General features: G+C 35.9%; 1 protein-coding gene across 1 annotated transcript; it reads left to right on the top strand.

Annotated features, from left to right (window-relative positions):
* Window positions 1-54,243: 54,243 nt before the first annotated feature.
* LOC118838431 (cytochrome c-like) lies at window positions 54,244-54,645 on the top strand. The gene has a single exon (XM_036745728.1). It carries the CDS (start codon window positions 54,271-54,273, stop codon window positions 54,586-54,588), a length of 318 nt encoding a protein of 105 aa, XP_036601623.1. The 5' UTR covers window positions 54,244-54,270; the 3' UTR covers window positions 54,589-54,645.
* Window positions 54,646-72,089: the final 17,444 nt, after the last annotated feature.

The following is a 72,089-nucleotide window of genomic DNA, read 5'->3' as shown; positions in this document are numbered from 1 at the left end:
ATAGATACCTCAGTCTCCAAAGAGTCAATGTAGTAGGCTGACTCAAAGGACAATGGAGAGATGTGTGCTGGTGTAATTAAGCTGTAATATATTACCAATGATGATTTGCCTACAACAGGTGTTGTGAGTTATCATCCACAATATGCATAATGGGAAAAAAAGTAGGTCAGATAGATAACCAAGTGCTCAAATAGTACCCATACAGCATTAAGAGACCTAGAGAATGACCTCCAAGTTGGTCTCCCTATGGACAATTTGTAAAAGAGAGGAGTTTCAGAGAATGAAAAGGTGAGGCTAGGTTGCAGTTTTCACTCACACAAGTCAGATCATAATCCTATAGAAGTATTGAAGTAAATATAAGAATGAGATAAGCAAAAAGAATACAGGATGTCTGAGGAAGGTAAATGACCATTACCCCCTTGGCAACTGGGGAGTCACCTTTAAAAAGTGGCATCTGAACTGGGCTTTGAAGAATGGGGGAAAATTTGAGCTAGCAGGAGTGTGTGTGTGTGCACATGTATAAGGGCATTCCAGCATCAGGAGGTGTGAACAAAGGACTAGAGAGGCAGAATACAGAAAGCTGTATAGTTTAGATGAATCAAAGAACACTAAGAAATTTTCCCCCTCCCCCTCACTGGAGATCTTCAAGCAAAGGCCATTTGACCACCTGCCAAGTACGTTGTAGGGTACAAACATTTTTAGGAATTGGTTAGATGATATGATCACTGGTTTCCCTTCCAATTTTAAAGTTATAAATTCTGTAAATATTGAGATAAACCAGGATGGTAGATGGCACAAGATTATGGAGGGCCTTGAATGCTAGGCTAAGTCATTTGAATTTTATGTAGTGAGCAGTAGAGAAACACTAAGGCTTTTGAACAGAAGACTAATATGATCAGATCTATGCATAATGAAGATTAATCTGACAGGATTATTAAATATGCATTGAAGAGTTAAGAGTGGAGGAAAGAAGACTGTTAGATTATTGCAACATTCTAAGTGGGCAGCAGTAAGGGCTTCTTGTGATTTGGAAAGCCAACTTTTGGATCCTTAAATCTAGTATTTGGAAGAACTTCTCTTTTTAGGCTCTTCGTTATGAAATCTGAAGGTTGAGTACTAAAGTACATGAGTATGAGCTAAAATATTGTCTAAGAAAAAAAAAAGATGGGAAGGACAATTCTTACTTCTACCATCAGATAAATAAAGCATATATGTATAGCCCAGACCACTATTATGAAGGAGTATGCATGTGTCATTTTATTTTACTTTTTTCTCACCTCCAGTATATTCAGATTTCATATAGGAAAGCAGACCTCCTCCAGAGGTCCCTAGGTCCAAGGTTAGCATCCATTCGAAACTTTAGCTTGTAATCTGTCTCCCACTTTTAAACGTTATTATTTACTAAGGCAACCCAAAAAGACACAGTGATCAAAGCAATCATCACCATCATCATCACCATCATCAAATAACATAGCAAATTAACATACCAGGAAGGGTCCTTCCCTACCCACACTAACAGTGCAGGTGGATAGATTGGTGGATAGATATATGTAGCTTAGGCATATGAATGGAGGACACATACATAGAGAAAAGTGGCCAGAGCATATGCATGGCCAGAGCGAGGTTTTGATGCCTCCAAGCTGCTGATATTCTTGAGTAATGTTATCTTTTTCATCTCTCTGCTATCTCACATCCCTCCTCCATGAGATAGGTCTGATGGGCAATGTGTCTTCATTCTCTATTGGGTTTCTCATCATCTTTCTGATTGTGATATCTTCATTTTCTTCTGGACTTCTCATTGCCTCAGCTTGGCATCTCTACTCATCTCAAGCTATAATATTCATTGTGATACCCTCCACTACTATCTTCACAATTGTAACTACTGTAAGGGGAGGTGTAAGTTCTTTTAGATCTCAGAGCACCAGGGCTATGACTTTGTCCATCCAAGAAATAAAAATCAGTGTAAACCCTCAGGCTTAGAATGATTCTGTTCTTTTGCCTTCGCTTCTCTGGCTTTCATTCTGAGCCTTTTGCACAAATACGTATCTGACTTAGGTTTGGAAAATTTGTTTCAGTTCCTATTAAATAACTGACATTCTGAATGCAAATTCTAACCTTTTTGGAGATGACTCAACCAACAGCAGAAGAGCTGGATAGGACTGGGCTACAAGGCCACCTTCAGGCCTTTACTTCTGATTGCCAGGCAAATCAGTCTGGAGCAATAAGGAAAGAACTAGGAATTGATAACCTATTAAGGTTATTGGCTATCACTTTATATCCTCTCTTCTTTTTTTTATTTTATTTTTTTTAATTTATTTAACATATTTAGTTTTCAGCATTGATTTTCACAAGAGTTTGGATTACAAATTTTCTCCCCATTTCTACCCTCCCCCCCACTCCAAGATGGCATATATTCTGGTTGCCCTGTTCCCCAGTCAGCGCTCCCCTCTGTCACCCCACTCTCCTCCCATCCCCTTTCCCCTTCCTTTCTTGTAGGGCAAGATAAATTTTTATGCCCCATTGCATGTGTATCTTATTTTCTTGTTGCATGCAAAAACATTTTTGTTTGTTTTTAAACATCTGTTTTTAAAACTTTGAGTTCCAAATTCTCTCCCCTCTTCCCTTCACACCCACCCTCCCTAAGAAGTCAAGCAATTCAACATAGGCCACATGTGTATCATTATGTTTAACCCTTCCACAATACTCATGTTGTGAAAGACTAACTATATTTTGCTCCTTCCCAACCCATCCCCCTTTTTTGAATTTTCTCCCTTGACACTATCCCCTTTCCAAAGTGTTTGTTTTTGATTACCTCCACCCCCATCTGCTCTCCCCTCCATCATCCCCCCCCCTTTCTTTTGATTCTTCCCTCTTCTTTCCTGTGGGGTAAGATACCCAATTGAGTATGTATGGTATTCCCTCCTCAGGCCAAATTTGATGAGAGCAAGATTCACTCATACCCCCCTCACTCAGCTTTTCCCACTAACCTTCCCCTCCTCCCACAGAACTGCTTCCTCTTGCCAGCTTTATGTGAGATAATCCACCCCATTCTATCTTTCCCTATCTCCCTCTCTCAATATATTCCTCTCTCATCCCTTAATTTGATTTTATTTCTTTTAGATATCTTCCCTTCATCTTCAACTCACCCAGTGTCTGCTCTCTCTCTCTCACTCTCTCTCTCTATATAGATATATACACATACATATATACATACATGCACATTCACTTATATATATATATATATATATATATATATACATAAACATATATATATATATATGCATATTCCCTTCAGCTACCCTAATACTGAGGTCTCATGAATCATACACATCATCTTTCTATGTAGGAATGTAAACAAAACAGTTCAACTTTAGTAAGTCCCTTATGATTTCTCTTTCTTGTTTACCTTTTCATGCTTCTCTTGATTCTTGCGTTTGAAAGTCAAATTTTCTATTCAGTTCTGGTCTTTTCACTGTGAAACCTTGAAAGTCCTCTATTTTATTGAAAATCCATATTTTGCCTTGGAGCATGATGCGCAGTTTTGCTGGGTAGGTGATTCTAGGTTTTAATCCTAGCTCCATTGACCTCCGGAATATCGTATTCCAAGCCCTTCGATCTCTTAATGTAGAGGCTGCCAGATCTTGGGTTATTCTGATTGGGTTTCCACAATACTCAAATTATTTCTTTCTGGCTGCTTGCAGTATTTTCTCCTTGATCTGGGAGCTCTGGAATATGGTGACAATATTCCTAGGAGATTTCTTTTTGGGATCTATTTGAGGAGGCGATCGATGGATTCTTTCAATTTCTATTTTGCCCTGTGGCTCTAGAATATCAGGGCAGTTCTACTTAATAATTTCTTGAAAGATGATATCTAGGCTCTTTATTTGATCATGGCTTTCAGGTAGTCCAATAATTTTTAAATTATATCTCCTGGATCTATTTTCCAGGTCAGTGGTTTTTCCAATAAGATATTTCACATTGTCTTCCATTTTTTCATTCCTTTGGTTCTGTTTTATAATATCTTGATTTCTCATAAAGTCACTAGCTTCCACTTGCTCCAATCTAATTTTTAAAGTAGTATTTTCTTCAGTGGTCTTTTGGACCTCCTTTTCCATTTGGCTAATTCTGCCTTTTAAGGCATTCTTCTCCTCATTGGCTTTTTGGAGCTCTTTTGCCATTTGAGTTAATCTATTTTTTAAGGTGTTGTTTTCTTCAGTGTATTTTTCAGTGTTTTTTTGGGTCTCCTTTAGCAAGTCATTGACTTGTTTTTCATGGTTTTCTCACATCCTTCTCATTTCTCTTCCCAATTTTTCCTCTACTTCTCTAACTTGCTTTTCCAAATCCTTTTTGAGCTCTTCCATGGCCTGGGACCAGTTCATGTTTTTCTTGGAGGTTTCTGTTGTAGGCTCTTTGACTTTATTAATTTCTTCTGTCTGTATGTTTTGGTCTTCTTTGTCAGCAAAGAAAGAATGCAGAGTCTGAGACTGAATCTCGGTGCGTTTTCGCTGCCTGGCCATATTCCCAGCCAACTAACTTGACCTTTGAGTTTTTCAGTGGGGTATGACTGCTTGTAGACTAACGAGTTCTATGTTCCACGTTTGGGGGGAGGTGCCAGCTCTGCCACACCAGCACTGCTCCTTCCCCAACCCCCAACCGGGCCTGGGCTTAGATCTTCGGCAGGCTGTGCACTCCTGCTCTGATCCGCCACTCCAGGTGGGCCTGGAGCCGGAAGTAACAACAGCTGTAGCTGCCCTACCTCCGCTGCCCCGGGGCTGGAAGCGGAACCACGAACTCCTACTCCCGCAGCTTTTCCCACTAACCTTCTCCGCAGTCTTTGGTGTTTGTGGGTTAAGGAGTCTGGTAACGGCCGTAGCTCGCTGATTCAGGGCGCTAGGGCCCCCTCCGCCCGGCTTCCGGTCTGGATGGTCCACGCCATTCAGGCTGGGTTCTGCTCCACTCCGTTCCCAGCTCCCAGCTCCCAGCTCCCAGCTCCCAGCTCCCAGCTCCCAGCTCCGTGTGGGATAGACCTCACCCAGAGACCATCCAGGCTATCCTGGGCTGGAGCCCTGCTTCTCTCTGTTGTTTTGTGGGTTCTGCCATTCTAGAATTGGTTCAGAGCCATTTTTTTATAGGTTTTTGGAGGGACTCCGTACCGAGCTCATACTAGTTCCTGCTTACCAGCTGCCATCTGGGCTCCGCCCCCTATATCCTCTCTTCTAAATACCAGCTTTCATTATATATACTTGCCAGTATAGTCCCAGTCTCCCTTTATAAAATTTCATCATTATGGTCTTGTTCTTTCTTAAACTGCCTCCTTCCTGAAACTTCCAGCTTCTCATCCTGCATTATGGAATGCTATACTATGGTTTTAAGATTAATATTCTGATTTGTGACCTTAAAATTATTCCTGATTAAATTGGAAATTTCTGGCCATTGTCCATTTTCATTCTATTCTATAATTTATACACAAAAGTCAGATGAAATAAGAAAGAGGTTGTTCTGTTGTCAAATGGAAATGCAGGCATCTTCTCAGTCTCCAAACTTACTATGGAGAAGTGTTTCATTCTTCTAGAATTTTACCTTGTTCTAAGATGACCCCATGAGTTCAGCTCTCCAGATGGCTGAAAATAATTAAGAGATTGCTTACTTATTTATAAGCAATATGGTACAATGAGGAAAATCCTGTATTTGTATTCAGAGAACCTTGGTCCAAATCATGGGTAACCTCTGAGATGTCACTTAATCTGTCTGGGCCTCAGTTTCCTCAACTGTAAAATGGACTAAGTGTGCTCCTTGATCCCTTCCTTATCTAAATTAATGATCCAATCATTTTAAAAAATATTTACCTTAACAAATGTCTACATGAGAAGACATAAAAGCCACACATTGGGCATGTGGGGTGGGGAAAGGTTGAGGAGAAGAGGAGGAGAAGAGCTATGACTAGATTCCATTTCTCCATACTGGCCTGGTATCTTTCCATTATATTAGCTGACTTACATTTTATTGTTTATTTTCCTTTCCTTTGTTTTAAATGATCACAGTTACAGATGGTGAAATCTGATATAATTTCAGAAGAATTGGAGCTGATTACAAGAGTAAGTGGAGCTGATTACAAGCTATGACTTAGGCATCTTAATGCCTTGCACTTATGTTAAAAACATGACTCAATCATGACTTAATCATGGATTTACAGAGAATACTCTTCCTCCAATTTAACACTATGGGTTTCCCCCCCACTGCTCTATTAATGATTTTCTCAACAGTTATAGAATAATATCCACAACGTCATATAAATATTTTACAAGGCACACTTTATTGTCACCTATTTATCATTTATAACAAAAGCACTATAAAACATTTATTAAGCACCAATATATAACACTATTACCATGTATTTTATATCATGATTAATCCGTATCAGGAGTTTTTTAAAGTATTATTGATTTTTGTTTTCTCCTTCTTAGTGTTGGGGAGACAGTCTAAGAATTGAACTGGATAAGCCATTGGGAAAGGTTTCTTAAATAAAAGCATCCAGTGATTTAAGAAATGTGAGTGGTAAGAACCCAGATAACACACAACACACAATCGGAAGAACATTTCAAAGACAAGAAGAGGAAGTGATTCAGATGTCATTCAAAATCTTTTTCTGTCCCTCCATGGAAGAATCTAATGTCTAAATGTTCAAAATACATATTGTATGTCTTTTAGTTATACACATAAATTAAAAGAAATCTGTTAATTTTTTGTTATTTTTTTTGTTTTGTTTTCTTTTAATCTGGCTTTTGTATTAGCAAGACAATAATCACAATATAGACGATAATTGTCAGTATGCCTATGTGATTCTGTATCGCAAAATATAAGACTCTCCACATAGAAGGCAGAAGAAGTAAATCACTTATTCAGACAGCAGAGAACCAGATCCCAGAACCAATAAGCCTAATCCATCACAGCAGCAAAGAATTCAAAACACAATATCACAACAGAGAACAACTCCATCCCATAACCTTCCACCACTCCCTCTTGGGGCCTTGCTACCAACAGTCACTCACAGCACAGCATACATCTGATCTGCTCTTTCCCTCAGCTCAACTGCTTTCTCAGCATTTCCTGTGACATAACTTCCTTTTCCTGTCAGGAAGCTCCTCCTACCACATGTAACTTAGGCTTCCTGTGATGTAAACAGGTCACATGGCCTATTAATGGGTGGGAAAGATCTTCATATCTAAATTGTTATTACACTTTATGTCAGCCAGCTTCTATAGAAATAGAAGTTTTCCTCTAACTTCCTTCACTGTGTGGAAAACTAGTCAGTAGGCAGAAAAATTCTGCTAGAGAGATTGTGGATGACAAATACCTTCCACAGGTCAGGTTCCTGCCCCAAATTGATAATGACATTAAAATAATAAAAGCATCCTCAATTTTCTTTGTTTGCATAAATTAGTTTGCAGGAAGGAATCAGAAGAGCTGCAATGTTTTGCCAAATGAAGTTAGTTTGATCAAGGACAGAGACAGAGACCTGTAATGGTGGCAGCAGCTCATTTAGGTATACAAGTATCTCGTTATATAAGCTCAGGTCAGGCCCAGTGAGGTAAGAATGTGTTCCCCAAAGTCACCTGAACAAAGAAAGCTTTTGGAGCAGGGATTGTTTCATCTTTGTATCCCTAGAAAGTAGCACTGATACATGGTAGGTACTTTCTCAAAGCTTGGTGATTAATTGATTGTTTAAGGTGTACTATATCTCTGAATGGCTACCAGATGGCTTGGATTCAGAGTGTTTAGAAAGCTTGTTGCTCCACTTTTAAACATTGGTACTTAATTAAAGAAATGCTTCAGCTGTGTTCTGGACTCAAGGGGCTAATTTCAGAGGCGGAAGAGGTGATCAGTCTCTTCTAGTCATTCTCCAACATTTAGCAGCAAATGTCCTCTAAATGGGTGGTTATGTGGTAAATGTTACCACCATGCCACTAAAAATAAAAGTATAGTCCAATAAAAATATAGGTGAGGTTTATGAAGTACTTAGTACAGCTAAACTGCTCCCAGGATGAAGGAGAAGGGTACTGGAATGTGACTGGATCTGATGAATCTTCCAGGCCTGCGATGTGTATTCATGTCTTTTTTTACCTCCTATGTGTTTGGATGACAAAGAGCAAGGAATCTTCAGAAGCAGCACATCTTTGGTAGAGCATGATTTGAATACTGAAGTGTTTTTGTTCACAGGTACAAAAAGTCTCACTTCTATATCATTTACCCGAAAGTTTCTTCTGATTTTGCCTGAAGGTCTTGGGAGAAAGAATAACAGAAAGTGGGATTTGAGCTAAGCCTTGAGGAAAACCAAGAGAACTAAGGGAGAGAAGTGAGGAGGCAGAGAATTCCATTCATGGGACAGAGCCAATGCAAGGACACAGAGACAGGAGACTGGGAGTTTTGCTCAGGGACTGCAAGTAAGCCTGTTTTCTTGAATTGTAGAATGCATAGAGAGAAGTAAAACATAAGAAGGATATTATTTACTTGTAAAAGGTTTACTAATCCTAGAAAAAAATTGCTACACTAATTGGATAGATTTAGATGTTGGTTTTAAGGAGGCAACATGGTTTACTAGAAGCAACATTGGGTTTGTATTCAGAAAACCTGCGGTTAAATTATGTTTGTACCTCTTATTAGCGAGGCCACCTTAGAAAGCTCAATAACCTCTCTGAGCCTCAGTTTCTTCATCAGTAAAATGGGGTAATGATATTGGCTTTACTTCAAATGGTTGTGAGAACCTAATGAGAAAATCTATGTAAAATACTTTGCAAACTTTAAAGCACTAAATAAATACCGTGTATGAAGGCAATGATGATGATGATGGTGTAGGGAGAAGAGAAACTTGAGGCCACTTTTATGCAACACTCTACTGATCTCAAAAATTAAAGTCAACAAACATTTATTAAACACCTAATATGTGCCAGATAGGATGCTATGTACTGGGGGCACAAAGAAAGGCAAAAAGTTTTGTGATGATAATAAGTGAAGGGATTACCTCCACTAAAGAGGTTACAGAGTTATCAAAGGACCAAATCCATGAAAGATGGCTCCAGTTTAGTGCAGTCACATGGACCTTGAAATCTGGGATAGTAAATGATCCTGTAAAATATGGGAATAACCTACTAAAATCACTTAAATGGGAGTTCGACTGAAGATGGTTGAGTGAATGAATGAATTTTGAATGGTCATACCTCTCTGGAATTCATGGAACCTAGCAGCCACTTATAAGTGGCATTTAGGCTGAAATACTTCCTCAGAAACACAGGTTCCTCATTTACATAAACATCAACTCCTATATTATCATTATAATTATATAATAATTATTATAACCATATGATTATAGTCATAATCATAGATTAGACAGTTAAGTGGCACAGTGGATGAAGTGCTGGACTGGGATTCAGGAAGATCTGAGTTCAATCACATAGATACTTATAAAATATGTGATCCTTGGAGAGTAACTTAACCTCTGTTTGCTTTGAATTATACTTGTAGTGAGGAAAATCTGAGTTTAAAAACTGCTTCAGACACATTTGCTGTGTGACCTGGGGCAAGCTACTTGTCTTTCTCAGCCTCAGTTTCCTTATCTGTCAAATGAGGATAATAATATCACCTACGTCCCAGGGTTGTTGCTAGGATAAAATAAGATAATACTTGCAAAGCACTTTGTAAACCTTAAAGTACTATATGCGTGCTAGCTATTATTATTGTAATTAATTTTTTCAACAAACTATTCCAGTGAGATTAACTTGTCTTAATTTGCCACAACCATGTCTCTATATTTAGCTGATTTAATCATGGCCAGGGAGGGGGTGAAGAAATAGAAACTGGCTAAATTGATTAGACCAAAATCTGTTGGAGATAGTGGATTTGAACAAGGCTGAAACTCCCTGATTCCAATTTAAAAAAATTCCATCAACATTAGAGACTTGAAGGGTATTTTTTTTTCAGAAACCATTTAGTGATAAAGTAGTAAGAAAGATGTTAAACTCTCAAAATTTTTATATTCATAAAATATGAAGTGAATAAGAGAAGTGAATGTTGCAGGAGAGTGGTCTCAGGAGAGTAAGGCCTATGCAGACAAAAAGAAAAAGAAAAAAAAAATAGATCCATTTGTCCCAACACACATTTCAGCTATTTTCCTGTATATATTGCCTTAAAGGAATAACCCACTCGTGCTAAATGCCATTTCCACTCTACATTAGTAAAATCTGGGATAACTCAGATTTTTGTTTTTTAAGCAAAACACAATTTTTAAAATTATGTCTTTTTTTAACAGATAGCTATCACTCAGTGACTATCTGTAAAAAAAAAAAAGGTACCACATTTGGGTGTTAGCAATGGAACCTTCAAAAGTAGGGACAATACAATAAATGTATTGCAAATTACCAAGTGCTTCATCGAAATGAAAAAGCATACACACATTTTGTGGTCAATACCACTATACTTAAACTCTAGCTTTTTTTTCTATTAAAATAAAATTCATGTTTTCCTTCATCAGCTTTATGACAAATATATTTTTTAAAACTTCCACTTGGTTCATATTTCCCCCCTCCCTCATTAACTTAAATTTACCTTCATATGCTTTCGCTGAGTATTTCTTGCCTTGCTTTCCAGTATTTATCTCTCTCTGTTCCATCCTTTCATTTTTTATTCTTTAGCTGCTGCATCACTGTCCTTCTCTCCCAATACTCTCCCTAAATGATCTCTCCTACTAGTGGTGCCATGAAAAAAGAAGTGTTATATTTTCTGGTGAAGTCATTAAGCATGTAATACAGAAGTTAAGATGATGATATATGGATAATTTCAATCATGAAAAAAGAAAATATCCAGGTACTTACTAGGAGATAAGTATTCAGAGAGTTTGATCCAATCTTGCCTACACTTTCATTGCACCAGCCTCAAAGTCAGGGTGAAACTTTAGGGCTACATACCGATTTAAGAATTTTCATAGGTCAGTCGACCTAAGCATCATCATCATTCTCACCTTGACATTTACAAGCTTATGCAAGCAGGCTCTTATCTTCTTTTCCAGTCTTATTTAGTAATTCTCCCCCATCCTATACTTGTAGAATCCCTAGCTTTTATGAAAGTATTACTTAGGTGCCTCCTCCTGTGAGGAAGTCTTTCCTAATGCTTCCAATTACTACTATAGGACACTCCATTCCTCTATTCCTCCCCTCTACCTCCCTTCCAGGAGCCAAGGCTTTATGTAGCGCTAAGGAGATTGGCTGGAAGAGCTCCCTGGAGGACAAGATCAACTGTGTAAACTTACACAACTGTGCAAGCTACAGTTGGTATTATGGGCCGGTGCTGCCCAGGTGTGTCAGGACCTGGTGGATCCCAGCTCTGTTTCTCTAGATCAGTTATTCTGTACATGCATGGATAGTGCCAGTTTCTATACCATCTCAGTTCTCTCCATTGCCAGTTTGGCTGCACAGAATAGTTGAAGAGTAATATGAATCAAGGGTAGAAAGTTAAAGTGGCATCACCAGATGGTGTAGAGTAGTAGTCTCTGAATTTGGGGGGGGCACTTACCCCTGTCAATTTAAAAGAAATTAACCATGTACCCCTATTATATATATTTACTAATTTATAAGTTATTATATATCTATAACTATCTCTCTCTCTCTCTCTCTCTCTCTCTCTCTCTCTCTCTCTCTTTCTCTCTCCCTCTCTTTCTCTGTCTCATCTTAACAATTATGTACATCAGTGGTGTCAAACTCAAATAGAAGTGGGGACCACATTTCATAGTAAAGATCTCTACAGGCTTCATATTGATTCAGTTATAAAATGTCATATTATATATGTTTTATTGTATTTTGGTAAATATTCCCCAATTGTATTTTAAGTTGATGCAGGCTACACTTGGGTGTGGTTTGGGCCAGTTGTTTGACACCTCCGATATACATTATAAAACTTAGATCAAGGGAATGATGATATATAGTATTCTGCAGTATGCAAAGGACTTTTTTAAGAAAAAGAAATTCTTTAAAGTTGTTTCCATCAAAACCTTTGTTTCAAATAGAAAGTGAAGAGAGGTTTCCAAATCAAAGGTTTCTGATTTTGACTTGGGGATCAAATTCTTAAACAATTTTATGTTTAATATTTTCTGGCTCTACTAGAATGCTGGGCATGGAGAATAAGGAGTGAGATTGAAGGGGGCTCTCTTTGGAGTCAAAAAATAACATGTGGATTGAAAGAGATTCCTTTACCAAGGTGCATACAAAATGTCGCTCAATAGCAAAGGCATACATTTCTTTTAAAATGCTCGTTCTCTCATTAAATCTTTACCTATGCTAAACTCTTATACTTTTCTAAGCCCTCCTCCATCCCCCCTCCTCAAAAAATATTTCTGATGTCAGCAAATGGAACAAAGATTCATTGTCAATAAAAAGTCAAAACATATGAACATATCTACAAATAGTTTAATTTAAAATAAATGAAACCATCATTTATATAATTCCATTAGATTTTTCTGTCAGGCCCTAATTTGAAATGTGTAAATTATTAAGCACATTACATTGTATTCTGTTCCTCATTTTTCACTAATAGGTGGCTGCCTAAATTTCTACAGTTGCTACAATTATTCTTGAGAATTTATAGAATTTTAATATTAGATTACATGGGGAAAATGGATAATTTCTAGCATTCTATTTTCTTACCTTAATTTATTCCTTATCCTAATGACAACTGGGAATGGGAATAAGTGAGATGTAAAAATCTCAAGGTAGAAGTACAAGATTTAGAAATTAATTCCTACATTAAACCTGCTTGTATTTCTCTTTATCTTGGATAGTGCCTCACTCATAGTTGGCCATTAATAAATAGTTGCCGAATTCATAGGAATATAGATTTTGAGAAGCATCCCATCAATTTATTTAGTCCAACTGCCTCATCTTGTAAATGAGGAAACTGAGGCACAAAGTGTGATGTGTCTTTTGATGTAAGAGGCGCAGTTAGGATTTAAATATAGGCCCTCCTCATTCAGGACCTTTTTTACTACATGCATTACACATTGAATTTATTAGATAGGTACCATGGGAATGACTATTTTCTAATAAGATGGATATTTTCAAAAGAATTGATCTTAAAATGTTGAGAAATCATCAGACCCGGAAGAGAGGAGAAAGAAGTACAGAAAGGGACAAAGATGAGGGAGCCAATGTTAATGCTAACAGGTTAAATCTGATACATACAATGTAGCGCCAATCACATAGTAGGTCCCTCTTGTTTCTCTTCTGAGTCAACATGAATTTATTGCTTGAGAAATACTTGTTGAGTTGACTTGACTTAAAAAATAATAAATCTGTATATAATAAAAAATTGTAGTTTTATATATAACCCACTTTTCCTATTCATTGTATTTGTCAATGTTAATATTTTTCAGGTTCATGATTATAATAATAATAAACAATAAGATAATGATCCGTAGCAATATTTATTAGGCATCTCACTTCCTCTGTTATATTTTTGACCAACATCATCTAAGTGCTTAAATCCTAGATTGATAACACATGGAAGATATACAGCTGCAGTAAGACTTTTGGGATACCCTGTATAAAGGGCAAGCAAAAAAACAAGACAATATTAAACACCGAAGGATTTATATCAGATGTGTGTCAGGTCTTAATATACCAAAATCACTTTTAGAACACTTACTGGTGAATATCATCGAAGCATTGATCATTTTGAAAAGACCTATTGGTAAAACAACCACTGGTGCTTGATTTTTAAATAGTTTTCAAATAAATGTCAAGCCAAGAAGCACTTATTAGATGCCTACTACATGCCAGGCACTATGCTAAGCAGAAATAATTGTTCAAACATCCCTTTACAAAAAATAAGGGCAGTTTCTCTTCATAGAGGCAGGAATAAAGCAACAGGAACCTACATGGATCCTTGCCTAACTTTGATAAAATTTTACATAAATAAATATTTTCATCTCAAGACTTTGTGGCTAGGCCTACATAACACCACATGTTATCCTGGGAATGGAAAAACTGAATCTAGTCTCTGAATATTTTCAAATATCCAGATGTTTGGCAATCTATTGACAAAACATAAGAAGATTCATTAAAAATATATATTTAAAAAAATTTTCTTCCAGATGTCTGGCATTGTGTAGATGACCATGGCTTCCTTTAGAGTCTCTCAGTGATAATTTGTTTGTTATAAACTTGTGAATTTTCATGAGGTTCAACATAAAACAAAAACAAAAACCCCATCAACAAAATAAGTGCCATTTTTCCAAAGTGACTCCTGTCATCAGAGGCAATTAGATGTGCTAAGTGTGAGTGGTCACTGAACTGTAAAGTGGTGCATGCCTCTGTTTTTGCCATTTCCTACATGCAGACTGAAAACCTCAACTCCCCAGAGGATAAGCATTAACATTGCCTGAAAATGAAAACCAGATTTTCCCATAGAAACTGCTTATGGTATTTTTCCTTATTGTTTTAGTTTGTGGGAGTTTTTAAGGACTGGACAGCTGTTTAGAAAAGAAGAGTTTATTGACTACCAGTTGTCATCTGAACCTACTGAGTTACAGAAAAAAGGAAGCAAATGTTTTATGTGGGTTTACAAATAGGATTAGTGATTCTCCCCTGTGTCCAATATCCATTTTAGGTTAGTACCAATCTTACTGTCATCATCATCATCAAGGAGCCACAACTGAGACAGTAAAATCTCAGATTTGTCACTTTGGGGGATTGCTCTCTCAGGACAGAAATTTGGGTCAACCTAGGCATGGGTGTAATAGACGGTTTTCTCCAGGGCTCTCATTACTAATACTGTAAGGCTCCAATAACCTGCCATGATGTCACCTTCAACTCCTACATGAGCTGATCAACAATTCCAAGTATATATTGGAAGATGAAGGAGGCTGAAGCTTTAGTTTATTAGATTACTTGATTGTTAGCTTGGAAAGGGAATATGGGCCTGATGAGATGGGAGAGAGCAGGTAAGCTTGAAGTAGAGAGAGGTGCAGGAAAGGAAGGAGCATAATTGTGATAGGAAGCCTGTCCATGGGGTTTGGGGGATGGCAGTGCCAGATGGGTATCACAGGAGGAACATACAGGAATGAAAAAGCATTTTTGGCAAGTGTGTCAAGAATACATTGACATCAAGAATGACTTATGACAATGAAACCAATTAGGATGCTAGCCCCAAAGTATAGGCAAAAGGTGATGAAGTTCTGAACGAGGATGGTGGCAATGAGAGTAGAAAGAAGAGGACTGATATGAGAAACTATTATTCCTCCTCTTTCTTTCTGTCTCTCTTCTCTCTCTTTCTTCCTCTTAAATTTACCAAATAGATAAAATACCCAGTGAACAAAAGCATTTCTTGTGTTAGCAAATGAAACGTACTGAAAGTAGCCTCCACTAAAAAGGGAGGTCTACCTCTGAAGGAGTTCATTCAAGAGGACAGTACTAATATGGAAAGAAACAATTTAAGTTGGGATTGTTGGGTACAGAATAAAGACATGTCTGTGCACTGAACTTCCTATCACATTCCTCTCTTTGTCTCTGTTTGAGAAAAGGGAAATAGAGAAGAGAGAAGGATGGAAAGAGGGAGAGAGAGAGAGAGAAAGAGAGAGAGAGAGAGAGAGAGAGAGAGAGAGAGAGAGAGAGAGAGGGAGAGGGAGAGAGACAGAGAGAGATTAGGCAAATGGCACCAAAGAGGGAAGAGAAAAGGACTCAAAAAGAGAAAAAGTAAAACTAGAGAATGGTGATAAAGGTGGAAAGGGAAAGGTCCAGGCACGAGGGTTATTAAGGGCCTTACTCAGTACTTATTCAAATCATCAATGGAGCCTTTTTGGATGTTCACAATTCTTAGTTTGGAGCCACTAAGGAATTAATGGGCTGTTTCAATGAACGTTTCTGAGCTGAGGGTCAGAACATAAGGTATTTTTCCCTCTTTGACCCCCCAAAAAGTTCTGGTCTGATTCCTAAACTCCAATAACTAGCAAGTTCTTTGTCCTGAATAGCTAATGATTCAAGGGAGAGAGAATTCAATGTTTATAGTCTGGAGTTGGGTTTAAGTAACTCCACACCGCTAGAGAAGCTGTGCATGCATCTAGGACGATCTATGGAAACATTCTCTGCATTATATCCATGGTAGAGACTCTGTTGATGTCTTCATGAACATACTCTTTTGGTATTCCTAGAAAAGGAGGAAATTATGAAACCTACACTGTACTTGCCATTCACCTTCTAGCAGAAATAACAGGAGTGGGAAAGGGACACACCCAAATACGCAAAATGAATGCCCACAGTTCATAAGCTCATAGATCTAGTGCTGGAATGAACCTCAGAGATGATCTCATCCAACTCCCTTCATTTTGTAAATGAGAAAACTGGATCCTAGATTGCTTAAGAGACCTGACCAATCTCACACATATGATAGAACCAAAATTCAAACTCAGGTCCTCTGACTCCAAATTCAATGCTCTTTCTCCTATTTGGGGAGAAGCAACTTAGTATACTGGCTAGAGAGCTGACTTTGAAGACAAGAAGACTGAGATCCAAGCCCTGCCTCTGAAACACACTAGTCATGGGGCTCTAGATAAATCATTTAACTTCTCAATAATCATAATGGACAGAAGAGACACAGACCTGTACAGGTAAAAGGCATATCCTTATCCATCATTATTTTAAAGAAGAGAGAACACAGAAAAACAGGACAAACTAGAACTGTGAGTCTGGGTCACCATGAGCCAAATGACCCTGGATTATTTTATGGAAGGGTGGTCTCATCCTATTACCAATAGTCAGTGGATGGAAAGGAGGTGATATCCAATAGAATGATCCCTTTTGGTGAAGATCACACCTTCTTTTGGGAGTTGACAAATTGATTTAGCCCCATGTATCCTCACTGATGAGACAAAAACAAGAACAAAAACAAAAACAAAAACATCTCCCTAGACCCCCCTAGAAAATGGATGATCTAGAGAGAACTCGACCTTCATTTCCATGCCTCTCTCCTTGAAATTCAAGTCTTTGGCAACACTCCCTAGCAACATCCTATCAACAATTTTCTTACATTGAGCAATAGTTTTAGAGTCACAGAACCTCAGTTCAAATCTAGCTTTTGCCACCTATCAACTATGTGTCCTTGGGCAAACTGTTTAATCTGTGGGCTTTAGTTCCCTCATGTGTAAAATGTGAGAGTTGAACGAGGAGCCTTTAAAAGGTCTCTTCCAGCTCTGAATCTATGATTTCTGTCACATAAAGGATAGTCAGAGTCTCATTCAATATGTATATAACACCTACCTTTCCTTATTGTGTGGATATACTGGTAATGCTACTTTTTCAATTGTGTCCCATGCCAAGCTATACAAGAGTTGTATTTTAATATAAATCTGTCATTTTTTGACATTAGAGATCTACATTTCTGTTTTTAAGGGTTGCCTACTTCCTTCCATTGTAATTTCAGGGAAAATGTGTAATTAATTATTGGCTATGAAGAAAGGACAAAATTCATCAGTTCCATTCTGGATTCTTTTAATAAAGGAGAAAAAAATTAAGTCAATTTTAAGATTTAGTGCCAGACAATGGCATATGTCATCTTATGTGCACCAGGGAAAGCACCTTGGCTGAGAACTGTAAGAGGTAAATAACTAAATATGGAACAGAAAATCGAAGGGCAACCTAGTGCTCACCACATAAACAATTTTTGGTTGCTTTCTAACTAATATACAATTTATATTCATATATATTTCAATAAACTATTTCTGCCTCTTGTGCCTTATTCAGAAGAAGTATTGAACATGTTTCTACTGAATAAGATATTTTTCATTTCTAGTAGAGTTCAGACATTTCTTGCCTTTTCCCTACCCATTTACTAACTCTTACCATCATAGAATCTAACCTTTCTGTCTTTAAGCAGGCCCAGATTTCTTGCTTTAAGGTAACTTCTCTGCTCACCTTTCCATATGGACCAGGTGGTTTTATAATCATAAAATTGTCTATTATATACTGCCACTCCTGCCTGGATCTGTTTGATGAAGAAGTTTGACTTTTTGTTTCTATGGGCATGTATGTGGTGATTATTTGCAATTTTATAATCACTTTCTAAATTGTTTTCAGTTCACATGAGCACCTACAATATGTCAATGTACTGGACATTGGAGGTGTAAACATGAAATAGTCTCTGTCTCAAATATGAATTTGTCCCTATTCTCAAAGTCATTTTACAGTCTACTGGAGAGATGTAATAGATATACAGAATGCTAAAAATAAATGAGAAAATTTTTTGGAGGCAATCTGGCTTAAGCAACTTGCCTAGGGTCACACAGCTAGTAAGTGTCTGAGGCCAGATTTGAATTCAGGTCTTCCTGACTCCAGGGCTGTTGCTTTATCCACTATGCCACCTGGGCTGCCCCCAAGAAATAATTTTGGGAAGGAAGAAGGAGAACGTACTAGTGATTAGGGGAACTGGGAAGTATCTCATGTAAGAAGTGGCACCTGAGCTGAGAATTTTTTACATAATTTCCAGTAATATACATTTTATAACCATTCTTTACTCTTATTTTTTCTCTGATTTCTCTTTATACAACCCCTAGTCTCCATATTGTATGCTGAAACAATGCTTGCATTTAAAACTAGAAAGTCCTAAAGAATAATGAATTAGCAGAGAATTGATACTTGTGGTAATTAAGGAAATGAAAAGAGAACGTTAAGCTGCCTTCAATCAGTTCTAGTTATCAGACTAAGTCACTGCCAGTGACCTTTGAAAAGTGTGCAGGTTCCAAAAGATTGTGTGGTCTAGTGGAAAGAACATGAGACTTGAAGCCATAGAAATGGGTATGAATCCAGGTTCTGCTACTTATTGCCTGGATGACTTTAGACAAGCCACTTAGCTGTTCTTTCCCTCAGTTTCCTAAGCTGCAAAATTACTATAAGTGACCACTGGATTCTCTTCCAGATTTAAATAAATGATCCTTTGACTGATGATGAGCAAAATACCAATTTTCAAAGAAAAAAAAGCAAGAAGAACATATCTTTAAAATATCAAAACAAAAAATATCAAAACATTTCCACATACTTTACAAAGAAGAATAAAAGAGGATTGCATATGAACCAGGACTTTCTATTATTTATACCTCTTTAAAATAACATTTTTTAGCTATCAAGCATTTATTTTTCTCCCTTCCACCTTCCCTATCCACAAAAGAAAGAAAGAGAGAAAGAAAAAGAAAAGGACCCTTATAGTATTAAAACATAGTAAAGCAAGGCAAATTCTCATATCCAAAAATGTGTTTCTCATCCTGCATATTAGTCCATCACCTCTCTTTCATGAGGCAGGCAGGATTCCTCATTAGTCTTTTGGAATCATGGTTGCAAATGGCATCATTCAAGTCACAAAATGCTTTTGATGATGATAATGATGTGATCTTAACATAGGCCATTTCCTGTCATTGCCATGCACTGTAGGTAAACAACTGCTTTAAGCCATTAAAAATAATAATTATCTTTTGTTTGTTTTGTATACATCTCTTACCTACTTATACATGAAGATGGTTATTCTCTTAATAGAATGTCATTTCCTTAAGGGCAAGGACTGTTTCACATTTGTCTTTGTATCTCCAGTACCTGGAACAAGCATTTATTAAGTGTCTACTATGTTCCAGACATGGGGGATACAAAGATAGAAATGAAATAGTCCCTGTCCTGAAGGAGCTTACATGTAAAATTATTCTCATTTTATAAGTGAAAAAAAAAACCCTGAAGCTCAGTGATGTTAAATGCCTTGTCCAGGGTCCCATAGATAGTGTCAGAATCATACCTCAACCCAGATAAGGCTCCGAATCCAGTGATCTGTCCACTACAAGTGATTCTGAGTAACCCCTTTTAAAACCCAGCTATATTTTCAGACTCTTCCCCCTATTAACAGTTGTGGCTGTGGTGTTGTTGTGGCTGCTCTTTCTGGTGGTGGGGTTTATGTGTATTGTGGGTATAAATAGAGTAGTACTCTTTTATTTGTCCTAATTTTACCCCTTTTGAGATTCCAAAAGCTATCTCTCCATGCTATTTATAATATTAACTGACTTTCCTAACTGGGGCAAACTAAGGCTATCTTTTTTTAATACAGTAGTTTAAGCTGTTAATTGCTCTTGCTGTTAATGTTTTACTTATTATGAGTAATGTGCTAATTCTTTGTACTTGGGCCCTAAGGCAGTTTTGCAAAGGGTGTAATTTTTTAAAACGCTGGAAATAAATAAAATGATGCATGTGTATGTGTACTGCATTGCTGTTTTAACTTGTGCATTGTTTCTTAACTGTGGTTCTTCTGTCTGTATGTCCTCAATATTATAGCAGGTGGTATCTTCGTTCGCCTTTGAGTTCCATCTCTCTAGAGCTGAGGCCTTGTCTATATAACTCACCATATCTAGTAACTCTGTGGCATTACTGAGCCAATAGTGCCACTCAATTCACAATGTGCTTGATAATGATAATTACAAGAAGTCAATGTTCTTCCCAGCGCCATGTACCAGAATTGAACATTCAAGGGAATGGGAGCCAAGAAAACCTAGCTTTAAGTTTTGGCACAAGCAGGGTGGCCTTGAGAAAATACTTTGCCCTCTCTGGACTTTGTTCACTCATTTGTAAAATGAGGGCTTGTGAAGATCTGTACCAGATTTGAAGTCCCATAATTTTCTCTCAAAGACCCTTATATAGAATTGCAGCTCAGAATAACAAAAAATTTTGAAACCAAACACATGTGGAGACAGGTCATTCTAACTATCTTTGCTTCATTCCACTTCCTATCCATTTCTAATCAATTTTAAAAATAGATTTTGCTTTGGCACCCCTGCTTTTCTCTTAAATCAGGCCTATATTTATTCATCTTGTCTCTGAAATTTCTTTAATAAGCTGACAGGGAACGCCATGAGTTCTCCATTCCCCTAAACAGAACAAGTTCTTTGGGAAGGTGCTAGAGCCTTCCTTAGGATTCTTCAGAGTCAGAATAATATTTTCTCTGATTTTTATAGGGATCAGATGATTATGACTAAGCAGTAACATACCTGATACTTTTGATACTTATGCTTCTTGGGCAGAAAATGGAGAGGCCAGGAATTTCAGAGAAATATCCATACTTGGGAAATTCCCAGGCTCCATTTTATAGAATAGTATAGAAGTAATATTTTAATAAATATCTACATGTCCCAGATGTTTATTCTTACTGATGACCTGCTACATATCCAACAGAGGGCACATTCTGTATTTCATTCATATATAAAACAAACAACAAACTATATGTATATAAATCAAAAAAAGTTCTTTTATTTACATATTAAAAGATACCAAAAAAACCCCCACCATTAATTTAAAAAAACTTCACATCTGTCATGAAAGAATTCAATGACTTAAACCTTCTAAATTCTTTCTTCCTCAATTCCTTTCTTCCTAAACTATTTCTTTGCTTGTCACAAACTATAGAAAGAAAAAAGGAAAAGGGAGCTATAGAGTCTTGAGAGTGGAGACAAAGAGCAACATTCTCCTCAAAATAGCTTACTTTAGTGTATGCATTATAGCAGAAATATTAGAAAGACCAGATTGGATTACAGCTGGTCCAGAATGCTGTTAGCCTCAGGGTTTAAGTAAAGACAGAAGACAAATTGCCCTTTCCCATTAGGGTCTTCTGTTCTGCATAAACCAAGAGGAAAATAAGAGAAATAGTATTCCATGGATGCATGTGAAAAGATTGTTTTTTAAAACATCCCAAAATGTCAAGGAATGCAGATGAAAAAGAGAGAAAAAAATAGCCCTTTCTGATGAAAGCAGCAGGTGAAAGCCATATAGATAGAATCTATTTATCCAAATTGGAATATGATTAATTCTTATATCTTTCCCCTCAATAGTAGACTATATGAAAGGCAAAACATTAATTCCAAAAGGAGACTAGGTGGTCTGTGGGATAGACAGCTACCTAGTCTTGGAGTCAGGAAGACCAGTCACTGATGCATCCTTGGTACGTGATGATGGGCAAGTCACTCAGTACCCACAGGCAACTCTCTAATACGGACCATCATTGAAGGAAGTCTTCATCTCAAGGGTTTCCTTTAGCTGATAAAATCACAGCTTGGAGGGTATCATAGGGAATGTCAACAAAATGTTTATGGAGGGTCCCTTATAGGAAATTACTTGTTCAAGGTTTTGTGAGATAAAGAGGTGTGCAAATGATAATTCCAACAGTCAATTAGCTTACTGTTTCAGCTTGGAAAGGAATGAGAAAAAAAAAAAACTATATGTCCTAAAATATTCATAGCAGTTCTCTTTGTGGTAGTAAAGAACTGGAAATTGTGAGGATGCCCATTAATTGGGGAATGGCTAAACAAGTTGTAGTATATGATTGTGATTGAATACTACTGTGTTATAAGAAAAGGTGAGTTCGACGATCTTAGAAAAGGGTGGATAGACTTGCATGAAATAATGAAGAGTCAATGAGCAGAACCAAGAAAACGTTATATATAGTGACAACAACATTGTTTTAACCCATTTGAGTGAATGTCATTTTGAATATTATAAATACCCAGATTAACTACAAAAGCCATATGAAGATACTATCCGTATCCAGATAAAGAACTGATAAATAGAGTATGTATAGAATGATTTTTACATGTATACACACACACACACACACACACACACACACACACATATATATATATATATATATTTATATATAAGCACACATATATTTTTGTGTCTCATGGTAGCCATCTCCAGGGCAAGGGCAGAAAGAAAATAAAGAAATTTATTTGATAACTGTATTATACATTTAGAAGGTAAGTGGTACATAATGGATTTACAGTTTTATGTAGAATAATTTTTTATTATACTATGTTATGGAAATGCTTCTTTTATTCCATAAATTAAAATGAAATAAAAATAAATTAAAAAAGAAAGGAATTACACATTGCTGGCCTAGGGACCCTCCTTAAATTTAGTTTCTGGAAGGAGCTATCCAATCAGAGGAAGACATTGAAGAAAGAGAAGGCAGTAGTGTGCTGGAGACTATTGTAATGGCCTTGTAAAACCAGTTATTAAATTTTCAATGTGAGCATTTACACCTTGAAATTGCCTATAGATCATACTTTATTGTTCTGTTGATTATCTAGACTCAGGAAAGTGTTAATGCAGATTAAACTAAAAAATGTGTGTATATATGTATATATGCACATACATGTACATAATATACACAATACACATGATACATACATACATATACATACATATATACATATATATGCATACATATATACATATATATGCATACATATATTTGAGAGGGGAGAGTCTGGTTGTTAAACATTTACCACACACCCTTGTGCTACTCCATAAACATTTCTCAAGCTCAACAGTAGTAGAGTAGAAGGCTCAGGGCCCAAAGCCTGGGGATTGTAGGCTGCTATTGCTGCTGCTCTTCCTCCTCCTCCTCCCCCTCCTCTTTCTCCTCCTCCTCATCCCACCACCACCATCACCATCAACACCACTACTACTGCTAACTGGCCTTTATATAATGCTTTAAGGTTTGCAAAGCACCTTACATCCATGATCTCATTTGATCCATAACACCCCTGGTCACTTCGAGAATTCCAGGTGGAGTAAGACTTTAGGATGAAGAACTGGAAAATGGTAGAGGAAATTGGGAGAGCAGCTTGGAGAAGAGACAATTGCATACATTTCTCCCTTCGTATAGAAATTGGCTTCGGAATAGACTGTGACTATGCATGCAAACCAAAGTGAAGAACTAAAATATTGATCTGAAAAATCAACCTGAAATACCATGTCTTCTTGACATAGAGGTGTTATATGTTGTGCAAAGTACACGTAACTACAAATTAGGAGACCTGGTTCTACGAAATAAATGACTGAATTCTTACTTTATAAAGACAGGCCAATTTTATAATTTCCTTCAAATCTTGTAAATTAAGGCAGTAATGAAAGTAGAATCTCCATACTGCAGACCACTCCAACTAAGGAATTATTCCCATTTTATGTTTGTTTTTACTGAAACAGATGAGAAGTCACAGAAATTAAATCTGGAAGGAACCTCAGAGATTATCTAATTCAAGCCCCTTTATTATACATGTGAGGAAAATGAGTTTTAGAGAAGGGAATAACTAGCCAAACATAATACTCCCAGGAGATGACTAAAACAGGACTAGATTTCTTAGTACAGTGCTTACTCAGTTCTCATTTGTAGGTATATTCCTAAAACCCTTAGCACTAAACTATTACTGATCCCTAAATATTTTCCATCCCCTCCAATACTCACTCCCATCGCAGATTAAATTAGATAAACTATCATGGAGATGATACATCTGATGTGGTACAAAACTGGGAGCCTGCAAACAGTGAAGTGGTATCCATCAGCCAGTCACTCCTGCTCTGTACTTAGCTTTGTCCTTGGCATTGTAGAGAATAAGCAAAAATAAAAAGACTGTCTCCAGGGAGCTCATAGTCTCATTGGGGTAAGATTTACATATATCAAAAATATGAAATAAGGTAACAGTCAGTGCTGTGAGCAACACATCATTTTCTGGTGTATCTAAGACTTAAGTACAGTCATGTTTTCATTTTTGTCATCTTCTAGATACAAATATAAGGTCCCTGAGGGCAGGGATTTGTTGCTGCTGTCGTTGTCACCTTTGTATCTCCAATGTCTAGTACGTTAGTTGCTATTCAGTTGTCTAACTCTTCGTGACCCCATTTGGGCTTTTATCAGAAAAGATACTGGAGTGGTTTGCCATTCCTTCTATAGCTCATTTTACAGATCAGGAAACTGAGGTAAAAAGAGTTAGGTGACTTGCTCAGGGTTGCACAGCTAGTAAATATTTGAGACCCGATTTGAACTCACAAAGATGAGTCTTCCCGACTCCAGGCCAGGCACTTTATCCACTGCAGCACCTAGCTACCTAGTACATAGTAGGCACTTAAAACAGTATATATACATAAGGCCTGGGAGTAAGCTGGCATGTGTAGAAATACCCGTCCCTTGCTTTATACATGCCTTTGACACTTAATAATTGCTTATAGAATTGCATTGAGTCTATAGTTCGAAAGGTTGTAGAATATTGTGGAAAACAGAGGGAACTTGGGCTCAAATCCTGGCTTTGACACTTATTACCCCTGAAATCTTGGGCGTCTCTTAGGCTCTCTTTTTTTTGCATCAATCAAATAAAAGGGTCGGATTAGATGACCTCTAAAGCCCTTTCCAGCTCTAAATAAATGATCCTATGACCATCCTTTTGAGCCAGTTGTTAATTTATAAAAGAAAAGGGCTGCCTGGGGCCATATTTGCTCATTAGGTTATTACATTGACTGTTTTCTCTAGCATTACTTGCCATGTATTATCATTGTGACTTTATGTGAATTCCAGAAATTTGATATACTCAAAATGAACTTGACCTGCCTGCTTACCTATTTTTTTATAGTTTATGGTTAGGGCTTTAACGCAAGTAGAGATAATCCAGTTCATGTCCATTTAGAGTTTAATCTGCTTTAAAAATCAGGCACTATTCTCTCAAGTGTAACTTGGCATATTGTTAACCCATTTTTCTCTCCTTCAAGACTTGAAGACCTTTGGGGGGGAAAAAGTTTTTACTGTGTCATGTGATCAATAGATACAAGTACCTTCATTTTTTAAATTAGTCCAAGGCTATTTTCCTTTTACTGTTGTATAAACAGGGAATTGAAGGGCAAAATAGTTAAAACTTAATGCTATAGTGCTAATGTGGCTTTTAAATCACGTCAGCAGCAATCACTGCATTATAATTAACAATTTATTGAACCAGCAATAAAATGAACATCACATTACTTCTTAAAGCAGCAGAATAAAATGGCTAATAAATAGCATAAGCCAGACAAATTGCAGAGTAATAGAAATTTTCTTAAGATTTATGGTGTGCAAAAAGATGGATGTGCTATTAGTGGGAGCTCCAGTACTTGACAAAACTCTTTTACAAAGACATAGTTACCATGCATGTCAGAGTTCACAAGTCTAAGTGGTTTATCCAAATATCAGCTCTCTGCTATTACAGTGGAAAATACTCATTACAAGGTTTTGAAACTGCAAGCAATGTGTACATTTGCCAACATTCAAACTGCTACTGCCAAAAAGATACTAAAATATTTTATAAACTGTCAAATAACAAGTCTGCTAGCTTAATCTGAGTCTATTTTATACTTTACAGACTGTAAAAACTATTACATTAATTCACTTCCTACCAAACTTTTCGAAGCAGAGAAAGCCGATATGGAGCCCCAACAAAGTAGCTTTGAATCGCTACTTCGGTCCAATGTCTCCTTTTTTTGGGAGCCACTGTCGATAGTTATGCTGAAATAAAATCACATCCTCCTATATTGAGCTAAGCCAAGGGAGCTGGACTACAGAGGCAATCAGAATGGAGACAAACCACAGCAGCTTATCTGTATTAGTGTTTGGTGATTGACCTTGTGACTTGTGCTTTCAATGTTCCTGCTCCCAAGTTCCATCGTGACACCTTGAGTCAGGGTGTTATTGTCATGTTCCTAATTCAGTGTAATAGAGACTTCCACAGCTCTGCAGCACCCGGTAAGGATACTTTGAAAGGGATTTCTTTGTTTCATTTTTTTAAAAATTAAAAAAAAATAGGTTAGTCTCTCCACTAACAAATACAAAGGCAGGATGTTTGCTCCCCCAGATTTTTGACTGATTAGCACATCAGTAATGAGGATCATATTTTTATCGTCAAAGTGAAATGTATTCATCAAATATTCATCAAACATTCCAGGTCCAAGCCTACATATTTAAAGTGAAATGTATAGTTAATATTTTTGTTGCTAATTACTTGCTGAAGATGACGATGGTTGATTAGTATGTATGGCACACTTTAATGATGTGTTCATGTATAAAACTGGAGGATAAAGCAATGATTTACACACCTCATAACATACAGAACTAGTCTGAATTAAGGTAGCTAAACTGCAAACAGTTGTATCTGGGTCAGAACAAATTCTCACTCACATTTGGAGTCCTGCAATAATTGGCTCCTAAAGTGATAACCAAAGCCTCTCATATTGCTTCTTTCTAAAAGAGTGCCTGTGAATATAAATTGTATCCAAACCCAATAAGTATATGAAAAATACAAATATTTGCTTATGCCAGTGTGGTAGGATGGGGAGTAATTACTTACTTTGGAGACATTGAACAAAGTTCAAAATGGTTGAAGGAATGGATAAGTGAAACTAATTGGATAAGGTACCAAAGCGATAAGACTGGAAAAAACAGTTTAGAATTCAAATTTTGAGGGCCTTGAATGTCAAGTTAAGGACTTTGGTCTTTATTTGGAAGGTCCTGGAAAAGAATCACATCAGCAACACAGTAAAATCCTCATTATTATTCCTATTACGCCCATTAGACACAAGCTAAAGTGACTTGCCTAAAGGGGCATATTACCTCCTGGAAAGAGCTAGCTCTACAGTATGTATCTCCTTGATCTCAGCGCCAGGTTTTGTTTCCATAATAGCTAGTAACAAAGGTCCACATTTAATCACTTCTTCACAGGACTTGGGTTTAAATTCCAGCTTTTCTACTTTACTACTTTTTTATTCCACAATGTGATTGTGAACAAATGTTCACATTTAATCATTTTTTTTTCCACAGGGTCTGAGTTCATTTGTTACTTAACATTTGTGAAATCTTAGGCAAATGATATCACCTCTCTGATCCTCAGATTCTTCTTTTGTATATAATATGAAGGGGCTAGACTAGGTGATACCTAAAGTCCTTTCTACTTCTAGACTTTATGATTTCAATCTGGCAGAATGTGCAGATATATGTTGACATGTCCATGTGAGTCTGGATTATAGCTCCTGTGGCATAGAATTAAGTATGCTATGTCCCTTCTGTACTTAAGTGTATATCAAAATGCCTTTTGTTCCTCATTTAAAGCCTCTCACATCTGGCTCCAAACTACCTCTTCATCCTTTTTATACATGACTGGTTTTCATTCATTCTACACTTCAGTCAAGCCTCCTCATTATCCCTCATACATGAAACTCTACCTTACATCTCTATACCAGTGTATAAACTGTCTCCTCATGCCCTGGAATGTACTACTTCCTCCTTATCCCCACTTCTTAAAATTCCTTGTTTCCTTCAAAACTCAGCTCATGTGCCAGATTCTAGATGAAGCATTTACTAGTCCCCCAACATATAGTGCCTCCATCCCCCAATTACACACACACACACGCACACACACACATCATAGAATTAAATGTCATAATTCCATATCATAGAAAGACATAATTCTATGGCACATATGTGTGCATACACACATTTATACATAACTATGTTGTATCCTCTCAGAATATCCGAGTTCTTTGAGGATGGGGATTGTGTCATTTTTTGTCTTTGCAACTCCAGTGCCTAGCACAATGCCTGCCCCATAGTAATCCCTCAAAAATACTTATTGATTGGTTGCCTATTAATATTTGTAGAGTCAATCTTTTTTTTTAAAATTTACTTTTTGCTTCTTTCCTTTAATGTCCTAGGTACACTTCATATCCTTCCTACAAAAAAGAAATAGCTTTATCAAGTCAGAAAAGCATTTTAGAAAGTCAGAGGGTCTGAAGTATTATAGATATACAGATGACTATTAAAGAAGGGTGAACATTCATTAATATAAGACACAGTATGTATCTAAAAAAATTGCCCAGTTTCTTTAGAAAGTCCTGGAGCATATTCTTCTTTTGTAGGAAGGGGTGGTTTTCCTCATTTTTTACCCTTTCTTATCCCACATTCCCTTTTGGAGAAGTGCTTATACTTTATTCCTTGATTCAGGAATGAACAAACGAATAAGACAATAACAACAAACAAACAAACAAAACACAGCAAAATAACTACACAAAGAACTTTGATTCACCTTGATGGAATATGTATAATTTTGGGTCTTAGTTACTTTCAACCAAGCTGTTCAGCTCTGTGTTGGAAGTGGATATATGCACAGCCAGAGAGTCAGTAAAATGGCAATCTGATAGATGATTTCTTTGCCTTGGGGTACCATCAATAGCACTGATAGTTACAAGATTTTACATAGTGTCTGTTTTTGTGGTTGACATTTTAGTCCAAATACAATTAAGTATATTGGGAAGCTGTGAAGAGTAGTAGAATGAATGCTAGCTAAATTTTGAATCAGAAAAGCCCTGGATACAAATTCTACCTCAATAAGCATTTCAGTCTACCACTAATCATTTGTTAAAATCTCTGTTTCCTCATCTGCAAAACTGTATTAATAATATTAAGAGGGTTAAGTGACACAATTAATATAGAATACTTTAGAATCCTTAAAGTGGTGTTACTATTAGTTACAAATGTTAGCTATTTAGTATCTGTCCAAAGGATGTACCCTTTGATGCAGCAATACCACTGTTAAATCTGTATCCCTAAAAGATTTTTTAAAAAGATGTGGGGGAAGAAGTTTTATGTACAAAAATATTTATAGCGGCTCTTTTTTGTCATGGCTAAGAACTGGAAATTGAAGGGATGCCCATCAATTGTCTCAACAAGTTGTGGTATATGATTGTGATGAAAAATTATTGTGCTATAAGAAATCACAAGCAGGATGCTTTTAAAAAAAACCAGGAAAGACTTGCATGAACCGATGCAAAGTGAGGTGAGCAGAAGTGGGAGAACATTGTGAACAGCAATAACAATATTGCATGAACTGTGAATGACAGCTATTCTCAGAAATACAAGAATCCAAAATAATCCCAAAGGACTCCTGATGAAACATTTTATCCACCTCCAGAGAGGGAACTGATGCCTGAATACATACTGAATCATACCATTTTTTCACTGTTTTTGGAAGGGGTTGAGTCTTCTTGTAGAAAATGAATAATATGGAAATGCTTTACATGATTGCCCATGTATAACACATATTGAATTAATTATCATCTCAGAGAGGGGAGGGTAAGGTGGGAGGGAGTGATAGATTCTGAAACTCAAAACTTAAGAAAATGTTAAAAATGTTTTAACATCTAATTGGGGGAAAATACAATATTAATTTTTAAAAAAATGTTAGCTATTCAGAACTGGTGGCAGGCAATATTCTGAAATCAGAATCAAATGAATCAGACTCTAGACTTGGGCTTACCTACAGCTAGCTGTGTTACCTTGGACAAGCCCCTACATTTCTCTGTATTTCCATTTCAAAATATATAAGATGAGATGCTTGATCTGGGCAATCTCTAAGATATATTCAAGTTATAAAAATTATATGAGTCTTTTGGGCTGTAGGGAGAGCACATCTCAATATGCACATGGGGCTTTTTAATATCTGTCTCTACCATCTCACAGAAACTTGTAACTTTATAATCTTAGCAAAAGGGTGTCACAGAATGCCTTGATCATTATTTTTGGTAATGCTTATCAGTCATGGCCTATAGATATTGCCATTCTTTTTGAGAAATTACAATGGGAGCTATTAGGCCTGTAGCAAAGGATACTGCCCAAAGATGTCCATAATTTTACTAATAAAAAACAGGAAGCCAAACTGGATTTGGGGGAAGGCCAAACGAGAGTACCACTAAATAACATTTGAGATTGTTACAGTTTGGCTGCAGAGAAATGACCTTGCATTGAGGACCATTGGTTTTTTGCTGTTTTTTCCCTGACTTGAATACTTTAGAGAAACAGCAGTACAAAAATGCAAAATATCAACTATATATAGATACACTCCCACACAGACTCTAAAGCTTAATATTTCACTGAATACTACATGGAAAGTCTGAATTAATATCCATAACTCTTCCACATCACTCATGTTTCAAAGTACTGTAGCTATAGATTTCCTTAGCCTATATTGCTGCAAAATTAGCAAACAATGAAAATCTTCCTTTGATGCCACATGGCATCACATTTCCTTATAGAAACTCTATGATGATTTATCCTTATTTTTAGGCAGTAATATTTATAGAATTTTCATTGATGTTGACTTGAATTAGAAGTTTCCATCACTCAGAACTAGAATATAAATAAAAACCTTATTCAAATCATAATCCTTTGTATTCAATTTTAAATGGATCTAACCCCTGACTTTAAGAGATCAGTTCTCTCCCCCAAATAAAGAGGAGCAGGGCTTTAATAACCCATATGAACAGATAATTGCATTGTATTTTCATTTTATACAGTTCAATTCAACAAATAATTATTAGGAGCCTATTTTATGCAAAGCTAGGTATAGCTGTGTCATAGTGGAAAGAAAACTGGCCTTAGAGTCAAAGAAAACTGAGTTCAAATCCTATCTCTGACACATGCTGGATATATGATCCCAGGCAAGTCACTTAACGTTCGAATGCCCCAGGCAGCTTTCTAAGACTATAAATTATAGAACATGTGCTGATCTGCTTTCATACAAGGAATTTTGTCACTATGAGTTTGATATACCAATGAAATTACAGGTCTGGTAAAATAATGTACTAGGTGCTGGGAATTAAAAAAGATCCTTATTCATAAAGAACTAACTTTTTATTGGAGGAAATATAAGATTCAGACAAATAAATGCAATATAATTTCGGGGGAGAGCAAACAAACATTAACAACTAGAATATTAGGAAAGGCTTTCCATAGAAGGAGACTTTTGAAATAAGCCTTTAACGAAAGGAAAAGGTTCTGAAAAATGGAGCTCATGAGAAGGAAGGGTTTTCCAGGTTCAGGGGATGCCATGCAGTGACCCATTGGCAGAAGATAGAATGTTGAGTTAAAAAAAAAAAAAAAACAAATAGCAAATTTGTCCCAAACTTGGTGTGAATGAAGGGGAGTAGCATGAAATATCCAGAAAGGTAGAAAGGAATCAGAGTCTACAGTGTTACCATTGTTAAACTGAATAATTTATATGTATCCTAGAAGTGTAGTGGGACGGGTTCTTTAGTTGGGGAGTCTGATCAGCCTAGGCTTTAGGAAGATGATTTTGGCACATTATTTTGATGACCCTCCTAGATATTTACTTTTCTAAATGAAATCAAAAGCAGAACTAACTACCCACCCACACAAAGGTAAACAGACTAAAATCCCATTATGCCCAACTCAATCACATCTCTACTCCTCCCTGTGAAACCTTTAGCAAGTTACTTTCTGAGCTTCAGTTTCTTCATCTGTAAAATGAGAGAGATGGAATATATGAACTCTAGGGTCCCTTTCAGTTATTATGATCCACTCATGTCAGAGCATAATAGTGCATCGATACAGTATATATTTCTATTAGTCCTTTCTTGGGCTTCCAGTGATATGTGATTGCGCAAAGTATCATAAACATCTAAAAATCTTTGAAAAAATTCCTGTGTGCCACAAGACGTTATATTGAATTTCTAGAATTAAGATTTGGAGATTCTTTCAGAAGCATGAATAACTCTCAAGCTGTTAAAATTAATTTCAGCTTTTTGGGATCTTTGATAGAATGAGATCATTGAATGTATGGGACTTATTTTATACTTGTAACTGGTCATTTTCCTTAAAATTTTTATGTAGCCCAAGTATGCATTAGTATTTAATCATTGTGTGTTTTTACAAATTAACAGAAAATATGATCTTCCCCATTATTCAGAGCATTGAAATTCAGTTGAATAAAAGGGACCCAGAAAAATATTTTACCCACTTCATAGTACTAGAGTGCTACCAAAGATGCTTAGGAATGAGCCTTGAGAATTAAATTCAACAAACATTTATTAAATGCCTATTATGTATCGATACTGTGCTAGGAGCTAAGTATAAAAATATAAAAATAAAGTCTGCCTCTGCTCTCCCACCCCCAAGGTACTTAATTCTTTGGAAGATGCATAAAAATAGATACAATATAATTTGGAAGATAAGATGAAAGTGGGGTGAAGAATAGCTGGAGAATCATTGAATGTCTCAAATAGGAAGTGGCACCGTAGCTGAGATTTGAAGGGAGCTTTGGATTCCAAAAGACCGAAGTGAGGAGAGACAATATTCCAGGGATGAGGGGCCGCCTCTGCAAAGGGAGGAATTTGGGAGGTGAAAGATCCCATCTCATGTTCCCATATGAAGAACAGTAAGAAGGCCAGTTCAGGAGTGACATATAGTCCATGAGAGGTATTAGGAAAGCAGTATAGAAAAATAGGCAGCAGTTATATTATAAATGATTTTAAATGATAAGCAGAGTTGTTTGTATTTTATCTGAGTGATATTCAGAGGGAACTTCAGCAGGGGAGTGACATAGCCAGATTTGTGCTTTAATTTAAGTTAAAGGCATTACTTTAATTACACAGCATTTTAAGCATATATTCTTTTTGAATCCCATCTTATTTATACATATACAAATAAAATTTTGTTCCTAAATTACGTTGATTTCAGGGAACAAAAGCCTATTTTGCTTTCATTTCTAATGAGGTTAACTATTCAGAACAGTGATATTCCATTACAATCATGAACAACAATTTATTTAGCCATTTCCCAACTGATGGGTATTTACTTTGTTTCCAACTCAGCTATCACAAAACATGCTACCATACATATTTTGGAGTATATGAAGACTTCTAATTGACAGCTGTTTTGAGATATAAGCCCAGATATAAGCTCTCTGCTTCAAAGTGTACATATATTTTTGTCTCTCTATTGGCATAATTCCATATTAATTCCCAAAATGATTTTATCATTTCACATCTCTACCAATAATGTATCGTGTACCTGTCATTACACAACCTCTCCAACATTGACTGTGGACAGTTTTTTTGTTGTTATTTTGCTAATATATGGGGCATGAGGTAAAATCTCAGGATTGTTTTGGATTTCATTTTTTTTATTATTAGTGATTTAGAGTATACTTTCATGGGATCATAAAGACTTTGCAATTCTTCTTTTGAAAATGGTTCATATCCTTTGAGCACTTTTCTATTGTGTAATGTTATTTAGTAATAGTTCCTTTATCTTGGATACCAAAAACTTATCAGAGAAATTTGATGAAAAGAATTTTCCGCTATTTGACCACTTCCCTTCTTATCCTAGGTGCTCTAATTTTACTTGTGAAGTTTTTTTTTCCCAGTTTCAAGTAATCAAAGTTTTCTGTTTTACCTTTTGTAATAACCTCAATTTCTTATTTGGATAAGAATAGATTTCCTGCCCATAGCTGTGAGAGGCATATGATCTCTTTGTCTATTAATATTATTTGTACTATGATATTTGATACAAAGGTCACATATCAATTTAGGATGCATTGTAAGTATGTTATTAGTTGTTGATCAGAATGTAATCTTTGCTAGGCTGCTTTCCAACTTCCCATCACTTTATCAAATAAGGTGTTTTTTCTTAGCTAAATTATGTTTTCCACTGTATCAAACACTAGGTTATTGACATCTGTTGTTTCTGATTCTTCCTTGTCTAGTCCAATACATGGATCTTTTTTTTAACCAAGGGCTGTGGGGGAGATACACCTTTGTTTTTGTGACTGCTGCTCTATAAAACAGTTTGAGATCTGCAAGTGCTATTCCCCTTCATCTCTACTTTTTGTCATTTCCCTTGACATTCTAGATCTTTTTTTTTCAAATAAATTTTGTAATTATTTTATCAACTTCTATAAAGTGTCCCCTTGGTTATTTGATTGTTATAACATTAAAAGTATAAATTAATTTTGGTAGTACTGTCATTTTTTATTATATTGATACTGCCTAGTAATGAGCACTGAATTTAGATCCAGTTATTTGAATTATTCTTTATTTCTTTAAGGACCACTTTAAAATTGAATCTATGTAAGTATTTTGTGTTCTTTGGAAGGCCCATCTCCAGACATTTTATGAATTTTGTAATTATTTGGGGGTTTGCTGTCTACTATTGTTTCTTGAAATTTGTTATTATTCTACAGAAAAAAAAAACTGTTGACTTTTGAAGATTTATATCGTAACCTAAAATTTTGCTGAAGTTGTTTATTGTCTCAAATAATTGAGATTTTTTTTCTTGCTGATTGTTCTTTGCTTCTTTCCTAGGATTTAAGAAGAACCATCATATCATCAGCAAATATGGATAGTTTTATCTCCTTCTTACCTATTTTTATGCCTTTAATTTCTTTCTCTTGTCTTACTATCATTGCTAGCATTTCCAGAACTGTATCAATTACTAGCAGGACTTTCTTGTTTTACTCTCATATTTACTGGAAAATATTCTGATATATCTACATTGAATATGATGCTTGCTTTTAGTCTTAGACTCTTTTTATGATTTTTTAAAAGATCATTCTATGTCCATAACTGGTAGGGATTTTAGCATGAAAGGGTGTTGTTCTATTCCGCCAAAGACATTTACTTTATCTATTTAAATGATCATGTGGTTTTGTATGTTTTGATTTTTAATATAATTAAGTTTATTGTTTTCCTAACATTAAGTCATCCTTGCCTCCCTGGTAGAAATCTCAATTGATCACAATAAATCATTTCCTGGATAAATTGCTGTAGTATGTTTGACAGGATTTTGTTTAAAAATTTTGAGTCAATGTTCACTAATGATATTGACATATATACATATAAATATATATATATATATATACATATATATATATATATATTTCTGCATTTTATCTTTTCTTGCTTTGGGTATTAGTACAATACTTGTCTCACAGAAAGATTTTGGTATGCTGCATTCTTTCTCAAATTTTTAGAATAATTTGTGAAATATGACTCCTTGCTGTTTCTTAAAAATTTGACAGAATTATCCTATGAGTCCATCAGAACCAAGAGGTTTTTGTTTGATTGTTCCCCCCCACCACAACCCCCTTTCTTTTACAGCTAGATCTATTTTTTTTTCTGAGATTGATTTATTTAAGATTTCGATTTGACCTTCTGATAATATGGTTATTTTATATTTTTGAATGTTATTCCTCTATTTCTTCTATGTTATCAGTTTTGTTGCTATACAATTGCATTCTATGTTTATGATTATTCTTTTTGTGATTTCCATTTTGTATTTCCTTTTGTTCATTTGCAATTTTACTGATTTTGCTTTCTGCTCTCTTCTCTTTAATCAAATTAGCTAAGGGATTTATCAGTTTTATTAGTCTTTTAGTTTTATTTCTCACTTCTATCATTTTTTTTTGTTTTCAATTTATTTCCCTTCTAATTTTTAATATCTCTTCTTTTGATCATTTTAGGTTTGTTTGTTATTGGCTTTCTGTTTTTAAAGGTACTTTCAGCTTATCAATCCTTTTTTTATTTTGTTAATGTTTGTAAGGATATGATTTTTCTTTTCCTTGAGGGCTATTTTACCCAATTCCTATAAATTCTTGCATTTTGTTTCATTGTTATCATTTTCTTTTAAATACTTTTTTGCTTTATGATTTGTTCTTTGACACACTTATTATTTTGTGTCTTTGGTGGCTCTGTAACCAACTACTATTTTTATTGCATTACGATCTGTAAAGACTATATTAGCTATTTCTGCCTTTTTATGTTGGGTTACCATGTATCTCTACCCCTAATTGTAAAAGGGTGGTGCTGATAAATTTGCATATTCTTTTGATATTTCATATTGGAGATTCCTTAAGTGTTTTATCTCTAGCTTCTCCATCAATTTGTTTAGTTCCATATTTTCCTCTTTGTTTATCTTTCTGTTAGTCTTATCCAGAACAGAGAGAGGGATATTTACATCTCTTGTAATTATTGTTATTATCTATTTCTTCTTGTAGTTCACAAAATTTCCTTTATGAATTTGGATGCTAAGGCATTTAAAGTATATGTACATTTATTACTTATATAGTATGATAGATTTTCCTTTTTTAATTCCTTCTTAACTTTTTAAAAAAATTTGGTTTTGCTTTGTCTCATAACATGATTGCAACTTCTGCTTTTTTGAATTAATTTGATACACAGTATTTTACCACCCTTTCATTTTATTTTGTTTCTTTTTTATCTTTCTCATAATCAATAGATTGTAGTGTTTTGTTTTCTGAACCAAACTATCATTCTTTTTTCATTTTATTGGATTGTTTAACCCATTCACATTTAAAGTCTCTAATTATGCAGGTACTACTGACTTATACTTTTCCCTGGTTGTCTCTTTTTTTCCTCATTTGATTCAAAGTCTTTAGGTCTAAGCTTTCCCATTCCAATTGCTCACTGCCCCCAGAAGTTCCAACTTTTCCCCTCTTTAATTAGAATAAGTAGACTTTTCACTTACCAAATTCCCCAAGTCACACCCAGTGAAAGCTTCCCATTAGAACATTCATCAGTGAAACCTCTTCCTAAGACCAAAATAAAGCCCCTTTCCTTCCCCCTTTTCAAAAAACTATTTGTTTTGATGCAACAAAGGAATACAATAGCTTTAGAAAAGTATTTTGTGACAATTCAATCAAATAATTATTAAGGAATAAAGAGAAACAATTCTGATGAAAAGAAAAAGGTAGGATTGTCTAAAGAACTTAGTGTGAGTACAGAAAATTATGACAAACCATTTTTAAAAAAAATATATATTTAAACAAATGGAAATACCGATAATGGAGAAAAAATTCAAAAGGCAAAGTCTTGTCAGAAAAATGTCAGCTATGCTAAAACTCATAACGAGCTGATAATAATATAGAAACTAAACCTATTTTAAGGAAGATAAAGAAGAAAAAAAAGGATAGGACAGCTGCTCAGGATCAGCCTGTCAATCAATTATTTATTAGTACCTACTTTGTGTCTGGAAATGTGTCAGAAATTAAGGATACAACTACAAAAAGTGATAAAAATAAGTACTTAAATATTTAAAAAATAAAAAGGAATTAAAAAAGGAATTACGCAGAAAAGGAACCATAGAAAATAGACCACGGTAAGTAATAAATTTATATACTCCAAATGCCTCAGCATCCAAATTCATAAAGGAAACATTTTCTGAACCATAAGAAGAAATAGATAGTAACACAACAATGACAAGAGATTTAAATATCCCTCTTTCCATTTTGGATAAGACTAACAGAAAGATAAACAAAGAGGGAAATATTAAACCAAACAAATTGATGGAGAAGCTAGAGATAAAACACTTAAAGAGTCTTTGATATAAGGCAGCAAAAGAATATACAAATTTCTGAGCATCACCCTTTTCCATTAAGGGGCAGAGATACAATGTAAACCAATGAAAAATGCAGAAATAGTTAATACAGTCTTTATAGACCACAATGCAATAAAAATAATAATTGGTTCAGGGACCACAAAAGACACAAAATGATAAGTGATTGTTTTACCAATCCCTATTCACAAAGAGCTTGCACCTTAATGGGGGAAGACAAGTACAGAATAAACATATGATTGACAAATATAATTATATACAAAATAGTTAAATACATAGTACCTTGGTAGGGGGAGGACACTGGTTCTTGAGTAAATTAAGAAAACTTCGTGCAGAAGATGATATTTGAACTGCATCTTAAAGTAAAAGAGGGGCCTTATGAGGCATAGATAAGGAAAGTGGGTGTTCTAAGTGTTTGAGATGGCCAGCAAAAACATAGAAACAGAAATGTAGAGCCATTTATGAGGAACAAAGAGAAGGCTGGTTTTTGCATGGATTGCTGAGATTAGGAGGTATAATCATGTCCAATGAGGCTAGAAAGGCAGGTTGGGCCAAATTTAGAGAGTTAAACAGAGAGCTGATTGAGTAGAGGAGTCACATGGTCATATCTTAATGTTTAAGGGAAATTATTTTGTCAGAAATGTGTATGATACACTGGAGTGGTGAGAGACCTGAGGCAACAAGAACAATTAGGAGGTTATTACAATAATCTATGTAGGAAGTGATGAGGCGCTCGGTGAAGATGGTAGCTGAGTGACTTTAGATACAGGGTCACAGGAGAGGATTTTAAACAGGTTAAAATAGATTTGGCTTTCAATAAGAAATCTGTGGCAAAAGAGAATGAGATTAAGTTTGTGGTGTGTCATATTGGTGCCTTTGACAGAAAAAAAGGAAGCTTAGAAAGAGTAAAGGTTCAGGGAGAAAGATAATAAGTTCAGCTCTGGAAATATTGAGTTTAAAATGTCTTCAAAATATTCAGTTTAAAATATTTGATTTTTTTTTTTTTGGTGATGCAGGATTTCATTTCGCATCTGCTGCCCTGCCTGGATTAAATTTCATGGAACAAGATATCCCTTGCCTTTCCCTAACCCTGCTTTACTGTCTCCCCCTTCAGATTGTAAACTCCTTGAGGAAAGGGACTGTCTTTCTTTTTATTAATTGTATCTCCAGCATTTAGCACAGAGCTTGGCACATAGTAGGTGCTTAATAAATGATAGTTGGGTTAGATTAGATTGAAGCTCAGTAGAAAGAATGAGTCTGGATTTATAAATTGTGTGATCATTGACACAGAGATGATAGTTCCATTCATGGGAGCTAATGGAGTTCCTGAGAGAGAGTGTGTAGAAAGAGAAAACTTAGCCCAGGACTCTAGGGAATACCCATAGTTATGGAACATCATAGGGAGGATAAACCAACAAAGAAGATGGAAGAAAACAAAACAAAACAAAACTGTGAAATAGGAGGAAAGCCAGAAGAGAGTATTGCTACTATGTTCCAGAGAAAAGATAACAACGAGGAAGAAAGAGTAACAGTGTCAGATGTAATAGATAAATTAAGAAGCATTAAGACTGAGAAAATACCATCTGGTTTGGCATTATCTTTCCTCTTTAAACCCTCCCCACCTCCAAAATTCCCTATTACTATAAAGTTCACCATCACTCTCCCAGTCCCCGGGTCTACCAATCTAAACAACATCTTCTACTTTTGTCTCTCACCCTACTCCACCAATATACTGGTTGCCAAGACCTATTTGACCTTTGTAACAACTCTTGAATGTGCTTTCTTCTCTCTCTAATGTTTCCAACACTCTGGCACAGGCCCTCATCACCTCACACTAGGACTATTGGGTCTGCTCACTTCAAGTTTCCCCGTTCCAATTCAACTTCCATTAAGTAACCAGTCATTTTTCTAAAACAGATATCCAACCATATCACTCCCCTAATCAATAAACTTCCAATCATCTCTAATCAAATAGAAAATTATCTTTTTCAGTGTTGAAAGCCCTTCATAACCTACCTCTTACCCCATTTCAGTTTTTTTACACCTTATTCTCCTACACCAGTGATGCTGGCCTCCTTGCTATTCCATGAACATACACTTCTCAGCTGTGGACATTTTCTCTGATTGTTCCCCATGCCTACAATATTTTCCATCCTGGTCTCTGCCTCCTGGTTTCCTGTCAGTTTCAACTAAAATCTTATCTTCTTTATAGGAAGCCTTTCCCAACCTTTTAATTCTAATGCCTTCCTCCTTTGTTTCTTAGTTATGCTGTATATCCCTTGTCTGTACATATCTGTTTACTTATTGTCTCTCTCTTTGTATTGTGACTTTTGAGGACAGGGTATGTCTTTTTCTTCTTTTTGTATCCCCATAGCTTAGTACAGTGTTTGGCATGAAAAGTGCTGAATAAATGCTTATTGATTAATTAACCTTTGGTACCTTTAGTAGAATAGTTTTAGTTGAGTGTTGAGGTCAATTCAAACTGCAAAGGGTTAGAGAGTGAGGGAGAGGAAAGAACCTGGAGGATGATTGAGACAATGATAGACAATGTGTAGAAAAGGTAGAGTTGCTCAAAACTCACTTTGCTTTTATTTCCTCTACAAAGGAGTGTAATCTTTGAACTGAAAAAGGACAAAACAAGAATAAATAAAGTGGATGTGATAACCAGGATAAGTAAAGAGATAGTAAGAGCCTATCTAGTTGCCCCTATTGCATTTCAAGTCACTGGACCCAGACAAACTAAGACCCAAAGCACTGAAAAAACTGACATATAGTCATAATGAGCCACTCTCAGTAATTTTTAAATGATCATAGAATATGAAAGAAGTTCTCCAGGTCGGGAAAAGGCTAGAGGGTCTCCTTATTTCAAAAACAAAAACAAAAAAATAGCAAAAATGATGAGAAAAGAATGGAGTCTGCCAACTATAGGCCAATGAGTTTAGCTGTGGTTCCTAAAAGGCTTCCAGAATTTATTATTAAAGGAATGATATGTGAGCTAGAAAAGGGAAGTACTATTCACAAAGATCCAGGTCAAGAACAAGTCCAGATAGACTAGCCTCATTCACCTTTTTGATAATTACCAGACTTATAGATCAGGGGAAGGTTGGATACAGTTTACCTTCATTTTAGCAATGATTTGACAATTCCTCTCATGCTATTCTTGTTGCTTTTTTAATTATTTTTTAAATTGATTTTTAGTTTTTAACATTCACTTCCATAAGATTTTAAGTTCCAAATTTTCTCTCCATCTCTCCTTCCTCCCCCAAGATAGTGTATAATTTAATATAGGCTCTTCATGCACATTCCTATTAAGCCTATTTTCACTTTAGTCATGTGATAAAGAAGAATTAGAACCAATGGGAGAAACCGTGAGAAGGAAGAAACAAATGAACAAAAAAAGAGAAAGTGCAATTGCAATGCAAATCTTCATTCAGGCTCCATAGTTCTTTTTCTGGATGTGGACAGTGTTTCCATCATGAGTCTTTTGGAGTTGTCTTAGATCCTTGCATTGCTGCAAAGAGATAAGTCTGCTAAAGTTAGTTATCACACAATGTGGTTGTTACTGTGTACAATGTTTTCCTGGTTCTGCTCACTTCACTCAGCATCTGTTCATATAAGTGTTTCCAGGTTTTTCTGAAGTCTGCCTGCTCATCATTTTTTATAGCATAAAAGTATTCCATTACATTCATATGCCACACCTTGTCCAGCCATTCCCCAACTGATTGGAATCCTCTCAATTTCCAATTCTTTGCCACCACAAAAAGAGCTGCCATAAATATTTTTTGTACATGTGGGTCCTTTTCCTATTTGTATGATCTCTGTGGGATACAGGCCTAAAAGTGGCATTGATAGTCCAAAGGGCATGCACACTTTTATAGTTTTTTGGGAATAGTTCCAAATTGCTTTCCAGAATGGTTGGATAAGTCCACAACTCCACCAACAATGTATTAACAATGTATTAGTATTCCAATTTTCCCACATCTTCTCCAGCATTTATCATTTTCCTATTTCTTTCTATTCTTGTGAGAAAAGATATAGATGAGATGATAGGTTAGATTCAGAATTAGTTAAATAATTGGAACCAAAGAGTGTTTCTTAATAATTTGCTGTTCACTTGGAAGGTGGTCTCCACTGTAATGCCTATATTTGGCCTTTAAAAAACTCAGCAGAATTAAATATTTTATCAGTATTTTGGATAATGACACAGATGGCAGGCTTAAAAAAAGTTTTCAGATGCTAAGAGTTTAAAGAGATAACTGACATGTTGTATGACAGAGACAAGATTTAAAAAAAATCTCAGAAGGATAAAATATTATTCTATAACTAATAGATTGGAATTTAATAACTATAAGTTGAAAGTCTTAAACTTAGGTTAAAAAAATTTACTTCACCAGTATGAAATAGGGGATACATGGCTAGACAGAAAATTATATGAAAAATATTGAAGTTTTAGTGGACTTCATGCTAAATTTAATAATGATGTGGTAGCCAAAAAAGTTATGCTGTTTTAGACTGCATTAAGAAAGGCATAATGTCTGGTAGTAAGTAGCTGCTCTGTCTTGGTCAGAGCACATTTGAAATATTGGGTTCAGTTAGACACTACATTTTAGGAAAAGTATTAGAGCTTGGAAAGGCTCTAAAGGAGGACAACAAGATTGGTAAAGGACCTGGAGTCATGCCATATGAGGATTGATTAAAGACCTGGAGAAGTTTAGTGAAGAAAAGAGAAGATATAGTGGGGATGTGGCAGTTGCCTAAAGTATTGGGAGGACTGTCATATGGAAGAGAGATTAAGCTTGTTCTGTTTGGCACCAGAAGGAAGAATTTGAAGCAACAGGTGGAAATTATAAAGAAACAGATTTAGATTTGATACAGGGGGCAAGGAACACTTTCTATTATAGGAATGAATAGAAAGAAAATCTAATTACCATGGGAAGAAGGTATTATTATGGAAGTAGAATCAACAAGACACGATAATTTAGTTGATGATTGTGGAACTAGAGAAGAAAGAGAAAAGGTATACTCCAAGGTAATGAACCTGTTTGAATGGAAGTATGTGGTTCCTTTAATAGATATATAGAATTTTGGAGAAGGGAGAATATTTTTGGGGAGGGAAAGATGCCACATGAGGGTAAACATGTGTTTGAGTTGACTATAAGACGTACTGTTAGATTTGTCTAAAAGGCAGTTAATGATGTGGGACTGTAGCTCAGGAGAAAGATTAGGGATGAATTTCTACTTGACTATGATAGGCTTGCAGTAGGATTAATGGGAAGGTACAGAGAGGCAAATTTATATCTGACGTAAAGAACTTCCTATTTAAGCTATTCAAGTGGGATAGAATGATTCTGGAACTAGTATGTTTTCCCTCAATGAGCATATTAAAACACATACTGGAAAACTACTATTCAGGTCTATTTTAGAACAGATTCTTATTTGGGTATGGTTTGGACTAAATGACCAACTGGGAGCAATAATCCTGACTCCTGAAGTTCATTAAATAAAAGTAAGCAAGTATTTATTAATTAGGTATTTCCAATGTGCCAGGGACTTTGGTAGTTCTAAGAATTGTAAAGTTAAGAAAAAAAAATTCCCAAATTCCACTCTTAAGCAACTGAAATCCTATTGTGTGAGAACACATATGGATATATAAATATAAGGATTACTTATACTTCAATTCTCTCAGTTGAGGTAGTTACAGAAGGCCAAGAATGTGACCACAAGATCCTTGAATTCACTGACCCAGAAGCAGCAGCAATGAACTACTCCTGGGAATCCAGTAATCCAAAGCTGATCACAGGCTTGCAGTAGCCTCTTGACCCCTTTCAGGCAAAGCCAGTCATTATGAGCCATGGTGCAGAGTAGACTGGGCAAAATGATGTCACTGCTAGAGGAGTACATGCAGGGATCCCAAATGTAATTAAACTTCAGTAGTAATGGCAGGTCCTAGTTTTGTTTATTGTTCAATAGTTTTCTTACTCACAATTATGTTAATCTCTCTTTTGATTTTCAGTTTTTCCAATTTGGTGTTTAACTGGGATTTTTAATTTGCTCTATTTTTTATTTTTATTTTTTTAATTTCATGCTCAATTCTTTGATCTCTTCTTTATTTTATTGATGTAAGAATTTAGAGATATAATATTTTCCCTAAGAACTGTTTTGGCTGTTTCCCATAAATGTTGGTATGTTGTCTCATTGTTGTTATTCTCTGTAATAACATTGTTGATTGTTTCTGTGATTTGTTCTTTGACCTACTCATTCTTTAGGATTAGATTATTTAGTTTCTAATTATTTTAATCTATCTTTCCATGGCCCTTTATTGAATGTAATTTTATTGCATTATGACATGGGAAGGATGCATTTACCTTAATTTTCTGGATTTCATTGTGAGTTTTTTATGCCCTAAGAAATGGTCAGTTTTTATGTAGGTGCCATGTACTACCAAGAAAAAAAGAAGTTCCTTTCTTTTTCATTCAATTTTCTCCAGAAGTTTATCTTATATAACTTTTACAAGATTCTACTTGACTCTTTAACATCTTTCTTGTTTATTTTTTATTTGATTTATCTAGTTCTGACAGGAGAAAGTTGAGGTCCCCTACTAGTATAGTTTTACTGTCTATTCCTCCTGGAACTCATTTAACTTCTTTAAAAATCTGGATGCTATACCATTTGGTGCATATATTTTATATTGATATTACTTCATTGTCTATGGTACCTTTTGGCAAGATGTAGTTTCCTTGTTTATCTCTTTTAATTAGGTCTGTTTTTGTTTTTGCTTTGTCTGAGATCATAATTGCTACTTGGTAGCAATTTTTTTAATCTCAGCTGAAGCACAATAGAGTATGCCCTAGCCTCTTAACTTTACTCTCTCTCTCTCTCTCTCTCCCTCTTTGTGTGTGTGTGTGTGTGTGTGTGTGTGTGCTTCAAAAGTGTTTCTTGTAAGCACCACATTATAGGGTTCTCACTTTTAATCCACTCTATCACCTTCTATTTTATGAGTGATCAGTTATGATGATTAACTATGTATTTGCCTCCATAATATTTTTCTTTGTTTCTCTCTGTCTCTGTCTGTCTGTCTGTCTGTCTGTCTGTCTGTCTCTCTCTCTCTCTCTCTCTCTCTCTCTCTCTCTCTCTTTCTCCTTTCACTCTGCTCCTCCTTACAAGTGTTTAGCTTATGATCACCACCTTTGCCAATCCTCCCTTTTTAAAAAATTCAGTCACCCCCTCTTCTTGTTTCTCTTCCCTACTATTTCCCTATAGGGTAAGATAGATTTCTATACCCAATTGATTGTGTATATTATTCCCTCTTTAAACCAATTCAATGAAAGTAAGGTTCAAGCATTGCCTGCCACCCCATATCATTCCCTCCACTATAATAGGGCTTTTGCACCTCTTCATGTGAGGTGATTTACCCCCTTTTACATCTCCCTTTTCTCTTATCAGTACAATTTCCTTCCTTCCTTCCTTCCTTTTCTCCTCCTCCTCTTTCTTCTCCTTCTTCTTTTTCTCCTCCTTCTTCTTCTCCTTCTTCTCCTTCATCTCCTTCTTCTCCTTCATCTCCTTCTTTTTCTTCATCTCCTTCTTTTTCTTCTTCTTCTTCTTCTTCTTCTTCTTCTTCTTCTCTTCTTCTTCTTCTTCTTCTTCTCTTCTTCTTCTTCTTCTTCTTCTTCTTCTTCTTCTTCTTCTTCTCCTTCTCCTCCTCCTCCTCCTCCTCCTTCTTCTTCTTCTCCTTCTCCTCCTCCTCCTCCTTCTCCTCCTTCTACAGATAACCAGTAAGAATACAAGTGCCTTCTAGTTTTGTGCAATGCATTCTGACTGTAGAGATGGGAGCAAAAAAAGGGAGGGAGAAGCTAAGAATTTGAACTTTTTTGTTTTAAAGAGAATTTTTTTTCAATTACATGTAAAGACATTTTTAACATTTGCTTTTATATAAAATTTTGAGTTTCAAATTTTCTCTCTCCGTCCCTTCCCTCCTGCCCTCCCTAAGATGGTAAGCAATTTAATCCAGGTTATATATGTGCAATCATGTAAAACATATTTCCATTTAAGTCATGTTGTGAAAGAAGAAACAGACTAAAAGAAAAAAAAACATGAAAACATAAAGTGAAAATAGTATGCTTTGATCTATTGGATCATTATGTTGCTGAGAAGAATTAAATCAATCATAGTTGATCATCACACAATGTTGCTGATACTGTGCACAGTGTTTTCCTGGTTTTGCTCACTTCACTTTGCATCAGTCCATGTAAGTGCTTCTAGGTTTTTCCGAAATCATCCTGCTTGCTATTTCTTATAGCACAATAGTATTCCATTGCATTAATATACCCCAACCTGTTCAGCCATTCCCCAATTGATGGGCATCCCCTCAATTTCCATTTATTTGCCACCACAAATATTTTTGTACATGTAGGTCCTTTTCCCTTTTCATTATCTCTTTGGGATACAGACTTATTAATGTTTTTTTTTTTCTAGATCAAACATGTAAACTCAATTTTGTAGCCCTTTGGGCATAGTTCCAAATTGTTCTCTGGAATGACTGGATCAGTTCGCCACTCAACCAACAGTACATTAGTGTGTCAATTTTTCCACATCTTCTAGAACATTTATAATTTTCCCTTTCTGTCATATTAGACAATTTGATAGATGTGGGTGGAAGCTCAGAGTTGTTTTAATTTGTATGTCTATAGTGATTTGGAGCATTTTTTCATATGACTAAAGATTTCTTCATCAGATAATTTCCTGTTCATATTTTTTGCTCATTTATCAATTGGGGAATGAATTATATTCTTATAAATTTGACTCTGTACTTTTTCTTTTAGAAGTGGTCTTTTTTTAATTTTTGAAAGTTTTTTTTATTATTTATTTAATATTTTTAGTTTTCAGCATTGATTTCCACAAGATTTTGAATTACAATTTTTCCCTCATTTCTACCCTCACCCCCCTCCAAGATGGCATATATTCTGATTGCCCTTTTCCCCAGTCAGCCCTCCCTTCTGTCACCCCACTCCCCTCATTTCCCTTTTCTCTTCCTTTCTTGTAAGGCAAGATAGATTTCTATGCCCCATTGTCTATATATCTTATTTCCCAGTTGCGTGCAAAAACTTTGTTTTTTGAACATCTGCTTTTAAAACTTTGAGTTCCTAATTCTCTCCCCTCTTCCATTCCCACCCACCTTCCCTAAGAAGGCAAGCAATTCAACACAGGCCACACACGTATCACTATGTAAAACCCTTCCACAAAACTCATGTTGTGAAAGACTAACTATATTTTGCTCCTTCCTATCCTATCCCCTTTTATCCAGTTTTCTCCCTTGACCCTGTCCCTTTTCAAAAGTGTTTGCTTTTGATTACCTCTTCCTCCCATCTGCCCTCACTTCTATAGTCCCCCTTTTTTAATCTCCTTGCTCCCTCTTTGCTGTGGGGTAAGATACCCAATTGAGTGTGTATGTTATTTCCTCCTCAAGTCAAATCCGATGAGAGCAAGATTCATTCATTCCCCCTTACCTGCCCCCTCTTCCCTTCCAATGAACTTTTTCTTGTCACTATAATGTGAGATAATTTACCCCATTCTATCTCTCCCTTTATAACTCTCAATATATTCCTCTCTCATCCCTTAATTTGATTTTATTTTTTTAGATATCATCCCTTGATATTCAACTCACCCTGTGCCCTCTGTCTATATATATGTATATTCCCTTCAGCTACCCTAATACTGAGGTCTTATGAATTACATGTGTCTTCTTTCCATGCAGGGATGTAAACAAAACAGTTTAACTTTAGTAAGTCCCTTATGATTTCTCTTTCTTGCTTACCTTTTCATGCTTCTCTTGATCCTTGTGTTTGAAAGTCAGATTTTCTATTCAACTATGGTCTTTTCACTGAGAAAGCTTGAAAGTCCTCTATTTTATTGAAAATCTATATTTTGCCTTGGAGCATGATACTCAGTTTTGCTGGGTAAGTGATTCTTGGTTTTAATCCTAGCTCCATTGACCTCCAGAATATCATATTCCAAGCCCTTCAATCCCTTAATGTAGAAGCTGCTAGATCTTGTGTTATCCTGATTGTGTTTCCACAATACTCAAATTATTTCTTTCTGGCTGCTTGCAGTATTTTCTCCTTGATTTGGGAGCTTTGGAATTTGGTGACAATATTCCTAGTTTTCTTATTGGGTCTTTTTCAGGAGGCAATTGGTGGATTCTTTCAATTTCTATTTTATCCTCTGGCTGTACAATATCAGGGCAGTTCTCCTTGATAATTTCTTGAAAGATGATATCTAGGCTCTTTTTTTTTATCATGGCTTTCAGGTAGTCCAACAATTTTTAAATTATTTCCCCTGGATCTATTTTCCAGGTCAGTGGTTATTCCAATGAGATATTTCACATTGTCTTCCATTTTTTCATTCCTTTGTTTCTGTTTTGTAATATCTTAATTTCTCATAAAGTCACTAGCTTCCACTTGCTCCAATCTAATTTTTAAGGTAGCATTTTCTTCAGTGGTCTTTTGGTCCTCCTTTTCCATTTGGCTAATTTTCCCTTTCAAGGCATTCTTCTCCTCATTGGCTTTTTGGAGCTCTTTTGCCTTTTGAGTTAGTCTGTTTTTAAGATGTTATTTTCTTCAGTATATTTTTGGGTCTCTTTTAGCAAGTCATTGACTTTTTTTCATGGTTTTCTCTTATCACTCTCATTTCTCTTCCCTATTTTTCTTCTACTTCTCTTACTTGCTTTTCCAAATTCTTTTTGAGCTCTTCCATGGCCTGACACCAATTCATATTTTTCTTGGAGGCTTTTGATGTAGGCTCTTTGAGTTTGTTAACTTCTTCTGGCTGTATGTTTTGGTCTTCTTTGTCACCAAAAAAAAGATTCCAAAGTCTGAGTCTGAATCTGAGAGCATTTTCACTGCCTGTTCATGTTCCCAGCCAACTACTTGACCCTTGAGGTTTTCGTCAGGGTATGACTGCTTGTAGAGTAGAGAGTACTTTGTCCCAAGCTTGAGGGGATACGCTGCTGTTTTCAGAGCTATTTTTATACAACCAGCTCTGCCACACCATCACTCCTCCTTCCCCAAGAACCACCAACCTGGACCTGATGAAAATCTTCATCAGGCTCTGCATTCCTGCTCTGATCTGTCACTTAATTCCTCCCACCAGCTGGGCCTGAGGCTGGAGGCAACTGCAGCTGTAGCTCTGGAAGCAGCCTCACAGCAGCACCAGTTTCGCTGCCCCCAGGGTGGTGGCTGATCACAAACTCCTTTCACTCTGTCCCAGCAGGTTTTCCCACTAACCTTCTCTGTTGTCTTTGGCATTTGTGGGTTGAGAAGTCTGGTAACTGACACAGCTCACTGATTCAGGGTGCTACTTCTCTTCTGCCCAGCTCCTGGTCTGGTTGGTCCTGGTGTGCCCCATGCTTGGCTCTGCTCCACTCCGCTCCCAGCTCCATGTGATAGACCCTTCCTAGCTACTATCCAGGCTGTGCTGGGCTGGAGCCCTGCTTTCCTTTGCTATTTTGTGGGTTCTGCATTTGTAGAATTTTTTCAGAGCCATTTTTTATAGATGTTTGGAGGGACATGGGGTGGAGCTTAAGCAAGTCCCGGCTTTCCAGCCACCATCTTGGCTCCACCCCCTCTAGAAGTGAAGACTTTATCAGGCACACTTGCTATAAAAATTGTTTCCCAGTGTTCTGTCTTCATTCTGACTTTGGCTGAATTGATTTCATTTGTGCAAAACCTTTTTAATTTAATATAATCAAAAATACCCATTTTGTATCTCTTAATGCTCTCTACCTCTTATTTGGTCATAACTTCTTCCCTTCTCCATAGATTTGACAGGTAAACTATTTTTTGTTCTCCTAATTTGCTTATCACTTTTTCTGTCTAAAACATGTACTCATTTTGACCTTATCTTGGTACATGGTGTAAGATGTTAGCCTATACCTTGTTTCTGCTACATTGTTTTCCAGTTTTCCCAGCGGTTTTGTCAGATAGTGAGTTCTTATCCCAGAAGCTGGTATCTTTTGGTTTATCAAACAGTATACTACTATAATTATTTACTACTGTGTCTTGTTTGCCTAATTTATTCCACTGACCCACCGCTCTCTTTTTTTAGCCAATGACCGATAGTTTTGGTGATTGCTGCTTTATAATATAGTTTGAGATCTGGTTCAGCTATGCCACCTTCCTTTGTATTTTTATCATTAATTCCCTTGATATTCTTGACCTTTTGTTCTTCCAGATGAATTAAGTTATTATTTTTTAACTCTTTAAATTATTTTGGTAGTTTTATTAGTATGTCACTGAATGACTTTAAACTCTTAAGACTAAAAAAGAAAAACAACAACTTTGCCTTTGAATTTTATATGTGTTTTTTCCCAAGGAGATACAAACTTGTTTCATTCAGTTTTCCTCCCCAACTTGTGTAGTTAAGGAGGTAATAAAAAAACTGAAATTTGGAGGAATTGAAGGGAAGTTGATGTGGTGATAGTGATGTTGGTTGGTAGTAGGGGTGTATAGGTGTATGGGGATCTCTATATCTGTGTGTTTCTGTATCTGTATGAAATTGATGGAAACCACATAAATCTAAATAATAAAAAATATATCATGAGAGATAATATTAGAAAGGTAGATTGGACTCAGGTTAGAGAAATCTTTGAACTAGAACTTAAAGGATTTATACTAGGAAAATCAGGTGAAGGTTTCATTTTGGAGCAGGAGAGGAAAGTTGATAAGTTCAGTTTGGGGAATCTTGAGTTTGAGTTGGCATTCAAGAAACTATACCTAGCAAGCAAGAGGGAGTGTCACTGGAACTGAGAGAATTCAAAACTGAAGCCTAGATATGGGAGTTATTTCCATGCTGTTCATGGTAATAAGAAAGAGACTTTGACTTGAGCTTTGAAAAATGTGCAAGATTTATATGGAATGAAGGGTAGGGGAAAGGAATTCTGGTATAAGGATACAACAAACTATAGACAGGGTGTGTTTGTAAAATGGGAAGGAAGCCAATGTGGTTAGAACATGTAGTTTATTGAGAAGCAGTGATTAATAACATTAGATTTTTAGCATCAGGTAGAGGGGTTTAGTCTAAAGGCATAGAAAATATAGTCATGGAAGCTCTTTGAGTGCAGAAATATACTAATTGATGCCTCATCTATCTGCATGAATTTTATTCAAGTGTTTTATAACAAAACAATCCTTGGTCATTTTTTAAAAAAATAGAATGAGAATGTAATTAGGAATTAATAAGCAAGAGATGCTTTGGGATGGTTGACAAAGCATTTGTAAAAGGGCCATATTAATATCACCAAAGTAAATGTAACTGGCATGGGGATCACAATATGAGCAGCAGAGCTTTTGGAAACCTTGCAGTGCTTTATAAATTTGAGTTATGACTAGGATCAGAAATTTCACTGGGACTTTAGAACGCATATATTCCTAATGTTTCATTTTACAGATGAAGAAGTTGAGGTATAGAAAGGTGAAATAATTTACCTGTGGTCCAACAGGTTTTAAATGGCAGAGCTGAAATTTGAACCCACGTACTCTGATTCTAAAACCATTGTTCCTTCCATTTTATCATGCTGATTCTATCCTCATCCAATTAGAGTGACTGAGTGGTTTTTTTGCACAACTATACCTTAGACCTGTTGTTTGAGCAGCACAACACAAAGTCAATAGAGATGAAGAGAAATGGTACAGGAATGTGAATTGGGTGTGGTGTCAGTGACACTGTACTAATGTGTCATCTGCATGTGTCATGTGTTAATATGCCTTCTCTCACCAAAGAGCCAAAGATAACCAACCACTCATTATGCTGTCTACAAATATAGACCTGGCAAAAGACCTAAAGGGATTTTTAAACAGTTGTTTGTTGTGTCCTTCCATAAACCACACATGTTAATAACAATAGACTTGAAAACTTAAAGAAGTAACTTTCCTTGGGGAAAATTTTTATATTATTGTTATTAGTCAAAGAATTTTCATATAAGTCAGAGCCAGAAATCTTAACCAGCTTAGGAGTTGTCTTTTGTTATAAGGTTTTGGCAAATGGGACAGATTCTTAGATTTTTCTCAAATATGTAGGAAAGTACAGTAAGGATTACAATAACCACAGTCATAGTAGCCTAGCCACCGGCATTTCAGAGTATTGACAGCATGATTTATTATATCTTACCACCCACTCCCTCCCCATGCCCAACACACTACACATGCACATTATTACTCAGCTTTTTACTCAGTTATTATACTACTTCTCCTTTCCTTGTAGTCATATCTGCTCCTCTGTCAACCTTGTCACATAATCACTAAATGTCAATATTTCTATAACAACCAATTGTACATCTTACTAGAGTTGGATGTTAAATTCTCCTCCTCTTGGTGAAATAGATGAAAGGAATCATTATATTGTGACCACCATCCCTACGATTGCACAAACTATAGATTTTGGAGAAGACTTTCAGGAGGATCTAAGAAAAGTAGAATCACAATACATAATCATTATCTTCTACAAAGTCTGTATTAGGAGCATTTAGTAATTTTTTAAAGCAAATGCATGACAGACATTTTGAATATTTTACAGACTATATGCAGTAATAAGTGGAAAAATAAATCTGGAGGCATTCCAATCATATTTTTTTTTGGTCAAATAGATATAAACCAAAAGACCCAGGGACAATGGGATCTTCTATTTCGACTTCTGGTTGCATTATCCTATAGAATACTGCAATTGATTAGCTTAAACAAAAATGCCAAAGAATAAATCAAATATTACCCATTCCCTGCAAGTAGACTGAAAGCACCCAAAGGACAGCAACCATGCTTTTACCTCTTTTTTTCCCCAATAATACTTTGTGCCAAGTATTCATACAGGTACTCAGAGATATCTGTTGAATATTGGTGATTGGCAAGTGATTAGATGCAAAGTCTCATCTCCAAAGATTCCCAAAGTCAGTCTAATACTTATTTTCAGTTAGTCTTTAATATAGGAGTTTTTCTTACTCTTCCCAAACTATACCTTGCACACCTTTACTGATAAGTTCATTGACTCTTCCCTAAGAGTTTTTATGACAGATATGCAAAACATATGCATACCCTGAATACCCTAGTCACAGCAATTACAACAAATTCATTTTTTTTCACTTTGCTAATTTAGCTGGACACTTGTTACGATGCTTCCTTTTTTTTCTATTTCAGTCGATGACCTCAAAATAAATTCTTATTTTTAAAAATGAAATAAAAATATCACTCCTATTTTACCTTTATTTCCTACCTACTTAAATTTGGATATGCATTCTATTAAATATATTTACATTGAATATCACTGGATTTGTGCTTACTTTGTATTGGGATAGTAAAATAGACCTGGGAAGGACCTCAAAAAATCTCCTAGCAAGTGATTCTCTAAAATGATCTATGGTAAATGCACATTTTATTGTTTCCTCAACTATCTTCAGTGCTGTGGCTTCTTTCCACAGTCTACTGTAGTTTTTAATCACCCTTTTAGTCAAAACAGCCTTATATCCAACATAAATCATTCTGCTTTTAATTTAAGCTAATTCAAATTATTTCTTGTTTGGTCTACTGCAGAGAACAACTGATAAGCATCTTCCTAATAAAATATCTTCATATTCTTGAAGGAAGTAGTCAAATTATCCCTTATCCTTTCCTTCTTCTGCATCAATAACCTAAATTCCATTAACAGAATTCTTTTTAATGTAACACTTTTAAATAGCAAGTAAACAAGGTGGAATCACAACAAAAACAGAAGAAATTTTTTAAAAGAATTATCAGAACCTACTATGCTAAGAAAACTGAGACCACAAAAGAAAACATCACTTCCAAAATATTAAACACCCAAGGTAACAGAAGATCTAATAGACATCTTAAATAATTCAGTATCAAAAAAGAAATAGAACTAATTGTAAAAGTACTAGCACAGGAAAAACAAAACAAAACAAATAAAAAATTTCTGCTCATGATGGATTCACAGAATTCTATCATTTTTTTTTTTAGACCTAGGCACAGAGTAGGTAATGTTCAAATTTGGCCTCAGACATTTACTAGTTGTGTCAACATGGGTAAGTTACCTTATTTTTATCTGCCTCAGTTTCCTTAATTATAAAATGAGAATAAGAGAGGCAGCGCGAGTCCAGCCGACCGCGGAGAGCGAGTGATTGACCGAGCGCAGGGCTGCGGGCCGAGTCGGTGCACGTTTCCAGGATTCAGCATGGGTGACGTGGAGAAGGGCAAGAAGATCTTCGTGCAGAAGTGCGTCCAGTGCCACACGGTCGAGAAGGGGGGCAAGCAGAAGACCAGCCCCAACCTCCACGGGCTCATAGGCCGCAAGACCGGCCAGGCCCCGGGCTTCTCCTACACAGACGCCTACAAAAACAAAGGTATCGTCTGGGGAGAGGACACGCTGATGGAGTACCTGGAGATCCCCAAGAAGTATATCCCCGGAACCAAGATGATCTTCGCGGGTATCAAGAAGAAGGGAGAGAGGGCAGACTTGATAGCCTACCTGAAACAGGCCACCAATGAGTGATGGCTGCCTGCCGCCTTATTTATTATGAAAAAGAGAGGTCTCCGGAGGAGATTTCTTGTCTTTGTTACATGTATCATAACAACCCTATTTAAATTGTTTTCAAACAGAGATTTTTGATCATGAATCGCTGTTTAAAATTCTTGTTCAGCAGTACTAATAAAGGAATGGTCATGATTACAGCCACAACCAAGCTATCACTTTTCTCTTTCCTTTAAAAGATTAGGGACTTTTTATCAGGCAATGTGCTCCACCTCTGTCTTGGAAAGTTTTGATTGAATCTGGCTGCTTTTACTAAACAATAGGGAAAGCCTGCTTGAAAGAAACTTTCATAAGACCTTTTTACCTGTGGTATGTTTAGGGGTGGGGGGTTATCTTTTGGAAAAAGTTGTGCCCCTAACTTTCCATGCATTAACAGCTTAATTACGGTGATTTGATTAAATAATCCTTTTAAATGGTCAAAAAAATAAAATAAAATGAGAATAATAATAGAACTCACTTCCCAGAGTTGTCAAAAGGTTCAAATGAGATACTTTCACAGTGTTTAACACAAAGCCTGGGAGACTGTAAGCACTTAATAAATATTTGTCCCCATTCTCCCTTAAAAATAATTAATATCAGTACTACACAAATTGTTCTTCAAAACCAAGAAAGTGCTCTGCTAGACTTCTTTGTAGACCTAACTCCCTACAAAGCAAAGGCATAGACAGATCTTTTTAATGTGCAGAGCACCTATCTAAAGCAAATTAAAGTACCTAATGAAATAATGATAGATAAGAAACTTCCTCAATAAATAACAATAGTAAAGCAAGGATGACATTTATTTGCTATATCACTGGTTATGTTCTCAAAATGATAACAATAACAATAAGATGAGAGAAAGAAGTTAAAGTTGTAAAAAATAGGCAAGGAAGAGATGAAACTATCCATATTTGTTGATAACCTGATGGTTTACTTAGAAATTCCTGGAAATTAAAGATTCTAATTAAGAAAATTAATAGTTTTAACAAAATTTAAAACTATAAAATAAATCCACAGGTGTCAAAATCATATTTATATTAAAATTATAAAGTCTAATAGATGATAATAGAAAGGAAATCTTATTAAAATGCTTTGCTTATAATAAAAATTAAAATGCTACCTAAGCCAATTTATAGTTGTAATAGTGTATTGTTGCTAAAGCTGTGAATTAGTTCAACCATTTTGGAAAGCAATTTGGAATTCTGCAATAAAATGATGAAAATTTCCATAGTCTTTAAACCAATGATTCTACCTCTAGCCATATTCCTTAAAGGGATCATTGATAAGAAAAAAAAGCCCCCACATACTCCAAAATACTAATTGCATTATTTTTTTGGGGGGGGAGGCATGATATTTATGAGCAGGAAATAAAGTTGATGCCCATTGACTGGGGAATGACTAAACAAATTATAGCATATGGATATAAGCAAACATTACTATCCTTAAGAGATAACGAATAAAATATGATGAATACAAAGAAGGATGTAAAGACTCACATGAACTGATGTACAATGAAGTAAGAAGAGGGAAAAATGTATACAATAGCTATAACAATTTACAGGGAAAGAATAATAACCACAAACCAATTGAAAATAGCTCCAAAGGAGAAATGTAAGACGATTTCTCTGCCCCTTTTTTTGCTAAGGTGAAAGATGCACAAACATGGAACATACTTTTTAAATGTATTTATGGATGTATATATACACATATACATATATACATATACACAGATGTATATATATTTTTTCTTTTCTTTTTTTAAAACTTCTTTTAAAATATTTTTTTATTACACCTGATGACTCTTTGGGAAGAAGGATAGGGAAGGAAGCTGGGAGAAATATTGGCAATGTAACAAGAAAAGATAATAAAAGAACGTATTTTTAAAATGTATAACAGCGTCGTCAATCCTCCTTGTCAGAGCTCCAAACAGTTCAGGTTTAAGGACCAAGTATCCATAGGGAGCAAACTATCTTATTGTCAAAGTATATAATCAAATCTAAAGTGGTAATAGAAGAATAAAATAAATAGAAAATAAATAAATAAATAAATGAAATAGAAAAATAGAAATAAAAATAATAGAATATAATAGAAATAGAAAATAATAGAAATAGAAATAATAGAAAAAGAAATAGAAAATAATAGAAAAATAGATTGAAAAGCTAGAATTTAAAATAGTCTCAAAGAACGTGTCAAAAACAAAGCCAATTTAACTCTATTAGTCATTAAAAAGTATATTTACCAGTCAATAAATAAGTTAAAGTTTACAGAGTGCATCTTCCATGCATTATAGAAGAAAGAACAGTTCCCTTTCGCTGTAGGACTGATAGGGTTTACTTGTTCCAGAACTTTAGTTTTTCTGCATCCAACATTCCCAGATTAAAGTGAATTTAAGTTTAGGCCATGGATGGTTGTAGATTGTCCCATCACTCTAGAAATTCCACAGGTTGTGGCTGTACTTACCTAATTCTAAGAACAGTGATACAAACTCATGGTTGGGGACTAGATCTTAAAGATAAAATTATCTTTTTTCCCTTCTCTGTAGATTTTGATTTTTCATGAATTCCATTTCTGAGCTAGGATTATATTTTCTCCATCAATGAGAATAAAGTACCGGGAGTGTTGGCATTCCCTGCAGTTTCTGCAACTGAAAAGGCCAAGGCTTGTGGATTTCTTGAGTTTGGGAGTTCTGAACTGCAGTAGGGTTAAAGCCAATCAGGTGTCCACATCAAATATGCCACCAATATGATGAGCCCCTCGAAGCTGGGCGACACTAGCTTGCTTAAGGAGGCTTAAACAGGCCCAGGTTGGAATCAGCACAGTTCTAAGCTTCCATGATGATCAGAATGGCATCTGCCATATGACTAGTCACTGCACTTTCAGCCAGGGAAATATAGAGGGATCCAGTCTCCAGTTTTACCTCCCTGAAATCCAATCCAAGAAAGAAAGAAAGAAAGAAGGGAAGAAAGAAAGGAAGGAAGAAGGAAATAAAAATGAAAAAAAGAAGGAAAGAAAGAAGGAAAAGAAAGAAAAAAGAAAAAAAGAACAAGCAGCACTCTGTAGAGATAGATAGTATTACAATACTTAGTATACACGTAGATATGTGCAAATACACACACAATCCTTTCTTTATTGGAATCTCAGATGGTGTCTTATGTTCCCCTGCTCCAGTGAAGAAAGGAGGTAGTATCAGTAGATAAGTACATTCCTATGACAGAATCAAATCTGATGCTGGTGGAAATTCTACATTTGGACCACTTGAATGATATCTTTGTGGGTATATTAAACTAAATAAATAACTGAGAACAAATCCAAAGAACATGTCACCTCAAAAAAGTATCAAAGATCAGTCTTTCATATATCCATAACTCTTCTGAATGCAACATGTGTTACCATCCTTTTATTTGAGCATCAAGCATCATTTCCCCTTTTTCATTGAACTGAAGAACAGATACAAATATAGTTGCTTCTACATTTTACACATAACAAAAAGAGCTTTTGAATAATAATTGACATTATTATTATGCTTTGTTAGTTACTCCTATAGAGTATGTGCCCACAGGTATTATTTTTATTTTAAGAAAACTAAAGTTGAAAGAACTTAGATGATAACACATTTAGAAATAAACAAAGAAAGGATTTGAATCCAGTTCTATTTGGTCTTCAAGTCCCACATTCTTTTCAATATATTATACTGATTTTTTGTCATTATTTATGTTGAGACAAAAAATCAAAGAATGAAGATGGTGTCTATTTTCTTAGACTGAGACACTGATTATGGAGAGTAGAGAGAAAGCAGAGCTATTTAATTCTTGTTAAACTACTATTTTCCCTACCAAGGAGAATCATGTTCAGCCTTATGCAAAAGTAGTTATGAGAAATGAAGTCCAGGGTAAATTAAGAGCTCTTAGCTGCCTCAGTGTGTTCGAGTTGCCAAGCCTGTGAACTACATCCTATGATGCTAGACAACGGTGAATGATTGACAAGGAACTGTCAAGGACCCTTAGAAATTTGTGAAGGTTAGTAGAGATCAGAAAATACTTTCCTGGTTTTCCAAAATGAGAATAAAATGAATTCTTCCAAATTGGTGACCTAGACTGTTGCCACTGACAAAATTCTAGATTTATTATTAAAGGGATGGTAGGTAAGTATTTAAAAAGAGAAACAGTGATCATTATGATGAAGAAAGGTATGATCAAGAACAAGTTATTCCAGACTATTTTCATCTCATTTTTAATAAAAAAGTTATTAGGTTCATATATCAGAAACATTCCATACAAATTCTTTATATGTATTTATTTTTTTAAAAAGTACTGTCAAAATATTTTTGTGGACAAGGTAGACAGATGTTTGTCTGAACAATAGCACAGTTAGTTGGATTTGGAAGTAGTTGTATGACTGATGGATTGATGTGAACTTAGAAATTTTTATGTAGTATTACAAGGCTTTATCCTCATTCCAATTCTTTTCCAATAATTCCAATAATTATATCAGTGATTTGAATGAGGTCATATCCAAATGATTATTAAATTTACAGATGATGTGAAGCTAAGAATGATAATTAGCATTTTAGATGACATAGTCAGGTTCCAAAAAAAGTTCATTATGTTAAAATTATGAGAAGAACCTAATAAGAGGAATGTGAATTGTGATAAATTGAAAGTTCCACATTTGATAAAAGTCAGATGTACTGGGGAGACATGCCCAGATAACATTTCTTGTAAAATCTTGCCTGAGGATTTTTGTGGCTTAATGTTCAGCATGAGTGATTGATGTGACGTGGGAAAAATGTTGTGAGGGTGATCTTATGTTACATAAGTGGGAAAAAAGTGTCCAGAATTAGGGTTGTTTTAGCTTCACTGTATTCTGCCGTTTTCAGAGCACACCCAGAGACTAGTTTCCAGCGATTACGAGCATCACATCTTACAGAGCAGTGCCTAGCATTTTAATGCCTGGGACAAGATGTTGGAAGGGGTGTTTTGGTAGTAGGTGGGAGGAAACCTTGGGGAGAGGCCTCAGGACACAAGTTTCTTTGGTGAGATGAACCATGAGAAGTAACCTATGGAGAAACAGGGGCACCAGAACACCCTAGTCTATTGCTGGAGAGGGCACCACCAGGAGAGAGAGTGATGTGGATTAGGCTGGGAAAGAGATCACCTACCCTGCAGGAATGACGCATGCTATCACTAGGCCATCACGTCAAGTCAGTATAGCAATTTTTAGAATGCAGTTGTAATCACATAGTGGCAGCCCATTCCCCAGAAAGAAAAGCCTGATAATCTAGATCCCTCAATATCTGAGAGAAGGCAGAAGTCAAAGGAAAACCAGAAGATTTGTCCTGAAAGGATCATTTTAAAAAGAAAAACTGAGGGTGTTTACTCTGTAGAAGAAAGGCATTTGGGGAAAAAGGAATAATAGCTATACTTAAGAATTTTAAAACTCATCATATAGAGGAATAATGCAATTTTAAATTGCCATAAAAAGGAAAAAAAATAAAACCAAAATATTCCTTAAAATTAATTAGAAGTAAAATTGGGATAAACTGAATATCTTCCGATGGCACCTTAATGAGCGCTTACGAGAGAATTATTGTGGAGGGAATTATTGCTTCAGTAAGAGTCAGACAAAATGACCTCTGAGTTTTCTCAATTCTGAGATTTTAAGTCCCACAAAAATGTCCACATGGATTTGTGTGTGTGTGTGTGTGTGTGTGTGTGTGTGTGTGCGTGCGTGTGTGTGTGATTAAAGTTTTCACTTTCTTGATCATGACTGACTACAGCAAAGACTTCAAGGAAGATATTTTCTGAATTTGCTTTCCCCAACTTGATTTTGGCCAAGCAAGGCTCAGAAGGGGGCAAATAGAAATGCTGATGTTCCAAGTATGGGAAATGCAAGGCTTGGTGCTAAGCACTTTGGTTGTGTGGTTGAAAATTTCCCATAAATCTTAGGTCTGCAGTCTAAGTACACTTAAGCTCACTTTTAGAGGCAAGCATGAAAGTAGGCACTGCTACAATTTCACTCAGAGCTCTAAGTCAAGCTTTCTGGGGAAGAATTTTACTGTTAAATTGAATCAGCTCTTCACAGTAATCAAACCAAGGAAATCCCCCAAATATTCCATGAGAGTAAAGCCTCTCATTTTGGTCTGCACGGTGCTACTATTCTACAAAGTCATTTTCTTATCAAACTATAAATTTGGGAGCCCACACTTGTATTTTAAGATGATATCTATGAACATTTTAATTCGGTTAAGACCAAAATAATGATAAACAAGGATAATAGTAATAATCCCTTTCCCCAAAGAGTCCTAGAAATCCTAATTTACCGACTGGTAGCTACTTTCACTAAGTAGAAATACAGTAATTTAATAATCTTAGCATAGCAGTTTTCACTAAAGAAAATTAACTAATTCATTATTGCTTATAATTTGCTGAGGCATAGCTGCCATATTTGTAAAATCAGCAGGTTCGGGGGGGGAAATGCAAGTTTTTAAATGAATGTTCTTTTCCCCCCCAAACACACAAATGATACAATTACTTAGCTCCCTCTAGTGCCAATTTCTAATATAAACTCTGCAGTAATGACCATATTCACCATGTAATCTTGGAGCAAATTAAAAATTCAGTTGGCAATAATTAACTGGTGAACCCCCAAAGGGTTTAGCAGATTGAGATGATTGGATTGGAACTGAGTAAGATTCATCTGGTGACACTATAACAAAGGAAGGTCAGACTTAGGCTTTTGGCAGCATTAAAGTAATGGTGTCACTTTTCAAATGTTGTTGATCCCAGAGATGCCAATAAAGAATAACAAGCAATGGGTGGTAATAGAAAGAATAGTTAGTCTAGTCATGGTGTTGACCTTTGTATGCCACCAGTTCAAATAAAATAACCTTATTTCATTTGGTGGCTGGGGTACTGCTCTAGCTTTGAACATATGACAAATATTGAGATTTAAGGACAAAAATTGTCCTCTAAGATGCATTGTACTAGTAAGTTACAGGTGAAAACAATAACTTGCACATTTTTTTTTGTTTTTCAAACAGTATACACACATATGTGCACATATATATATATATATATATATATACATATATACTATATTCGTTCTTATTTGAGTGAGATGTCCAACTTACTAAAATAAATACCTAACATTTTAATTGTCTTTTAGATCTTCCCCTTGGATTGAAATACATCTTTTTACATGGCAGTTTACCTTCAATCAAAAGGAACTTTCATTACTAGACTGTTTAAAGAATATACTGCTGGGAAATGTATACTCAAGGGAACACTTCTTCAGAGACTAATGCAAACGAGTGACATGAATAAAATTTCACTAAAGAAGGGTTCCTGAGATTGATGAATTTTCTAAAAAGAATCTGAATTATTTTCACAACCATGGACATTGAAATGAGCAATGGATCTGAAGCAAGAGGACCCAGATTCGCAACTGTTAGTATGCTACCTATGTGATTTGGGCAAGCCATTTTATGACTCTGGGCCTCAGTTACAACATCTGTTAAATGAAGGTGACAGATCAGATTATTCCTAAAGTCCTCTCCAATTGTAAATCCTATGAAGTGCTTCCAATGAAAGCATATGGACTCACCGGGTGTAAAACAAACAAACAAAAACCCCACAACTTGGACAAAACTTAGGTGGTTTTGAGAATATTCAGACATCTATACTAAAAAATCAGAAGACTGACAGTTATTCTCAATTGACTTAAGGAAACATAGTTTTCTAAATCCCAAATAAACAGCAATTGTTCAGATTTTCAGGGCACTCTAAGACTTACCATACACTTTCCTAAAATCAGCTGGGTGTGGCAGGTCATGGAAGCATCATTGTTCTTATCCTAATTTCACAGTTAAGAAAACTGCCTTTGAGGAGTTAAGTGATGACAGTAAATGACAGGGCTGAGATATAAACCTTGGGTCTTTTGTTTTGAGAGGCAATCTGGAGTACTGGATGGGGCAATATTAGACTTGGAGTCAGTAGGACCTGGGTCCAAATTCTGCCTCAGATACTTATTAACTGTGTGACTCTGGGAAAATAATTTAACCTCTTCCTTTGAACTGGATGCCCCATAGATATCTTAAACTAGACACTCATAATTGAAATTGTTATCTTTTTGCCCCCAATGCTAAGCTCTTACAAACTTCTCTGTTTTCATTTAGGGCACTAGCATCTTCTCAGTCACATAGGCTCAAAGCCTAAGTATCATTCTCTATTCCTCACTCTCTCACACCCCAATCTATTTCTAAGGCCTATTGATTGTTTCCTTCATAGAATCTCTCATTCACATCCCTTCTCTCCCCTGATATTGCCACAGCCCTGATACAGACCCTTATCACCTCATACCTGGACTATTACAATTATCTTCTGGGTGGTTTCCCTACCTTAAGTCTCTCCCCACTCCAATCTATCCTTCACTCAATTATCAAAGTATTCTTTATGAAGCAAGGTGCTGACCATTTCATCTATACTGTGTTTAAATTCCACTGGCTCCCTACTACTTCTGGGATCTATGGCTTTTGGAGCCCTTCATAACTTGTCCCTTCCAGTCCTTCTCTTTCTTCTTCATCTTATTCATTCCCCTTTAAAAAACCATGCAGGGATACTGGCCCCTTTCCTACTCTTTACACAAGACATTCTTCTCTCTCCCTTTCCCCACTTTTTAGCTTCCCTGGTTTCCTTCATATCTCAATGAAATCCTGTCTTCTGCAAGAAGCCTTTTCTAGTCATCCTTCTTAATGCTAATGCCTTTCCTCTCTCCAATTTATCCTGTATGTATCTTGTTTTTTACATTGTTGTACACAGATTGTGTCACTTACCAGATAGCAAGCTTCTTGAGGGCAGAGACCATCTTTGCCTTTCTTTTTAGCCCCAGGGAGAAACAGCATCAACAAAGAAGCAAAAGAAAGAGAGAACACGCAGGAAGGAGTGGTCAGTGATTGTAAAAGTTGCAGTAAGATCAAATATGAGTACTAAGAAAAGTGTATACATTAAGAGATTTTTGAGAGGTAACCTTGGAGAGAGCAGTCTCTTTCAAATGATGGTACCAGTGTCCAGATTGCAAAGGGCAGAGGAGATGGAGGTAGCCAAGACAAACTATTTTTTCCCTAAGAATTAAAAAAGGCTATCAGAAATTTCTAGTTCTTTAAATATACCTTTTATTTATTTTTAAAATATCTGTTTTTGACAGAATGAAGTTAGATTCTTGGTTAGAGGATCACAGAATATTAATACTGAAATATCTTTATTCTTCATTTGCCCTTGTTTTGTGGTCCCCTCTGGCTATGTACCCCTTATCAGGATGTTTTATTGCCTACATTCATAATTGAAGGAAATGCTAAATTTTCTATTAGGGACTATTGAAAATTTGTGTTTTTTTCCATCCATTTCATGGACTCCTCTAAAATCATGGATCTTAGAACCTCTCTATGCTTTAAAAACACAACCATAAAAAGAAGCCATAGTCTGTGTTTGGGAGAAAAATAAACATTTTCATGAATGAAGGTAAGGTGTATTCTCCATCCTCTTCTTGTGCTTGGAAGGCAGATTTGAGATTTTTAAGAGGAAGGAAATTTGCATGAGAAACCTGATCTGATAATACATTTCAAGGAGGTTTTTTCATTCCAATATTAGGATATATTTATTGTGGAATATTAACCAGCCTTTATTAATGAGTACAAATTATAAGATCGACAGCATGAACATTGTTCTAAACATAAAGTTGATTTGAGCCCTCCTTTGTAGGTTTATTCTTCAGAACTATAACATCCTGTAACAACTTTGAGTCATGCTGAAATGATACAATTCTTACATCTGAGAACAAGAAAATCTGCTTTAAAATCATCCCACGTTTCACATTATCCCATATGAAAAAGTTCAAATTTTAAAATCTTGGCCAAGACCCATAAAGCAAAACGCCTCCAACCTCAAAGGCTGTCTGCTTTGAATATTATCTTTCAATGTTTTCTCTCTAAAAGCAATGTGCAGCAAGTAAGCTTCCCTTGGTTTATATTATGCCATGCAGTCCTATTATGCCACATGATCAACATAAAAATACATCCTTAATAAAAGGTTTATGCTAAAGCATCTAAAAGCTGACATGTGTAATGAAATGATCTTGCTAACAACTGAGTGTGTTCCCAATGAGCTGAACTGATGAATTGATGGGTATTGAAACTTAGGTGTTTTATAGCTAAATTATGCCCATAATTCCTAAAATGCATGATACTTTTTCAATATAGCAGCAACACCTGCTGCTAAGTACAAAAATGATTAGCCGCAAACGAACCTACTACAGAATATCAGACTGCATTTGTCCAAAGAAGAACTAATGGGAATTATGCAGATTGCTTTTCGTTCCCTGCTGAAGGCAACCAAGCTTCACATCAATAGCAAAATGAAAATATGACTCAAATATGAAACAATATGTATTGGAGACACAATTAAATCTATTTGTGATTATTTTAAAGCATGTTTCCTTTTTCATGTAATTATTTGGCAGCAAAAACTACAAATAAAGGTTTATAGTATTTCCTCAGTACCTGAATGACTTTACATATTAATCAATTACAGCCAGGATAGAGAGTTACCTTATTCCAAATCACGCAATGTGCTGAAATCTCACCAATGGACAGATACACATCAATAATACCAGTCAGTTTTTCTCAATGCTTTTACCACAATTAGATTTCAAGTTTTCCTTTCCTTAAATCTGTTTTCTATTGGTAACGTAGAATTAAATAATAGGTGTACTTGCCTAAGGCCTTCCAGATACTTAGAAAATGAATAATCTATTTTTACTCAGTTTTCACAGTATTAGACTCTAGGTTCATCTTAACATTAAAGAAATGAAAAGAAAGCAGTTCCTAAATGGGGGGAGATATGAACTGAGCACTCTTTAAGAATACATTTTTTTTTCCTTTATAGCTACATTGGAATGTCCTAGGATAATGCTTCCTGAATTCTAACAAACTAGCTAGTTTTTTTATTTGTTTGTTTTGGTGGTTGCATTTGAATTCATTTTTTTTCCCTGAAAGATCTATTATTTCATCGGTATAGAGACCTCCAGTTAATTTCCTCAGATCTTGCTTTGGAAATTGCATATTCGACTTGTATGGGATTGTGGAAAGATTGAATAAGGATAACAATGAGAATGATATGAACAATAGGTAACTTGTATCATTTTATGATTTGTAAAACATCTCATTTGTGTCATCTCACTCGAAACTCAAAACAATTTTACAATATAGATGATGTTATTATCTTCATTTTATAGAGGAAAAAACTGATGCTTAATGAGGTTAGGTGACCTGCCCAGCATCATATGGCTAGGAAGTGTCCTGATTTTAGTTCTTGACGCCAGGTCCAGAGTTTTATTTGCTTTACCCCCTAGCTGCCTCCTATCTAAATGACTGGCTCCAGGTCATACCTTCAGTGTCAAAAATAAGAATTGAAACCACTTATTTAGAGTGCTGGGGCAGCTCTCTGACCCTCAGTCATGGTAAAATCAGGTAAAGTCAAATGAGAGAATCATATAGAAAAGATGGAGTGACAAAATATATCAGATATTACCCAGCTATATCCCCACATAAGGAGGCCAACTGAGTGACTAACCAAAAGAGAAAATCATTTTTTTCCAAACTGAATATATTCATGACACATCTAAATTCTAATGCCTCAACATATGTCTCTAAAGTCAAAGATTTTAAAACTAAAGCTAAATCACCATGCTGAAAAGAAGAACTAGTTAGACATTGCTAAAATTTTAATATATCTTGCCCAAGTTCTAGGGATTGTCTTTTCTTATGTATCCCCTCTTAGACATGAGCAATCATAGAGATGGGTCATCTCATTTCCAAAAGCAACTAGAATTCTATGAAGCCAGAAGGGGAAGGTAGCTTTCCAGAACCACTCCAGGTTCATTCTGATCTCACTGTACACATTTATCTTGCACAGGAAACAAAGGCTCTTTGATGGTCTTCATTTCAAGCCATATGAGATTGCCCAAGGAAATATATATATCAATCTTATGGAAGGTAGTAAGAAAAAGGCAAGGTCATGAGCATGATTTAATGTGAAACAAAACAAGAAAGCAAAGTCCCATGAAAAAATGAGAAATTCTACTTAGACAGAAATGTTGCTAAATTAAGATACATTAAGATAATTTTTATTGCTAAGATACATATTCAGCAATTTTCTCTCTCTTTTATTTAACAGATCTTCTCTATGTAACTGTATATGATTATTTAAGGAAAACTATAAAGTGGAAAGTTTCACAATGTAAGCACAATCCAAATTCAAGACACAAATCTTGGAATTTGCCATTGTTCAGTATACTTGAAAGTGTTCTGTGAAGTCCAATTGAATCTAACTAAACACCAAAATAATTCATTTAATTCTGTAGCCATTCACTCCTATAATGAAAAGTTTTACATTCATTGTAGAGGGCAAGTTAGATTATTTAAATATGCCTTTAATAATGGAGGCTGACTTTTAACTGGTTTCTGCAAACCAACATATTGAAGAGCAGTCGCGACATCAGTTTATTGGGCATCCAGTTTAAACTTGTTAAGTAGCGAGTATTATTCTTCATTCTAAACGAAAGCACTAAGGAGAAATCATGGTCATCCATGGTGCCAGTTCTGCATATGCTAAACTCCTTACTGGAACAACTCAACTGCAAGTCTGAGTAATTGATTTAGTCACATATTCAGAACTTTTGCTTCTTATCCCATTAAAAGTAGCACTAATGAGCAGTGGCTGTGACCTTCCAGTGGGAAGCCACATGTGCCACAACCCCTCAATATTTACCACCCAAATTTAATCTTTTTAATGGACACCTTAAAAGGAATCTGATAGAAAATACTAAGAGCTGCTCCCAAACTAAAACACTTAGGGAAGATTTTGATTAATGCCTCATGATTAATCAATTGATTAATACAGTTTTCAATGCAGATGTTAGGACACTGTCTACTTTAATCAACCATTCTGAAAATAGTGAAGACAAATGCTGTATTTTTGCATTCACCAAAAAAAAAAGCCTTTTTAATGCTTATGTTAATTATGACACAAGCCTTATTTACCACATTAGAATTTTATCTAATGTTAAAATCTGTATACATGAGAACCATTAATGAGATAAGTGTTACCCTTTTGGCAAGGCCATATTTTAAGCATGGTAAAAAAAAATAATGTAGTTAGCCAAATATCCATGCACTTTAGTCTTAATAAGGAATTATTTCAGGATTATGCCATAATACACATTTAAAACCTTAAAGTTTTTTTATTATTCTTTGCTAAGATGGTTTCTAATTTGTGATGATGCTTTCCACCATACTAAAACTGAAATCTTTATTCCAGTCAAAAATAATCACCCTGTAATTACCGTGACAAACTGCCCAAGCTGTATCATTGTGGCCATTTCGACTAATGATATTGTATTAGAATGCCGAGCAATAGACTTCAAATGGAAAATATAATTATGTGCATTAGTTTGTCTAAGCATTTATAAGATCACATATCCATCAGTTTTCAGGTCTCATAAAATAAACCATACATCACTGTCATTGCCAGTTTTGTTATTGGAAATGGGGGCCTTTACAAACTGAGCTCAAGACTTGTATCTTCAATTTTACTTATTTGTGAGCCACTAAATCCCCTATAAGTTGAACTGGAATAATTAAGAAAGGATTGTCATTCATGATGAAGGAAGTTTGCAGCATAAACTATTTAACACTTTCACCACATAAGAGATGAACAAGTCTGGGGTTATGTGATTCAGCTCTCCCATGCCATTAGAATCCATGAGTAAAGCTGTAACTAGGATGAGGCAAGAAGGGCTTTGCTCCAGGGTGCAGACATTCAAGGCTTTGTTTGTGGTCCCTGGAAGGGAAAATCATACTTCTTCTCTATAAAAGTCCTAGTTACTATTGCCATAGCAAAGCCTGGTTCCATGCCTTTCCTACTTGCCATAGTGAAAACTAGATCATCCCATTTCCTTGAGCAACTGAACCCACCATCAGACTGTATTCTATGCCACTGCCACTTAGCCATGCATCATGCCTCATGGCCTCAATAGTTTCTGCTCTAGGTGAAAAAAAAAATTGCTATGCTTCTGTCTTTGAGGGTTTGAATTGGTGTAAATGAAACCCATGGAGAAGCTGCTGAAAAAAAAGTAATCATTTTAAGGATGCCATATTTTTGGCTTCTATAACTGGAAAGCCATTATAGTAAAGCCCTCATGCAAGAAATTATGCAAGCAGGAGCCCTTTCACAAAGGGTATTTTTTTTGCTAAAATATTGATTTTTCTAATAAACTTTTTAAATAAAAAGAATGTTGATATACTCCCTCCTTGGAGGTGTTCAAACTGGGAATGGACACTTTGTCAGGTATGGTAGAGTGGGGATTCTTTTCATGTATGCTTGGACTAAATGTCTGTTGTAGTTCCTCCTAAATCTTGAGTCATTTATTTGTAATTCTGTGGTAGTTCTCTTTTAAGCATTTAGCTTTAGGGAAGCTAAGTGGTGGAATAGATAGTGTGAGAAGTCGCGTCATAAAGACTCCTCTTCCTCGATTCAAATTCAGCCTCAGACATTTATTAGCTGTGTGACCTTGGGCAAGTCATTTAACCCTGTTTGCCTCAGTCCCTCATATGTAAAATGAGATGGAGAAGGAAAGGGCAAACCACTCCAGTATCTTTGCCAAGAAAACCCCAAATGGAGTCATGGAGAGTTAGACACGAATGGAAGATACCTAAACAGCAGCAACAAGCGAGACAAAGAAGTTTGCCTTTAACAGATGTATCAGTTATCAGCTGTGACTTTCAGCAAGTTAATTTAACATCTCTTGGCTTCACTTTTCTTAAGAAATCTGCAAAATGAAGTTGTTGAACTAGGTAATTTCTAAGGTCTCTTCTCGCTGTAAAACAGTGCCCTTCCATAGTATAGTTGGGAAGCATGTGATCCAGTAGTTTAAATGAAAGGGAAAAATATTAAAAAAAAAAAGGTCAGGTTGCTCCAGAGCTAACATATACCTGTGTCTCTGATGCTCTCAGTTTTTTAAACATTCAAGCAGCTCACTTTTTAAATAGACTTCATAGGGTACTCTATAAACAGGTATACACAGTGTCTTTTCCTTCAGGAATAATTATGTTACAAAATGCTTCATTCCACCCTCTCAAATTAGAGCAGCTGAACTTATCATGCTGTGAATTATCCTTCTGTAGGAAGTGATAGAAACTCATACGTGATTTCTTCTCAAAATCAGATACCTATGCATGATGCTAAATACATCCCCTAATATATTTTTGAGCATATCCAAGACATTCTATTAGGCCATAAAATGGCACTTCATCTCAAAATGACATATACCATATAGGAGGTCCAGTATTATAAATAGTAATAACAGTCAATCTAATCAGCAAGCATTTATTCAGTGCTCACTAGGTACCAGGCACAAGGGTAAAAACAAAAGCAAAAAAAAAAAACTATGCACGTGCATCTGCAAGTTATATGCAGTGTACATGGAAGATAATCTTAGAGGGTGAGAAATGGAGGGGAATGTGAGACAAGGGCAAGGGTGAAGGGAACAGAAAAGGCCTTTTGCAGAAGATGGCCTTTTGTGTTTGTGCTTATTCTTGAAGGAAGGCAAGAGTATGAGGTGGGAAGGAGAGCATGCCAGGCATTGGGACAGTGAGTGAAAAGGCATCCAATTGGGAGTGTCATGTTTTAGGAATAGAAAGTGCTCCAGTTCATTGTCATAGAAGGAAGTAAGGAATAAAAGCCTTAGGTAGGAAGGGGGCCAGGATGTTGTCAAAGATATCAAAAGTCAAGCAAAGTGTTTTATATTTGGTCCTGAAGGTAATAGGGATCCACTGGAGTTCATTGAGTGTGTGCTGGGGAGAGATAATGACACAGTCAAACCTGCTTTTTAGAAACATCACTGTGACAACTGAGTGGAGCATGGACTCTAGCACAGGAAAGACTTGAGGAAGGGAGATCAACTAGAAGCCCTAAGTAGAAAAAAATGAGCAGACAGAAAACTTGAGTTTTGAAGTAGCTGCCAGTGATGTATCTAGAATTGTGTTCTAAACCAAGGGAGGATCTAGATATTCAAGACATTCAAGATAATAATTAATATGTTTGTTGTGCAAATAATCCTAAAATCAGTGTATTACATATACTATTTAATATCTTTAGTACATATGTGAGGTGGTGAGGGTCCAGGGTGGTGACCTGTGTGACTGGAGAGAAGGGGTCACGTATGAGACATGATGTGAGGGTAAAAAAGATAAAACTTGGAAACAGACTGAGTATGTGAGGTGAGTTCAGGTGAAGAGTTGAGAATAACACTGAGGTTGTGAGCCTAAGTAATCGGGAGGATGGTGGTGCCCTTGACAGTAATCCATGCTGAGTGTCCTTAAAGCCAATTTTGATGTGATTTTACTTAGTTTCATTATACATTTTATACAAAGAGATTTGGAAACATATATACCCAAAGATTCTATTTGTGTTATCCTCTTTAGGTAATTAGATCTGGGTACAGTTTCAATCCTGGACACAGAATCTCAGAGTTTGAAAGGATCTCAAAGTCCACATTGTCCAATTCATGCCTTCACAAGCATCCCCTCCATGACATACCTAACAAGTGGCCACCCAGTCTTTGCTTGAGTACCTTTGATAAAGGGCCCGTTATATCCTAAGGCAGCATCACCTACTTTCTGATAGTTCTCATTGTTTCTTTATATCAAACCCAAATTTTGCTCTACAACTTTTACCCATTGCTTCTGCTTTAGCTTTTTGAGGCCAAGAAGAGCAAAGCTTGACAACATTTTATATACATCTGTTATGTACATCCTGCTTAGGGTTCCTCTTCTTAAATTTAAACATACCCAAGTCCTACAAACAACTTCATATGCCATGATCTCAAGGCTCTTCTTCATTTTCTTCACCTCCTGTATGAACGTTCTCTAGCTTATTAACATTTTTAGTGACACGTGGCATCCAGAACAGAATACAATTCACCATATGTACTCTGATTAGGCCAAAGAGCTGTGGACTATCACCTCCCTAGTTCTAGCAACCTGTGAGTAGAATGAGCAGCCTGAAAGGGGAGCCAACTAGTTGGGTAACTCAGCTCATTCTCTCTCTCCCTCTCCTGTTCCCTCTCCTTCTCCTTCTCCTTCTCCTCTCCAAAGGAAGGTAAATTTTGACTGCTAGAAATTGCCCACTTAACTTGGGGTTTACTGGTTAGATTTCTTGCCTTCTTTCTTTTTTCTTTTCTTCTTTCTGTCCTTCTTTCATTCTTTGTTCCTCTTTCTTTCTCTCTTTCTTTCTCTCTTTCTTTCTTTCTTTCTTTCTGTCTTTCTTTCTTTCTTTCTTTCTTTCTTTCTTTCTCTTCCTTCCTTCCTCTTTCTTTCATTTTCTTCCTTCCTTCCTTCTTTTCTTTCTTTCTTCTTTTCTTTCTTTCTTTCT

This window comes from Trichosurus vulpecula, chromosome 2, assembly GCF_011100635.1.
Source record: "Trichosurus vulpecula isolate mTriVul1 chromosome 2, mTriVul1.pri, whole genome shotgun sequence".
NCBI classification, from domain to species: Eukaryota; Metazoa; Chordata; class Mammalia; order Diprotodontia; family Phalangeridae; genus Trichosurus; species Trichosurus vulpecula.
This window is presented reverse-complemented; position numbering and strand designations above follow the sequence as displayed.

Coding starts and splice junctions, on each gene's coding strand:
- LOC118838431 (XM_036745728.1), top strand. CDS start 54,271: ATGGGTGACGTGGAGAAGGGCAAGAAGATCTTCGTGCAGAAGTGCGTC.